At 42.8% G+C, this 72,089-nt stretch overlaps 1 protein-coding gene across 1 annotated transcript; it reads left to right on the top strand.

Moving 5' to 3' along the window:
• The first annotated feature begins 23,244 nt into the window (after positions 1-23,244).
• Positions 23,245-44,777, top strand: LOC147894869 (uncharacterized). Its single transcript, XM_087385074.1, has 2 exons — positions 23,245-23,430; positions 44,056-44,777. Exons 1-2 carry the CDS (start codon positions 23,300-23,302, stop codon positions 44,633-44,635), a joined length of 711 nt encoding a protein of 236 aa, XP_087241200.1. The 5' UTR covers positions 23,245-23,299; the 3' UTR covers positions 44,636-44,777.
• The last annotated feature ends 27,312 nt before the right edge of the window (positions 44,778-72,089 follow it).

Genomic DNA, 72,089 nt, shown 5'->3' with positions numbered 1-72,089 from the left:
TAACAATAGTTGTTTCACAGTGGAAGTATCTACATTGAGTACATCCTGTAGAAGTCAATCTTCACTCCACCCTCTTAAGTTATTGCTAGCAAAGATCAAGCTCTTATTGAAAGTATGAGATTTTTTTGAGGAAAGTGCCTTTGTGAAGATATCTAGGTCCTATTGTTGGACAATAAACAAGATCTACTTCTTCTTTGAGAACTTTTTCTCTAATGAAATAGTAAAGCACCTCAATGTGCTTTGTTATGGAATGAATTAATGGGCTCTTTCATCATCCAAATGCTTTGGGTTATTGCATTTGAGTGCTAAGAAATAATGACTTAACATTGAATTGTGACTTGGAAATGATTTTGGTATCATCATTGCCAAAATTGGCATCTATTTTGATTTCCACCTCTGTTGAATTGTCCACTTGGAATATCTATTTCCTTCATGAGCCATCGGAGTTCCCAATGACTTGGTATACAAAAATAAGTACAATTGCCACTTCTCTTTGGAGCATTATCCCCTTGTGATTGAAAGAATCATGATGTGTGGAAGTTAGTGATACTTGATGATTCTAAGAATGTGTATGAGGACTGTGTTTAGAGTCACTTCTAGCTTGATGATTGCTTTTGCCTGAGTTACATTGATTTTGGCCTTTTTCTCTTTGTAAAAATATGCCTATAACAAAGAATACCTCTTCATAATTCTTTGAATTTATGGTGTAATTACTCTTCCACAAGAATGTTTGACATGACTTCAAAAGTTGCTGGAGCAAATTCTCTAGTAACCATAGCTATCACAAACTACTCGTAGTCCTTGCCTACACAGTTCAATGCAATTTGAACAAAGTATTCACTCTTAGTTCCTTTTACAATTGATTTGCAAGATCTTTAAGTCAAACCAAGTAGTCAAGGATTTTCTTGAATTGTAGCTTCTTGGCTTTATTGAGTTGATTTTCAAGCTTGACAAGTTCTTTGCATTAAATCTATTTTTCAATGCTTTCCCTACATTCAAGATATATGTCTTTTCTTTGATGATTGGCATCATGGTGTCCTTTTTGACATTAAGATTTATGAGGTGTAGTGCTTCCATAAGGAGCTAGGTAGAGTAGACCAGTGCTAGCTAGAAGGGTTGCATAAATGTTGAGTCTATGGAGCTTGTTGGCAAGCACAACAAGCAATAGATGGAAAGGTCACACAAAAATCAGGACTACTGAGCATGTGGGAATATGGGAAGAGTAGGGACAACGATATATGATAGGGTCTCATGGATATCAAGGCTACTAAATAGTGGGGATCGAAGCAAGCCACATAGAAGTCATCTATAGAATAGAGCTTGAGGTAGAGGTGAAGGTGCATAGGGAGAAGCTTGAGGAAAAGCTATGGAGGTTCATGGGAGATACCATGGCACAAGCATAGCAATAATAGAATTATACAAAAATGATGGTTTGATGTGATGTGAGACACATTTTTTGTTGTTGGCAAAGCAAGAACTATAACCATGTTGGGAGTTTCTTCAAGTCTTGGGTCCCATTGAGAACCATGGACATGCTTCAAAGCACAAAATTTGAAACAAAGTGAACAAGGATCCTCCAACTAAGGTTTCACACAACCAAACAGAGAAAAGGAAACATCTCCAGAACTTCATCCACTAGAATTATCAAATTGACACAAATTTAGGAACATAAGAATCCAAATGCTTCAAACTAAGACATCTTGAGATAGAAGGCTCAAATCAAGGCGCTGTAAAAAGAAAAAGTTTAGATCTTCTCACAAACTACAAATGGGTACCACTACAATTGAAGATGCGGTCTCTGTCTCATGTAAAGCTAACCTACCTAGTCACTCACATGCCTAGTCACTTATATCTTTACTCTCTTAGCTACTCACTAGTGTGTACCTCTAAAGAGTAGACCAAATTTTTACCTTTTTTAAAATTAATAAATAACAAAATAGTTGAATGAATCTAATATATTTTAATTTTGTCCAACAAATTTCTAAAATACCATGAACACATTTGAATACAATCTTTAAGTGTATTATAATTTTGAAAAATGATTTATTGAAGTACAAGAAACACATTAGAATACAAAATGCATTTTGTAAAATGAATAGATGAAGTACCATCAATTGAAAAGTTTTGAATACAATTTTTAAGTATAGGCAATACTTAAAATGCACAATCATTGTGTCAAATATGTCGACCCAAGTTACATGTGTGTCTATTTTAGGTATCTTTCCATTCAACACCTTGTTTTGGATAGAGAATACAAAGAGAATCGAAAAATACAATGTGAATGAGCATGTTATTTTTATAATGCTTACATTGATGGCTTATTATTACAAGATCACTCTTCTTCATCAACTAAGTATTCATTGTCTTGTGCCATCCTCAAATGCCAAGTTTCTTGTGCATTTTCTACTACTTTGGAATAAAGCTTCATGGACTCTAACTAGTTTGGGTGGGCCTCCAACCCCATACTGTAATGGATACGGCGGACTCCAGACATTGTGGATCAAAAGGGTTCTTTTCTCCAGCAATTCTTACATTTTCCTCAACCTATACAAGTCACTAGAGCCCAATATTGAATTGGAAAATTCATGTAGTTTGTTGAATGTTGTTATTTCTCAAAATAAAATTATAGTAATCGCTTAAATGAGATACGCCTTCTCGTTGTTTTGCTAGCATGTATGGAAGTTTATTCACATAAATATGGGGCTTGAAAGCACCTTTTAGTTTGTCTGTCTAGTAGTCCATTGTATTTTTCATTTTCATCATCTTCCAATTCCATCACACCGTTGATTCTAGCATGTGTCAATTGATCTACTAGGTGGACAACTAGAGGTAGTTGGGATATCCAAAATGATTATCTAAACTTGAATAGTGGATGCAAGCTTTGAAAATTTGAGAGATTTTTAGGGTTGTATGATTTTTTAATTATGCGCTCTATATAGCCATATTTGGTGTCTCTTTGTATAATTTATCCAACTTGTAAGAGGTTTTGAGCCATTAGATACAAATTATCTCCCACAAAGACATTTTATTTGGCTTCTTTTATTGGATGTATTTATGAGAGCTAGTCTGTCTCATTTGTCTTATGGTTGCTACAATCAAATTCCAACCGCTAGATTGATTCATGAATGTTTGGATGAATGTGTTGGTTTGTGTTGTGAAAGAGTAACTTAATGTTTAAGTTGATTGTTTTGAGATGGTGCATTGTGTGCTACACATAGTATGTAGTTTTTAATTTTAATTTCCAACCCTATGGTATTGACCTAGCAAAACCTCTTTGCTTCTTTTGGCATTCAAGCTCCCTAGGATTTGGCATGCCACAATAGTTGCGGGATTGCATTGTTCATTTTGTTGCATTTTCTTGGTAACTACCTCTATCATGGTTACCTCTTCCTTTTGGATTCCATGTTTCCCTTTAAATAGTAGGATTTTTATGGGAATTTGATGGGCATGTGATGAGGATGCTTGATGGTTATCTAATTGTCCATCAAGGCTATGAGAGTAGGTACCATGGGCTTGCAATTATGCCTACTTGACAAATGTTGATATCTACCTCCACCTCTTTGTGAACTTCTTCCTTTGACAAAAGGTGCTTGACCATGGATTTTGGTTTAGATTTAGATGTCCTTCTCATATTCTCTTGCATAATAATATCTAACATGATTTCAAATGTGGGAGATAAATCCCTTATGACCATTTTTGACTCACGGTGTTAATAGTCTTTGCCTAGACCATCCCATGCAATTTGTATCAATCCTTTAGGCTTGACTTGTTAATTGATAGATCTTAATTCATCCACAATGTCTTTTATCATGAAAAAGTAAAATAAAAATGTCTCTAATTGCAGCTTCGCTATAGTGTTGAGTTAATTTTAAAAAAATTTAGCATTGAATCTATTTTCAACTCTTTCCATGTGATTGATATAGATCACTTATCCTTAATGTGATCAAGATCATGACATCCTTGACATTAGGTCATTGTAACATCAAATAGCTTATCCTATATTTCTTTTGCTTGATCAAGTGTGTGTCATGAGGTATGCCACCAATAGAGTTTTTGGTCTCTTCTAATCACTTATGATACTATTTTCCATAACTTATGGAGTTAGAAGATGTTAATAGAAATTGAACTTCTAGGTGCCATAACTATTGTCATAAAATTGGACCAAAAAGATTATATCAATATGTGTTTCCACGATCGTTGAACTAAGGCTAAGTTAACCAAGTCAGGGCTTATCAATGTAAAAACTTATGGAATATACTATGTGAAGGATTCAAAATGCTAGTGAAGATAGAACTATTTTTGGATCAAAAAATTTGACCAAGTTATGGCATAATGTGAAGTTACTTTGATAGGTCCATATGGTGATTAAATAATTTAACATTGTTAGAAATGCGATCAAATAGATTTAAAAATATGTGCAAACTTGTAGTTTTTATGTTTTCATATGTGAAATGAGAGTTTAATCCAAGTGCAATTTGGGATTCAAATAAATCAAATATGGTCTTGAAAATGACAAATTTGGACTTTGAAATCAAATATTTTGGACATCGATTCATTCATGAAAAGATAGGTGAAAAATGTTGTGGAAGGTCATTAAGGAGTAAAGTCCTTGTGAAACTTAAAGTAACCCTTAGGGGTAAGTTCACCTAATTAGGCCTAGGTCTAGCCTGTATCTAAGTTAGGTTATGCTATTTTGACTATGGTCTTATTTAAATTTATGTTTAGGCTAGTTTGACTTGACATTGGGCTAAATTAGGGTAACTTAACTTAGTTAATATTTGATTTCGATAGGGGTAGATATGAGGCATGGTTAATTAATGGACTAACCATAGAAAATTGGAACTAACATTGAGTTAAAAATTGATTCAAATAAGGCTAAAAGGACCTAGCATCAAGGGAGAGGTAAAAAATGCTTGTTCTTAGGTTAAGTTGTGCTCACATGGCAATGCCACATGTCAAATTATCATCCAAAGTTAGAGCTTAGGATATTGGCTATGATATTGTTAAAGGAATCTTGTCGTACTAGCATAAAGGAGGTGCAAAATGAAAAAGAGAATGATTTATGAAATATTTGTCAAAGATGTACATGCAAGCAAATCTAAAGACTCCACCATGCTAGAGAAAAGGTTTGTACAATTTTTTGATCTCAAGTAAATAAGTCAAGATCAAGTTGGTGATGATTTGCACAAGATTGGTAGTATTCATTAAACATGGAATACATGTTGCATAGCTCAAATATGTAATGAAAGAGATTGCCCAAGCATGATGAAAGTGTGTTGATGTCATTGTATTATTGAAGTTGAGACTTTTGATTGCTTATGAAGAGTGTAGATGCTAAATACTTATAATTTTAGAGATCTAGCATGATGAAAGTGTGTTGATGTCATTGTATTATTGAAGTTGAAACTTTTGATTGCTCATGAAGAGTTTATAGAGATCTAGCATGATGAAAGTGTGTTGATGTCATTGTATTATTGAAGTTGAGACTTTTGATTGCTTATGAAGAGTTTGTAGATGCTAAATACTTACAATTTTGTTGGAACAAGAGTTTCATGTGAGTAAACCTTGAATCTGAGATATCAAAATAGGCTACAAGTTTACTAAGGCTCAAAAAGGCTATGTGACTCTACATGCACTCCAAGTCTCATTGGTGGAAAAAATGTATGAGAAAGTAGAAGAGGCTCAAGTAATGAGAATATGCATATGAACCAAAGGTGTGAGTATGCATTGTTATTCCGATGTGCAAAATACTTTGTAAATGCACACTTTAAAACTTTGTAAAGTATCATGCCTATCTGATGCTATTTGCATGGTTGGACATGCATATTTTCTTATTTTCCACAACGTCTCAAACATGAGTATAAAAAATATGCTTTGGCATGCTCCCATTGCATGTACCTTTGTCTAATTCATACAATACTTTGACCATGCCTTAACTTATTTATGTTAAGGCTCATTCAAAGTTTCATGCCCATCTGAGACTATGTGCATTGTTGGGCATGCATATTTTCCCGTTTTCCACCACATCTCATACATGAGTAATAGAAAATATGCATCGACATGCTTCTATCGCATGTGATTTTGTCTAATGGGTATGATACTTTCCACACACCTTAATCCTTTTCACTTTAAGGCCCGTGCAAAGTATCATGCCCATCTGATACCATTTGCATGGTCTGGCATACATTTTTTCTTGTTTTCTACCACGTCTCATACATGAGTACAAAAACATATGCATCGGTGTGCTCCCATCGCGTGTGCCTTTGTCAATGGTGGAGGTGGTAGACTTCACCCCTCACTTGGATAATTGAAACATGATAATTGGTGAATGGGTTGCGCATAACACGTGTCACGTGGGAATTAATTCCATAAGCATTGGTACCCCCTTGGGGACCTTGAATATATATTGGCTCATCAACCCCTCTCTCTTATCCCTCCATATATTATTTGGGAGGAGAGGGGCATTGCATGGCTAGGAGACGGGGGAGTGGGATGCCTCGTACTCATGAATCCTTTGACATATGGCAGCCATGTAGGGCTACCAACACGGTACCAAAGTAGGTGTGACTTTCAAGACTATCTGCTAGTTTTGGCACATGACACTTGGCAATGACATAGCTTTTGAGCTATCGATTGTGTGTATTGGCAGAGATGTTGCAAGCCAGTGGCGGTAGCTTTAAGTGCAACTTGTGTGTGCATGATCCACTATGGTTGTGGTGAATCCTGGTTGTCCCCCATGTTTGTACATCCCATTAAAAAATTTCAGAGGTCATTTTGGGGCCTTTTAGCCTAGAAGAAAAATAGCCCTCTACCAATCAGAGGAGGGCCATTGTAACGTAGGAAAAAATACAGGGAAAAAGGAAAAAAAATGAGCTTGCATTCAATAGGGATATCTTTTTTATTGGTGGATGCATACCACAATATGTTCCAATGATGATGTTCTTTTCCACAATGGTTGGGGTGGTCAAATTCATATGTGGTACTATTTTTAGTTTCTCTTACTATAGCAATGTATGCAAAGACATTGCATGCGAGAGTGCGAGGCTATTCAAGAAACTCTATGAGAAAGGGCATGTTTGAAGATCCCAAAGGGGGTGGATGGGCTTGTAGGAAGGTGTCAAAGGTGTCTAAAGTGAATTGGCAATCTTTGAAATGATAATGTATGAGATGGGTTGAAAAATAAGAAAATATGTGTGCCGAAGCACAAAAATGGTATCGGATGGGCATGATAATTTGCACTAGGCTGAAGATAAATAATATCAAGGTATGTTGTAAAATAACATACCCATCGGACAAAGGCACATGAGGTAGGAGCACGCAGAAGTGTCTTTTTTGATACTCAAGTGTGAGACATGGTGAAAAAAAAGAAGAAAATATGCATGCCCAACCATGCAAATGGTATCGGATGGGATGATACTTTGCACAGGCCTTAAAGTATGATAACCATCGAAAAAAATGGGACCACACCAATACAAATTTTTTTGTACACATGTATGAGATGTGGTCAAAAACAAGAAAATAGCATTCCCAACCATTAGATGGGCATGATACTTTGCATGAGCCTTAAAGTGAATAGTATTAAGGCATGTGCAAAGTACAATATCCATTAAAAAAAATGCACATATCATAGGATCACACCAATGCATATTTTTTGATACTCAAGTAAGAGGCGTGGTGAAAAACAAAAAAATACATGTGCCCAACCATGCAAATGGCATCAGATGGGGGCATTATACTTTGCATAAGCCTTAAAGTGAATAAGACTAAGGCATCTGCAAAGTTTTGTACCGAGTCAGGAAAAGGAACATGCGATAGGAGCATGTTGATGCATATTTCCTGATACTCATGTATGAGACATGGTGAAAAACAAGAAAAAATGCATGCCCAACCATAAAATGGTATTGGATGGGGATACTTTTAATGAGCCTTAGAGTGAATATGATTAAGGCATCTACAAAGTATCATACCCATCAAGCTGTTGACAGCCTTGGATGGCTACCACATGTTAAAGGATGTGACGAGTACAGCGGGTCCCACTCCCTCACCTCCTAGCCATGCAAGGCCCCCTCTCCTCCCAAAAAATCTTGGGAGGGATATGAGAGTGGGTTTAATGAGCCAATATTTCAAGGTCCCCAAGGGTGTACCAATGCTTACGGTATTAATTCCACATGACACGTATCAACTACACACAACCCTTTTGCCAATTAACCACATTCCCTTAGCCAAATGAGGGGTGAAGGCCACCACCTCCAACACCACCCTGGTGGACAAACCCCGGGGTAAACATAAATGTGACACTGACCAAACTGAGCCACAACCAAACCCAAGGCTAGGCCAACCACAAAGGGCCAGTGGTTGCCAAACACACCTCAGGTAGCTTAGATGCCAAATTCCAAGGTATTAGGAAAATTCAGAGCTCATTTTGTGGCCGTAAAAGATATCGCCATATTTCTTATTTTTTTTGCCACAAAAAAAATTATATAAAAAATTAAACTGATAAGGTAGGTGTTCCAAGTAGACATGTCACTTAACTTCTTTGAAAATCTGGTGGAGAATTTGATGTTTCTGACATCGTTAGTGTGCCCAAGTAGGCAAAAACCCCTAGAACAGCTTCTAAAACATTAAGAATGGACACCCAGAGGCCTGGAAAAAGACTGTGTTGTAAAATGCAAAAAGAAAATTTCTAGAATTTTTTGACCTTTTCTCAACCTCCGAGTGCCCTTTCTTAGCATTCAGAATGCAATGTCTCGCACACATTACCATAGTAGGAGAGACTAAAAATGCAGACCCACATATAGATTTAATTGACCATCCCAGCCATTGTGCAAATGGGAGTCATCATCGAAGCATATTGTGGTACATAATAAATGGGTCCTTGATGCAAGTTAATTGATTGCTTATAGATGGCATGTATTTCCTACTTATACTAGCGAAGCCATTGTTGGGAATATCATACAAGCTAAAGAAATATTGTGACGTGATGTGGCTGAGTGGCTTCCTTGTTTGATGAAGCTTTCTCCTTACTATCATCTTATGTATCCCACTCATAATCTTTTTTTGCAATTCTTCTTTGCCATGTAGCCAAAGAATTTCCTTATCCTCCCCGCTAGTTGCACCATCTTCCTAGCATGCCCTTGGTGGATGTGCAAGCTCCATTACTCTCTAAAGAAACTACTAAGGATACAAAATTGTAGAAGATGAAGATAAAATGGTGTGGAAGGCCAAAGTAGAAAAGGTGAAGAGATGGTTGAGTGGCTTCCTTTTCTGATGAAGCTTTCTCCTAACTATCATCAATTGATGTATCCCACTCATAATCTTTTTTCTATAGTTCTTCTTTGCTAATGTAGCCAAAGGATTTCCTTATCATCCTTGGTAGTTGCATCATCTTCCCAGCATACCCTTGGTGGAGACATGCAAGCTCCATTACTCTCTAAAGAAACTACTAAGGAGACAAAATTGCAGAAGGTGAAGACAAGAAGGGTGTGGAGGGACAAAGTAAAAAATGTAAAGAGAGAAGACAAAAAAGAAGTATGTCTTACACACACAGATAGGTGAGTGATAAGATGTCACAATCATCTTACCTTCTCATGTCATATGTGGTGCAAAATAGCTTTTAGAGCAAGAAGACTAGCCTATCAAAATACTTTACTAGTAAACCACCTATCAATTGTGCCAAAAAAATAGCACATCCAAAAATGGTCATATCTGCAAAACTATACCTTTGATTTAAAAACTATAAAGCTCACTAAAACTCTACCAAAACTGCAAATAGCATTTTAAAAAATGGGACGAATAGGGTCTTATCCAAAATTCAGCATCATAAAAGCTCAAGTAAAGCTCAACATCAAGGTTGACTTCAGATTGCTACTACAAATTTTTAGTAATGCTGATGCCAAACAAATGATGTAGGAAAATAAAAATAATACTTAAATTGAAACCCAAAATACTCTAAGATGGGCCAAGGGGGGGCACAAAGGATAATTTAGTTACCGCAAAAGATGGGCCAAGGGGGGGCACAAAGGATAATTTAGCTCCTTAGGGAGGTCATTATGAGGCTATGAAGTCCTAGAAAACCTCAAGACATACCTACTTCTCTTATTCATATATATTTCTTGAACTCCACAACTCCAGCCTTGGTAGTGTGTGGTCACATTGTTAACTCTATGTATGCTTATTGCAAGGCTAAAAAGGAATCAAACATGGTGGTGCACTTGTCATCCAAGATGGAAATGTGGAAATTCATCTCTCCTACTATAGAGAAGTCACCTCTATATGGTAGATAGCTTTATCATCTTCTAAGATAACAAATTGTGTGTAGAGCCTCCACTATAAGCAAAGCCCCTCTAGCTGATTGGAGACCTTGTAGAGAAGATTGGTGTAATTTGCATGAATGGATGGTAGAGTTTCGATGGTGATACATTGAATGCTCCTATGACATACATGATGCCATGGTCATGGGATAAGGCATTCAACTACTCATGGAGTATGGAATTAGTGCTGGGCAGTCATTATTGGGATGAAATTAGCAAAACCAACCGCATCAACTATTAGTCTTAGCGATGAATCAATTGATAATGGCAATCGACATTTTTGGCTGCCCATAGCATTGAGAGTAAGTGCCACATGGCGAAGGATGCCACGTGGAATGCTTTGATTGCTTGGAATTGTAGCATGAGTGTGTGGTAGATGACATGGGTATGTGGTAGGTGATGGTCATTGGTATCCACTCATGTAGCTATGTTTTGGATACGATACTTTTCACACAACTTAATCCTTTTTACTTTAAGTCTCGTGCAAAATCATTCCCATCCAATACTGTTTGCATCATTGGGCATGCATATTTTCTTGTTTACCAGAAATGCACATCAACGTGCTCCCATCGCATGTGCCTTTGTCTGATGGGTATGATACTTTGAAAACACCTTAATCTTATTCAATTTCAGGCTCATTCAAAGTATCATGTCCATTTAATACCATTTTCATGGTTGGGCATGCATATTTTCTTATTTTTCACCATGTCTCATACATGAGTATCAAGGAATACACATTAGTGTGCTTCTATCACATGTTCCTTTGTTGATGGGTGTGATACTTTGCACGTGCCTTAAACTTATTTACTTTAAGGCCTGTGCAAAGTGTCATGTCCTTCCAATACGATTTGCACGCCTCTTACTTGAGTATAAAAAAATATGCATCGGTGTACTCTAGCCTCCTATCGTATGTGCACTTGTCCTATGGATATGATACTCTACAGACACCTTAATATTATTTACTTTAAGACTCTTGTAAAGTATCATGCCCATTTGATAGCATTTTCATGCCCATTCGATAGCGTTTTCATGGTTGGGCATGCATATTTTCTTGTTTTCCACCGTCTCATACATGAGTATAAAAAAATGCGCATCGGCATGGTCTCATCGTATGTGCCTTTGTCCAATGGGTAAGATACTATGAATACATATTAATATTATTTATTTTGATATTTGTGCAAAGTATTATGCCCATCCAATACTGTTTGTATGGTTTGGCATGCATATTTCCTTTTTTTTCACCACATCTCACACCTGAGTATCAAAAAATATGCATCAATGTGCTCCTATTGCATATTCCTTTTTTTGATGGGTATGATACTTTGCACAAGCCTTGATCTTATTTATTTTAAGTTTCATGCAAAGTATCATGCCCATCCAAGCCGTTTTCATGGTTAGGCATGCATACTTTCTTGTTTTCACCATGTCTCATACATTATTATTAATTCACTTTAGAAACATTTGTCACCTTCCTTCAAGCCCATACACCCCCTTTGGGATCCTCAAACATGCCCTTTATCATAAAGTTTTCCGAATAGCCTTGCACTCCCACAAATGTCTCTTCATGCTTCTACATGCAATGTCTTCCACACATTGCTATACTAAGAGAGAGTAAAAAAGTAATACCACATATCAATATGACAAACCCAACCATTGTGCAAAAGGACATCATCATTGGAGTGTATTATTGTAAGCATCCACCATGATGAAAGGATCCTTGATGCAAGTTGATTGACTACATATAGAGGGCATGAATTCTCTGCTTATACTAACAAAAGACCACCATAGCAAACTCTGTACAATTTGTTCCTAAATGTGCAGTCGCTTTTACAAGCTTCTATAAGGAGACTACAAGGAACCCAAAATCATCCCTCAAGGTCGAGTAGAGTTTGGAGAGATCACAGTATCCAAGTATTCTAAGACATCCTCAAAAATGTCCCTATGCTTTCTTGCAATCTTGACTGTATCAAGTTCACGGTCAAAAATACTATATAGCTCATCCTCTCTACTCACATAAGGAGTGGATGCCACAAAATTGTGGAATGCCTCATGGGGGGTGGCCGTTGGCACAATGAGAATCACTCACGGAACTTGCAAATCATCAAAACACTGCAAAAACTATACAGACAAATATGCATGATCTTTTGAAACTCACAAATGGAAAAGATAAAAAGCGCACCGGGTGCAATCTCCCCCCATAGGAGTGCTTCTCATTTTCCACTTCCTATGTATTTGATTGATTCGATAATTTTTAGCAACAACTAACACAAGCTCATGTACATCTCCTCCTGGTTTAAAACAGTCAATAAAGGCATGCCATTTTATGTGTCTATCAAAGATCATCAATTGAGTAAGGAGATGTCTTAGGCTTTGGTAATCAGTCTTAATAAGTAATTAAGAACCCATAAGATAGTGCTTCCAAAGTTTTAGGGCATGGACTACAGTGGCTAATTCTTTATCATATGTGGAATAGTTTAGCTTCGTTGGTAGTTATCTTGCATAAGCATAGCCCCAAAACCCTACTCACTAGCATCAATGACCATAACAAATAAAGGTCTCGTGAAGTCTGGCATTGTCAAAACTTGGGTTCGAGACATTGCCTCTCTAAGTTGCTAAAAGGCTAAAGTATGTTTTTCTTCCCTAGAGAAAGCACGAGTCTTATGTAGAAGTTCAGTCAATGGATGTGCCTTGTGTACAAAATTCTTAATGAATCTAGTGTAAAAACTACACAAACCTAGAAAAGATCATAACTCATGAATATCTTTAGTCTGTGGCTAGCTCACTATTGCCTCTACTTTCTTGGGATCTACTTGAATACCTTTAGCTAAAACGATGTGGCCAAGATATTCAATCTCTGATTGGAAAAATGAACTTTTCTTTGGGTTGGCATAGAGTTGGTTCTCACGTAAGAGGGAGAAAACAAGATCTAAGTGTTTCTCATGTTCCTCTCGACTCTTGCTATAAACCATGATATCATCAAAGAAAACTACCACAATGTATAGGGTAGGAAAATGTGGTTCATCATCTGACTAAATGTGGCAGGTGCATTAGTTAGGCCAAAAGGCATAACAAGGAATTCATAGTGACCGTTTGGGTTCTAAAAGCAGTTTTGAAAATATTGGGCTCGGTCACTCTCACTTGATGATATCTTGACTTAAAATGGATTTTGCTAAATATTGTGGCTCCTTTCGACTTGTTAATAAGGTTGTCGAATCTCGGAATGGGGTATTGATTCTTCACTATTATTTTATTTAAGGCATGATAATCTATGCACATCTAAAAAGTCCCATTTTTCTTCTTGACAAAAAGAATAGGTGTCCCGAAAGGTGAACTGCTAGGTCGAATCAAGCCTCGAGCCAAAAGGTATTCTATTTGAGATTGAATCTCTTGTTGCTCAGTAGGATTATGTCTATATGGTGCCTTGCATGGTGGAGCACTACCTAGGATAAGATCAATCTTATGGTCCTCAAGTCTAGACTGAGGAAGACTGGGGGGTAAGTCTTCCATAAAACAATCAACATAGGTAGCTAGAAAAGGATCAAGAGGCTCTTGCTTAGGTTTTTCAATCATGGAACTAGCCTTGACCTTGTTGACCATAACAAGATATCTTTTTCATGCTTGTGCATAGCTCTTTTAGCTTGGCTATGTGACAATAAAGGCCAAGAGGGAAGGCTCTTGTCGCATTCCAAAGTCATGGACTCAGTGCCCTGAGTCATGGTAATAGTGCACTCAAGATAATCAGGTTTGGCATTGTGATCGACGTGCCAGGGCATCCCAAGAATAAGATCTTGCTCGCAAAAAGAAGCAACTAAGAAATCATGTCTCTCAACTAATGGCCCTATAATCACCTCAAGATCCTTCACCATTTGCAAACAATTGTAATGTGATCCTTGAAAACCTGATTTGACTTTGTATTTTGTTTTGATGTGGAAGACCTAGTTCCTCAACTAAATGATGTGAAATGAAATCGTGGGTTCTTCCATCATCAAACAAAACATTACATTCTTTTTTGTATAATGATGCAGTCATGCGTAACAAAGAAGTAAAAAAAAAAAGATGCACTTTTACATGAAGGAATGTAGTTAGTGTCCTTGGTTTCCTCCTCATATTTGCCCTCTTGCTTGAAAGACTCACCAATATCATCGATGTAGTTGACTCGTGCAGAGTTGCACTTGCCATTACCATTAGTATGACCATTGGTGCGTCCTCCTTTGCCTCCAGCAATATCATCGATGTAGTTGACTCATGTACAATTGCGCTCGCCATTACCATTAGTATGACCATTGGTGCATCCTCCATTGCCTCCATTTTTGTTGTTAGTATTCTTTCCCTAAGTACTTGGCTTGTGTGTAGCAAGTGGGTTGTTTGGACATTCAAAAGAATAGTAACCCTTCTCCTTGCAACTATAACACTTGACAAGTATACCAGTTCTTTGATTTATATTTAATTTAGTAGGATTACAATTAGACTTACCATCAACTTTACCAGTTGGACCCTCCTTCTTGAAGAATGGAGTATGTTTCTTTGCTTGAGGAGTACAAGCAGCAAAGCTTCTTACGTGTTTTTGCTTTCTGATTCTAATGCAAATCCATAGCTCATTAGAAGCTGTAGATGGTCAAAGCATGCACACATCAGCACAAATAGTAGGACGCAAACCCTCAATAAAGGTATGGCATTGCTCCTTACATGGTACTTTTTTGATGGTCTTTAATTGAAGTAGGACTGAAATATATTTCTCAATGTATGCATCCATACTTTCATTATCCAGCTGCCTCATTCTTCACCATTGCCTAAGACTATCCTCTTCGAACTGTGTAGGTAGGAAGCGCTTCTTAATTTTGTCTTTGAATGATTCCCATGTCTTTAGAATACGTGTGCTTTTTGCAAGTACACTCCACCATGATTGTGCATTGCCCACCGTCATGTGACTCGCAACAAGTTTCACCTTCTCCATCTCTTGGTATTGTTCCCACAAAAAGTATTGGTTGAAGGAACTAAAGTAAGAAAGTAAAGCTTTTCCATCTCTTTTACATCACACTTTGGAAAAGTAAAAGGTTTTCGATTGATCTTACCTGACTTCTTTTTATCCCAAAGCTTGAGTGCTTTCAAGATAGGCTTCCCCACATTGTCTTTGTCATTCACTGGACTCATGCGAAGGGGTAGTATTGTGGTGTTGCCACAGTGAAGTCTTCACATGACGCTTCTTCTTTCTTTGATGTCTTGTTTTGCTTCTTCCGCGCTCATTACCGGAGGCATCTGACAGTTTGATGTTGACATTTTCATCATCATCTTCATCTTTCATACACTTTTTTGTGAATTCAGTCAGCTCCTTTAGTACTCAAGTTGTACACCTTTCATTGTCTTTGTGTGTGTTGCACATATTGTGCATGTACTCAAGTTCTTGCTCAAGGTCCTGCGCAGGTTGTTTCCATGCCTCCAATGAATTTGATGTAATCATAGGCTCCTTGTCCGTAGGAGATATAGGTGGCTTCCAAGTTGACATCACTTGTCATAGTGCATTTTTAGTGTCTTGATGAAGTCGCTTCTTATGTTGATAGAGTGCTTTCCACCCTTCCTCAATGAGTTTTTTCTGATGTTGGACTTCTCTCTGGCTGGTAGTGATCGTTTCCTAAACCCTTGACATGATGAAATCTTCAGGATGACCTATTTCTGATAGAATATGCTTTCCCGACATAGTTAGAATTGTGTACAGTGCAAGCAAGAAAAATCACGATGAAAGGAAATACACATAGATACAAGACTTATCTTGATTTGGTCTCCAAGCTTTAAAAACGGCTATTTGTTGAGTATAGTATCTTCGTGGCCTCTCAGACTCACATGACTCCAACGAGTGCATTCACGTTGCAAAGTACAACTTGCAAAGCTCATGTCCAATAGCACTTGTAGTTTGTGTCTTGCACTTGTAAACGCTTGCTTGTCTACTTCCAAATTCCTTTGGGTTGCTCCCTTGCTTGTAGTTTTTCCCTTGAAAGATATCTTTATGTCCAGAAACTATGGAGCATAGAACAACAAAGTGACGACCTAGTGGATAGTCACAATTGTTAAGTGTGCTTGGGCTAGAACAATACTGGGATGGGTGACCTCTCGAGAAGTTTTGAGAGTTATCTCAGAAGTCTACCTCATGCTACTTGGTCATCGCTATTGAGTGGTTGGAACTATTCTCTGTGCTATGCAGTCTTCTTCTTTTGGTGATTTTTTTAAAAAAAATCTCTCACTTTTCATGCGGCTCCGCTTTTCTTCCTTGGATTTTCTTGTGCCTTCTTATGTTTGTGGATGGTGAAATCTTTCCCCTCGTTCTTGTGCTGCTTTCTTTCGCGTTTCCTTCGTTCACGGCTTTCGTAGGCCCAAGTGCTTCTCATGCTACGGATCAATGAAGCCTTTGCTCTGATACCACTATGACAAGAATCGCTCATGGAACCTACAAATCATCGAAAACACAATACATGATCTTTCAAGACTCACAAACAGAAAAGATAACAAGCACACGGGTGCAATCTCCCCCCATAGGAGTGTTGCTCGTCTTCCACTTCCTATGTATTTGATTGATTCAATAATTTTGAGCAACATCTGATGCAAAAAAAATACAATATTTTGACCTTTTTTGTCTGTACAATTGTATAGACGTCCATATATCCATACAGATCTGTTCGTACAATTGTGCGACAGTGCTGCGAGTCCGTACGACTTGTTGCAAGGTGATTTCGAGTCCGTATGACTTGTTAGAAGGTGATTTGAGCAGTTTTTGGCATTTTTGCTCATATTTGAACTCTTTTCAGCTCTAGCCTCTCGTGGGTGTGTTCCAGCAGCTCCAGGCATCTCCATACTTCTCTAGGATCTTCCCTACACGTGTATTGTGTTTAGAAGTACTCCCAATAGCCTCATTAAGCTCCAAGCAGCTCACTTCAGCTCTTTTTTCATCTCCAACTTGCCCACACATTCAATGGACTGTTTTGCAGGTGGTTCCGACCAAGGTGCACTTTCCAATAGTATTTTGAGCTGTGTGTTTCACTTCGGGACTATTTTTACAGCCCATACTCTTGCACTCTTAGATGTATTTGCGGATACTCTACATTGTTGGGTGCATTTGCAGTTACTTTACAGCTATGGATGCCTTTGAGCTCCGTTGGATGCATTTGAGCACTCGTGGGTGTGCTATTTCGGATTTGGGTTATGCATTTGGGATTGCACTTTAGATTGCAGCAGAGTGCGGTATTTGGTTTATGCCATTTTTGCAACGATTGCATTGTGCAGTCAGTGGCATTTCAAAGCAACCAGTCGTACTTTGCATTTGCAATAAGCATTAGTTTGGGATTTGAAGGCACATTTGTAGCCAGTTGCACTTTTGGGACTTGCAGTTCTTTTTGCAAGTACATTTGCAGCTTGTGGGTATCCCATTTTGCATCATGTCGACTCTTTCAGACAGTTTTGGCAATTTGTCTGAGGGTGACAAGCTGTATGGACCAAACTATGCCTTGTGGTCATTCATGCTTAATTTTTGTTGTCCCAGGGCTTTGTAAACATTCATATAGAGCCAGATCTGTATGTTCTGTAGCAAAAATCATGTTGGTACTATATGTGGATGACATCATACTCACTGGCATGATTTGCAGCAAATTATGGCAGTGAAGTCCGCTTTATGTCACAACTTTGACATGACAAATTTGGGCCTATTGCATTATTGTCTTAGCATTGAGTTCCCATGATGGAATTTCTATGTCACAGACAAAGTATTCAAAAGGGTTGTTGCAGAAATTTAAAATGGAGAACTATAAACCTGTGGCTACTCCATTGGGAAAAGGGACTCAAGCTGAGTAAGCATGATACTACTGAAAAGTTTGATGGCACTTTGTATAGGCAGTTGGATATATCTATGCTCCACACAGCCTGATATTGCCTACACCACAAGGCTTTTGAGCCAGTTCATGCATTGTCCCACGATCACACATTGGAATGCAGCAAAGAGGGTTCTCAGATATGTCCATGGCACTCTCTCTCTTGGCTTGCATTATGCTTCGAATTGTGATTTAGAGCTGAGTGGTTTCACCGACTTAGATTGGTTAGGGGACATTGATGACAAACGGTCCACTACTGGTGGCTATTGCTTCTCATTGGGTTCAGCCTGTATCTCATGGCTTAGTAAGAAGCAAGAGCGAGTCTCTCTTTCCTCCAGTGAAGCAGAGTACAAAGCTGCAAATTCAGCCCCACTACGGAGTTAATGTGGTTAAGGAAGCTTTTGCATGACTTGCATCATGCACAGGATGGCGAAGCAAACTCTATCTTCTGTGACAGCCAGAGTTGCATTGCCATAGCCAACAATCCAGTCTTTCATGCTCGCATGAAACACATTGAAAATCATTATTATTATGTATGGGATTGTATTTCTGATGGCTTCACTGATCTCATCTATTGTCCATCTGAGGACAATCTGGCGGATATCTTCACCAAAGCCTTGTCAGTAGATCTTTTCTTACGACATCGACATGGCTTGGGGATTAGAGACATTCTCACAATGTCAAGGTGGATAAATTTGTGCAACCATGGTACTTTAGGTAGTGTAGGGTACACCTGAGACGTTTCCAGGGTACGTTTAGCCATATCTTTGAGGGGGGATTTGTAAGACATTACAAAGATATGGTGTTGTAGACATAAAGTCAACACTATGGTTGACTAGTAGTACTTGGGTACTATATATACCAAGTACTTGTATTGTTTCATTTGAACATTTCTATTGGAGCTTTCTTGTGTGTGCACTCTTGCTCACTTGTGTTCACAACCTGTCTCCACTTTGTTCCTATAGTGAAATCTCTCCTTTACACTATTTTTTTAACCACCCCATAAACCAAGTCCACTAATTCGTCCCATACCTCCTCTAATCCCTTCTCAACCCATGCACTCATTTGCTCCTTTCTCCACTTGTGACCTAAAACTTTTTTAAATTATCTCTAAGAATCCATATGGTTGTCTACATTCCTAGGTAAAAGAGATAACAAGCCGGGGAAAATAGGCATTGCTTGTCTACCCAAATGTAAGTATGATGTTCTAACACCTAGTTTGTTTGAATGGTGGCAAGTAAGTGGACCCCGGTCCCCGACCTAAGAACCTCGACTACCAAAGGATTCGACATCTTTTTTTAATATTATGTTTATCAAACTCAATATCATAAAATCTTCTTAATTTTGGTCGAAATTTTTGCAAAGTCTAGTTGTTGCATTTTTCAACTTAGATGTCTCAAACATTTTTTCCTTATATGTTTCCCTGTTTTTACTTTCTATCCAATTGATGGAATTAATTGTATGGCTCAATTATTGATGGGACTTTTTAATCTAAACACACACACACACACACACACACACATGTAGCATTCTTGATCTGTCTATCACACTGCTCTCTCTCTCTTTCTCTCCATCTATAACACACCCCTTCTACCTTCTCTCTCTCCCTCATACTCTCTCAATCTCAATATGGTCGCCCCTCTCAACACACAAAAACATACACAATAGAATGCACAAATGGAGTTGCCATGATGCAAAAATCATAATGTACATTATACATACAATTTGAAGGAAAGCAAGCTCGATTAGTAGGATCCAACTTCATATCTCGAGCCACGTGTACATGCTAAACCTTCACCTTTAGTCCCTTTTTGCAATTTGGTATTATAAAGCCCAATGATGCAACCCTTCCAATGCTTCTCTTTCCTTGCTCTATCCTTTGTTGAAACCTTGAATGGACCTATTATAGAAGGTGGTCTTGTAACCCAGGACACTAGCCTAAACTCTTGAGCAATTCAAACATCATTGTCATCCTTCAAAATGTGGCCTACACAAGATTGAAAAGATAGCTTTGGTCTAGGGGAAGGGAAGAATGAGAACAAAGAGGTAGGAGCTAAGAAGAGGTTGAGAAGACCCTAGAGGCTGAGAGGAAGGTGGTGAGTGAATGGGGATAGTTTGGGGAGACTCCTGGGAGATGTGGACACTTTTTCAAAATTTCTTTCTTTTTTGGAAGGAAAAAAATCCACATGAATTTGGGCCCACGGGCCACCACTGGAGAGGGAGGAGGGTAAGGGGACCATCCAAAAGTCAAGGGGGTGAGTATTTATGCCCCAAGGAGATGGTGGGGGCAAAAGGGAGGCAAGTGACAGGTAGCGGGGACCAAGGGAGGTCTCTCCACCAATGGGAGGGCAATATGGAATCCTTGGCTTTTTTAATGCCCAAAAATGCTCAAGCCATCCCATTGACTGGTTTGCTAATCCTTAGGTTAGAGAAATGTTAAGGGCTTAATGCAAGAGGCTCTTTTTGAGTCCGAAATTCCCCTAATGTTAAGTTGATTCTCAGTTTAGCAATTTATCAAAAGAAGTTGAATAGGAACGACTTGTGATTTGTGAATGGGCAGTATCACATGGTTGCATCTGGTTTACTTAAACATTTTGTCTGAAATGAAATTTGTCCATAGTGAAGTAGGCTAGAGTTTGTTAGGCAAAACTCTCTGTCTCTCTTTCTCTCTCTCTCTCTCTCTCAGTCTAGCAAATAATCACAATGTAGAAAGATTTGGGAGACTTTTATTTCAATGGTTGTAATGGACCACTATTTAATTTAATAAAGGTCACTAGTCCCATAGATCCTAAGGGTCTCAAAAGGACTTTAATATAATCATATCATATCATCTCTCTCTCTCTCTCTCTCTCTCTCTCAGCATTTAAATCTGGTCTGTGCCTTGGGTTCTATAGGAGGAATTCTTTTGTATGTGTGTACGGGGTGAAATAAAGGATAAAAGGCATGACACGTCAAGGTTGATCCAATCAAGACCCTTTTATTTGAAATGGAGATCATCTCATAGAGGTCAATGCAAGGGATTAAGGATGAATAGGTTAATATATTTGCATTCACTCGTGTGAAGATAAAATAATTATGTACGTGTTGTCTCAAGTGAAGGCCAAAGGATTCATCTTGATTGGCATGTTTTAACATTTTGAACAATAACTCCTTAGTTTCCTTTTTGTAAATGTAATTATCTTTAGCTAAGATGTATATGAGAATGCAAGATCAACAACTCAACATTGTGCATGATAACCTATTCCATATCCTTCACCACATCCCTTGGCAAACAATTTGTCTTTGTACTTGTCAATGGCTCCTTTTGTAGTTGAGCTTGACTCTATAAGCCCATTTCCATCCTATGGGCTGTCTCTCTTTAGTTAAATCTTTCAAAGTCCATGTTAGATTCTTGATAAAAGGAGTATACTCTCCATTCCTTGCATTTTGTCATTCTGGAACTCCTAAAATGTTGTTGGTTCTATTATCTCCATGACTTTAGCCATGAATGTGAAGCTACTTTTGTGAAGCTATTTTTGTATGTCTATTTGTGTAGATGATTTGCTCAATTGTGCAATTGAAGTTTTTGAATGCTTCTGATACAATTGTTGGGCTATGGTATCCACAATTCCTTGCATTGTTTGCTTGTCTTTCTTTGCTTTGTGTAATCACAATGGGTTGAACAATTTTTGAATGTGTTGGTAGGAAGATGGTACTAAAATAACTTTGGGCTCATCAAAGTATGAGGCCATCTCATACCAATCACATCTCTTGAAAGAATGAGCTTTCTTTTAACTAAATCCCATAACTTGCATGCTTTAAGTTCATTACTATAGCCCCTGGCAACACATTGAATGGATTTCCTATCTAGTTTGCTATGGAACTCATCATGAGTATGAGCATAGGCAAAAGAGCCAAACTAAATGGTTGACTAATGTGTGAAGGCTTGCAAACCATGAAAAGGGAAAAGGGTAATGGTGTTTCTTTTTCATGCGGCATGATTTACATGGGATTTACATACATATTTTTGAAAAATATGTTTACGAAATGTGATGAATCATGTTTGCTTGCTTGAGTGAACCCAAACATTCAAATTTCAGGTGACCAAACTTCTTATGCCATTGTGTGCACAAAGAAGCATCTTGATTTTGATGAGAAGCTCATCGTGGATGTATCCAGGTTGGATTGAGGCTTGTTAGGGATGATTGGAGCGATCGATTTAGAATTTGGGTTTGTTGTATGCCATGGATGTGGAGTAGTAGGGAATTAAATGTTTGCTTCAAGCATGTTTGCATTGTTGTAGAATAATTTTCAAATTGATGTGCCCATGTTTGAATTATGTGAAGGGTGGATCTAGTGTCATGCAAATGTGGTTGTTTTGACTTTGTTTCTATTTTTGCTTAATGTGCTTCTGAAATGTTTGGTGTGAATATGTTTGAAGGACTGCTTTGGGTCCATGATTGATGTTGGTTTTTGATAGGTTTGTGAATTTGTTTAGCAGCATAGAGTGGCCTAGCGAGGGTGTGGGAGGTGTCTCTACTATGTTTGACACCCCAAAGGAGTAGGATTAGTCAAGAGCATGAGTATGCATGTAAAAGCTAATGAGTAAATATGTTTAGATTGTTTTATTGTGACACGGGATTAAAGAGTGGTAAAAATGCCCCAAGTGTCGTAAAATGGAGCGACCTGCTTTTGGAGCCCAAAGTTGAGCAGGTAGGAAGGTGGACACCAGTTGATAGAAAATGATTAGATCTTCAGAAAGCAAGTGGACAAAATCTTGGACACAGCCCCCATCCCTCACCCAAGCTTTGAACCATGGGCGCTGAATGAAGACCGAGCAACTGTAGTCTACAAACGTGAGACCCATGACATTTTCTTTCCTGCTTGTGTAAGGGTGCTTCCCCATGCATGCTAGTGGAGCTCACCCAGTCCTACTAGCATCCTGGAATTTTAGGATTCTCAAACACTCTCATTGGCCCAAAATGCATGCGATTGGATGATACAGCTTGCTCATGAAGAGTGCTCGTGGGGAAGCGCAAGCGTGTAGGGCGTGTGTAAAGAGTCTTAGCACGCGTGGCTTTTGTGGCTAGAAGCGATACCGAAATTCGAATACGTAAACCCTATGCCTTTCCGCTCTCGCTATTGAAGAGTTGGACGATGGTGCTGTGGGAACTCACGCTAGCCACAGCTTACTGGCTAGGATTGCGGAAGGCCTACAGGTCGGCTCTGAAACTTCAGCGACGACTTGTTGGACCGCAACACCCTCGCCTACGAGACTTCATCCACAGGTCCGTCTTTCGATTTCAAGGCTTCGTTGACTTATGCTTTCTTTTTGCGCAGATTCAAGGAAATGAAAGTGTGTGCATGAAGGGCATTTTTTGAAGTTAAATTCCAAAAGCTCTAGAATTGTTGTGTGTCATGCTTTTTATTGAGGGTAATGAGTCATATTTTGGCAAGGGATCTTTCAAGATACTAATAAGTGATTGAGGGCCAAATTCTCATTGCCTTTTAATGAAAATATACGTCGCAGATTTAAGGGCCGACAGATATCAATTCCCTTGCAAAACGCTTCAACAGTTACATCTAGGGAGAGTTAAAGGAGGCACAAACAGAAGTCTCCCTGAAAAGCAGTCTACTCTTGTAGCTTAATGCTGACTCAGAGTGGAATCCTGCTGGCTGCAAAATTTTTGAACTTGAGGGCGGCCTTGCAAACGTAGAAAGTATCTTACTGAACACCAGACGTAATGTCGCCTCACGCTGTTGACTTCAGCAGCATGAACTCTTCAAATTCTACGTATGAAGTAATGCCACTAAAATTATAATGAATCTGATCACCTTGTTCCTGTATTATTGGGGGGAGACACTAAAATGAAATACTTCTATCTCCTGAAGAGAATTTTAATTAACCTTCTCCTTTAGTCAAATGAGTTTGCCTTTGACTTTGGAGTTCTAAAAGCAGCAAAGTATGAAGACCCTTGTATAAATGATTTTTGTGTTGGTGCGTGTGTGTGTGTGTGTGTCTCTCTCTCTCTCTCTCTCTTTGTTCTCTTTCTAAATATGTATATGCATAGTCATTGAGATAAGGCTCTGATTATTGCACCTTCTCTGTCGCCACGTGCCTTTGTTTAGCTTCAGCCGCTGCTCAAATGTAGAGCGCTTCTCCAAACTTCTGCTGTAAGGTTCACTGCAAGAAACCTCATGTGCACCTTCTTATGCTAGTTGCCAACCAATATGTCAGCTAAGTGATGGGCCTACAAATTTGCCAATGAGTTTGGCCTACACTAGCCTTTGTACATTCCCCTCTCCAGGGCCTTTGCCAGCCATGTCCCATAAGTTTCGCATCACGATTACATACAATTTCTCGATGCAATTTGAATACGTTTTCCATAAATTGTGAAGCAACCATTGAGGCTGAGTATTGAGTTTTCGTAGGCATAAAGTGAGCAGCCTCTGTAAGCCCGCCAACAACAACATATATGCTGTTCCAGCCCAGGCAACCGGGTGATAAAATCCATGGAAATACGTGTCCATTTCCCCTCTGGAATGGGTAAAGGCTGGACTGGACTGAGACAAAATTCTTTGTTCTGCGGGCTTACGGTTTTGCACGTAGTTGTAAACATCCTTCCAAAGTCCCTTCCAATAGAAACTTTGCTTCACTCTCTCATAGGTCTTGAACAACCCTGTATGACCAGCCAAGGGGGAACAATGCAGCTCCTGCAGCACCAGCAAGCAGCTTAAACACTGAATCGTCAACATGGAAAATCCTCTCATGGTACCATATCAGCCAATTATATAGCTTATAATTTGGATGGTCAAGACAATTAGGGTCCTGCATGTCTTGGATGACCCATCGCCTACAAGCTCAAGCCCACAATCGTCCCTTACCTCTTCATGATAATAGCTCCTCACAGTTTTCTTAATTGCAGCTGAACTCCATGGATCTAAACAAATAATGTGCACACCCACATTCTAGAGTGTGAATCAGCCACTGTATTTTCCTCCCCCCATTTATATTCAATGTAAATCATAGTTTTGCACAATGCAAATGTTACGCTCAAGTTGAGGTAACATGACCTCGAAAGGGTCAGTCGACATTTTCTTTTAAAGGATCAATGTTTGTACTATATTTGTTTGGGCTTCATGTAAATGATCAAAAAGGAATAAAGGTCAAGGTCCTCGGCTAAGGGACCTAAATGCATTAAATGTGCCTAGGGGCAAATGGTTTCATAGATATCCTAAGAGAGGGGTAAATGATGCATTAAGGAAAGACCCTAATTTGCAGACATGTGGCATTGTGTTGTCTGGAAGTTTCGCAAAACTCTAAAAAAGCCAAGATTTATTAGAGTTGCTTGTGAGACTACTTTGACGGATGTCTCTAAATGGCTAAGCTACTGCTTTAAAGCCATGTTGCCTAGTGTCCATGAACTTTGGAGGGACTGATTAAAGGAGGCAGATGTCCCCTCGCACTCAAACTGGTTTTTTAAATGACTCTGTAGGAGTGATTCCTGTTGTAAAATTTTTAATTCCTTTCGAAGCATTCAGGAAAAAGAGTCTTGATAGGGAAATTTTGGATTTAAAAAGGGCCTCTTCCATTAGGGGCTTAAAAATATGGATTAAGCTCTTGGCCAATGAGGAGGCTCAAGCATCAAAAGAATGGAGGTTTCTTCCCTCTTTCTCATTAGTGGAACTAAATGGTCCCCACCCCAAGTTACTAGGATTACCAAAGTAAAAAGATTTTAGGGAAAATCGTGGTTTTATAGTGATGGTTGGATCATGCTTGATCTAATGGTTGGCATGCCCTTTCATCTGTTCACTCACATCCATTGGATCATGGACGATCTAATGGATAAGATTAAAGTGATACATCATTGTATCATGGATGTTGGATCGTGGCTTGATCCAACGGTGTAGGAAGACTGTCGCGGCGGCAGATTGGTGCTTGTGGGCACGTGGCAGCGCGTGGGAGCATGTACTCATAGCATGGTAGGGAGTGTGGCCGTCCATAATAATGGCATTTTCGTGGATTGAGGGGAGCTCTTGGAAAACCTTGGATCCAACCATCCACAATTGGTGCGCTACGTGCGCCCCTGGATGGGAGTATGGATCCAATGATCCAAAAAAGGCGATACGTGTGAGCCCTTGGATCATGAAAAGATCTATAGTGCACACTTGTAGCCCATAGTCTATGGTGATCCATTGGATCAAAATACGATCCACGCTTCAAAAAAGGCGTCGCATGCGAGCCACTAGATGAGGATCGAGATCAACGATGGAGAATTGGCGCCATCTTCAATGCCATGATGACATATCAAATTCCCCCTTTACCACAAGTGGTCCACAACCTTTTCACCTAGAGATTAAGGAGTTAATCTTTTTCTGAATATCTCCCTTATGAGGCCCTTTTGAGCCCATATTTCCCCTAATGCTATTCTCCTTCAAACCTATGATTTTACCACGCTCTACACAAAGATCGAGCTGGAAGACCTGAAGTTTAGAATAAAAAAGCTAGTAGCTGAAGTTTTCAAGATGAGATTTGACAAAGATAGATGCAAAGTGCTAAAAGTTAAGAAAACAGCCTTATGCTTTGACTTTTTGTGGCTAAAAAATAAAGATCATGACATCGGTTCTAAAAAGAAAAGACACACAAAGGTAGTAAGTGTTGAAGATGTTTGCTCTTGGATAGATTTTCTTTTAGATAATCTTTACATCACAATAGGTGATTCTTTGTTTCAACAAATTATAGGAATCCCCATGGGTACTAATTGTGCTGTCTTTTTAGCAAACTTTTATATTTTCACTTACGAATTTGAGTTTATGCAACGTCTTATTTCTATCAATACCTGCCCTATCATTTTACATAAGATTAGCCAAGTTAGGCGTTTTATAGGTGATTTATTTGTACTAGATGTTCCTAACTTTAAGACTTTATGTACAAAGACGCTTGTGCTTTTGGAGAAGGAATCTATCCTCATGACTCTTGTGAATTGAACTGCACTTCAAGAGGGGATTCTTGTGTTTTCTTAGATCTTAGACTTTCTCAATCTACCATAGGATTAGAGGTTGATATATACGATAAATGTGAATAACCTGAATATAGTGGTTTACACATTATAAAAATGCCTCACATTGACTCAAACATTTTTGATTTGGCAAAATATGGAGTCGTTTCTTTCCAATTCCATAGATTTTCTTGCCTTTGTACAACTAAGGAGTCTTTTATCACTCAATGTAGTAATTTGATCACTTAACTATCACACAAGAGGTATAATCCAAGGAAAATAATGAAAAAAGTACGCACGATCTTAGATATGAAGTCTTTTATCAATGGTGTATCGGCCCTTTTATCTATGGTGTATCGGCCTTAGGTATGTTTAGAATGATTGAACATACGCTGAAAACAAAAAGTGGGGAGCTGAATAGCCCGTTTTTCTTTTAGTTTCAAAAGAGAGTTTGATTGAGTATGCTTGTGCTTTTTAAGTTAGGATTATAAATTTGCCTCTTTGTAGGAAGCGATACATAAGTGTAAAGGGTCCACTTAGCTTTTTATGTTTTAAATAAAAGAGAGAAAGAAAGAAAGAAAGAAAGTTTATTAAAGTCTTCGGGAGACCGTGAAGGTCTATGAGACTAAAGATAACTGATACAATGAGCATAATGGTGGCGGTCTCAAAACGGGCCAGTCAACCGTTTCTACGAAAAGAGGTTATGAAGGACGGTGTGTCTAGTCCTGATACAAAAAATATGTGTCAACCTCCAGATGATACAAAAAAGAAGGGGAGGGCACCAAAAATGGGGCAGAGCGGGGAGATACAATATATATGTGCAGGTGGTGATCGTCAGAGACCAATCATAGAGGGGCCGTCAAATGAGAGGTTGGAAAAAACGTGCGATAGATGATTGGCCTCTAACGTTATGCGGCCTATGTTGGGGTAAAGGCACATTGCCAACCCTTAGTTAAAGAATTAAAGATAGGACACCTATGACTGTCTTAAGACAGTCATAGGGTAAACCTAATCCTAATAAAAACTTAAGTGAGTTTGTGGTGTGACTCACTCATCTCTTCACACCCGCACTAGTGTGTCTCTCTCTAACTCTCACTCTCTTGCTCCCTTTCCACTCCTCTTCCCCCTCTCAACTGGTATCAGAGCCTCCCCTCCCAAGCTTCCTCTCCCTAGCCTACTACCCTCTCTGTACGGACATACGGACAGCGCCGTACGACCGTACGTCGTCCGTACAGTCGTACGGACGGACTGCCACAGCAGCAGCGGCGGCGCAGTTAGCAGGGCGGCGACACAGGGCGTTGCATTTCGAAGGGCAGCTACAGGGCGGTGCAGTTCAGGGCGCAGGCGGCGCATTTTGCAGCTAGGGCGGCGCTTTTGCGTAGGGCGGCGCATTTTGCAGATAGCTGCAGCTCGTGGTATCCAGCACTGCTAGGTCTTTGAGAAGAGCGTGGGCGTCGCCAGCCTGCTGCTGTACAGCAGCTACACAGTAGCCAGGGCGGAGCTGCATCAGGCAGCTACACAGCACAGCAGCCAGCGAATCTGCAGCGTCGCGCAGCCGTACGGACGACAGTCGTACGGACTGCCGTACAGTCGTACGGATTTCCGTACAGCTGTACGGACGACGCCGCCACACCCACAGGAAGTTACACAGATTTTTTTTTCGATCTGTGTGCAGCAGGGAGGTACATATTCTTGGGATCTGTGTCCAAAGATTTTTTTTTGGGGGGAAGTGTACTTGCTGCAAGGACAGAAGTACAGCAGGACAGCCGGAGCTTCTATGCTTTTACTGAGTGAAATTCTCAGTTTTGGGTGAACTTATCAAAGGGCTTTTGCCTAGATGTGTTTGCAGTCTATGCCTTGAGGCAGTGTGTAGCCAGGGAGCACACATTTGCTTTATTTCCGCAGTGCATTTGGTGACATTTGTTGCAGGTCACATTCTTTGTACACACTCTGAAAATCTCAGTTGAGCCACGCTTGGTCAGGGCGCATCGAGTTTACTCGGTCCCTAACTGCCCATTGTTGACAGTGCTCAAAAGATTTTCTTCTGGGTGTTTGTACGTTGTGAGTTGTGTTGTTACTGAGTACACAGAGGCAGTCTATGCATTGCACATTGTCAGGTACAAGAGTCAGAGAGATTTTCATATTGCTTGCTACCTCATTGTTGAGGTGTTCTCCACTTGATTCCGGTGTCAGATCAAGGGGCTTTTGCCCAGACTTTGTTTGATTGCACTTGGGTTACCGACAGAGATCTTCAGATGCATTTTCTCCCCTTGGTATAAGGGTGCTTGCTTGGGATTTATCCCATTTACTGTTGCAGGTTTTGTGACAGGCTGAAGGGTCATTTACTGTTTTTTGGGTGTTTGTCAAGTGATTTCTGCAATTTGAGTCAGTGACATACCTCATCTGAGGTGGGAGAAGTGATCAGTACAGTCAGTACAGCAGTGTTTACAGCAGTGTTGGTGGTTTTGTCAGATAAGTATGCACTGTTAAGCTCTTGTTGAGCAGCAGCAGCCGTCTGAAATTACTGTTTTTATGCCTTTTTTGAGCTCAGAACAGTTTGTCAGAAGGTACAGTATTTGCAGGGACATTTACTGTTTTGCTGCAGTTTTTTACTGACAGTAAAAACAGCACCTTTGAGAGTGCTTCTGGCTCTTGAATAGAGCAGGCTTTTCTGAGAAATCAGAACTTTTTTATTCAGTCTTTTTACTTCCAGGGAGTCAGGTACTTTCCTCATCTGATATGGCATCAGGAGGAGGTGATTCTTCAATTCTGAACATAAAGAAACTGGAAGGAGCACATAACTATGCATTATGGGCAGAACAGTGCTTGAATGTTCTTCTGTTAAAGAAGATTGCTAAGCCCATAAGGGTAAAGGGTGTCAAGCCATCTGATATGGCAGCTGATGATTGGGAAGAGCTTGATCTGTCTGCGAGGGCAGCTATCATGCTCACTATTTCAGACACTCTTGTGTTCAATGTACAGGCTGAAAAGACCTCTTATGGTCTATGGCAAAGACTAGAAGAACTGTATGCTCAAAAGAGCTCAGCCAGTAAGGTTTATTGGCTGAAGAAGCTGGTCGATCTTCGCATGAAGGAAGGTACAGCTATGACCTCACACTTGAGTGAGTTCAATGCTATCTTTACACAGCTGATTGCACAGGGGTTGAACCTTGATGAGGAGTTCAAGGCTACTTTCTTGTTGTGTACTCTTCCTGAGAGTTGGGACACTTTCAAGACCACCCTGTCAAACTCAAATGCCACTCTTATTTATGCTGATGTAGAGAGCTCTCTCCTTATGGAGGAGATGAGCAGGAAGAATAATGCGGGCAGCAAGTCTTCAAATGCTTTGCAGGTACAGGATAGAGGCAGGACTCAGCAGAAGGGGAGATTTGCTAGTAAGTCCAAATCCCGCAGTCAGTCCCGTGGCAAAAAGGACATTGAATGCTTTTATTGTGGCAAGAAGGGACATGTGAAGTCGAAGTGCTTCAAGTTCATACGGGATCAGAAAGCCAAGAAGGCTGAAACACAAGATGCAGGAAATGCAAGCAAAGGCAAAGGCAAGGCCAAGATAGTTGACTTGGATGCAGTGAATGTTGCAGCAGAGGACAGTGACAGTGACATACATGATGTTTTATGCTCTTCTGCTGTAATAGCACATGCTTTGGTTATTGATGGCCATGACATGCACACCTGGCTCTTGGATTTAGGTGCCTCTTTTCATGTTACACCTCATAGGGAGTGGTTTACTTCCTACACAGGTACTCATGGAGTTGTTCATCTTGGGAACAACTATGCATGTCAGATTGCAGGGATTGGCAGTATACAGATAGTATTTCCTGATGGACAGTCATTTATGCTTGATGGTGTTCGCCATGTGCCGCAAATCAAGAAAAATCTGATTAGCACTGGCTTATTAGATGACAGTGGTTACCACACCACATTTGGGGATTCCAAATGGGTGATTACTGATGGCCAGACTGTAGTGGCTGAGGGTTTTAAAAGTGATACCTTGTACCCTCTTTATGTTTCCAGTGTGGGTAATCATGTTGTTGCCATAACCGAGCTGCCAAAGGTTTCATTGTGGCATAGCCGGTTGGGACACATGTCTGTTAAGGGAATGCAAGAACTGTCACGTTTGGGTTATCTGCCGTCTCTCTCTTTTTCAGATTTGCCTACTTGTGATCATTGTATTTTTGGCAAGCATTCTGTGACTCCTCATAAGAGGAGAACTCCCCAGAATAGAGCACCACTTGATCTAGTGCACACTGATTTGTGTGAGATGCCACAGTTATCACTAGGGGGTGCCAAATATTTTATTACTTTCATTGATGATGCCACACGTAAGGTGTGGGTCTATTTCTTGAAGCATAAGGGAGATGCCCTAAATGCTTTCAAGAGATTTGTCGCTCAGGTGGAGAATCGGACAGGTCGTAGGCTGAAATGCCTCAGATCCGATAATGGGGGTGAGTATGTGTCACATGCTTTTGTGCAGTTTTGCCAAGCTAAGGGCATCAAACAGGAACTCACAGCCCCTCATAATGCATCTCAAAATGGTGCAAGTGAGCGGATGAATCGAACTGTTCAGGAGAAGGTTCGATGTATGTTGTCTTATGCTGCATTACCCCATGGCTTTTGGGCAGAAGCCGTGCAAACAGCAATTCACATTATTAACAGGTCACCAAATAAGGCTTTGGAGTTGAAAGTGCCAGAGGAGGTGTGGTCTGGCAAGCCACCATCATATAAGCACTTACGGGTATTTGGCTGCGAGTGCTTTGCTCATGTACGCAAAGATCTACGCACCAAGCTGGATCCAAAGTCTATCAGATGCATCTTTATGGGATATGGTGATGAAGGTGAAATGGGATACAGGTTATGGGATCCCGTTAAACGGAAGATTATACGCAGCAATGATGTCATCTTTAAAGAAGATAGTGTACACAAGGAACCCGTGCAACCTGTGGAATACAGGAGGGTTATTTATGATGATGTTGGACAGCAAAGAATGCCCATTTATATGCAGCAGCAGCCTGCTGCAGATCACCCTGTTCAAGAGGGTATACAGGCTGGAAATCAGCCAGATGATTTTGCCAATGATGTACCACTGGATATGCCAGCAGATGAAGCTGTAGCACAGCCAGATAGGGTGGTACAGCCACCTGTCATTCATGAAGAACAGGCTGGACAGCAGTCTAATCCGGAACATTTTGTTAGGAGGAGCTCCCGTGCACAACGGCCTCCTGTCAGGTTTGTTCCAGGAGCCAATAATGTGGCTGATTTTATCATGTTGACAGATTGTGGTGAGCCTTCCAGCTTCAAGGAAGCTATGGGAAGAGCAGAGAAAAAGAAGTGGGAGAAAGCCATGCAATCAGAAATGGACTCCCTACTTCAGAATGATACATGGGACTTGGTGCAGTTACCTGCAAACAGAAAAGTTTTGCCATGCAAGTGGGTTTACAAAGTCAAAGTGGATTCAAATGCTTTACCGAGGTATAAGGCCAGATTGGTTGCCAAGGGATTTAAGCAGGAGAAGGGCATTGACTTTGATGAGATCTTTTCCCCTGTAGTCAAGATGACTACTTTGAGAGCAGTGTTGGCTCTTGTTGCTCATGCTGACATGGATTTATGTCAGATGGATGTGAAGACAGCTTTTCTTCACGGAGATCTCCATGATGAGATCTATATGAGTCAGCCAGAGGGATATGCTATTAAAGGGAAAGAGCAGCTTGTGTGTAAGCTCAAAAGGAGCTTGTATGGACTCAAGTAGGCGCCAAGAGAATGGTACAAGAAGTTTGATGCATTCATGCAGTCCCAAGGGTATCATAGGTGTGAGACCGATCATTGCTTATACACCAAACGGGCAAAGGATGGCAGTTTGATGCTACTCATTCTATATGTAGATGACATGCTTATTGCCAGTAAATCTCAGCATGAGATTACTGCTTTGAAGAAACAACTGCATAAGTCTTTTGACATGAAAGACTTGGGTGATGCAAATCATATTCTTGGGATGCGTATTACTCGTGACAGGTCCAAGGGATTTTTGTTTCTGTCACAGAAAGAGTATATTGACAAAGTACTGCAGAGGTTTAAAATGGAGGGGGGGAAGTCCATTAGTACCCCGTTGCCTCCACTTTTAAAACTCAGCAGTAAGGACAGCCCCAGATCAGATGATGATAAGGCTGAAATGGCCAAGGTTCCGTATGCATCTGCAGTTGGATCTTTGATGTATGCCATGGTTGCCACTCGTCCGGATATTGCTTTTGCGGTGGGAGTCATCAGCAGGTATATGGCAAATCCAGGCAAGCGGCATTGGGAAGCAGTGAAAGGTGTCTTGAGGTATCTCAAAGGTACCAAAGACTTGTGCATATGCTATGGTAGGAGGGATGCATTGGTGCATGGTTTTACAGATTCAGACTATGCAGGGAATGCAGATAACCGGAAATCTACTACCGGTTATATTTTCACATTTGCAGGAGGTGCTATCTCATGGGTGTCTCGGTTGCAGAAATGCGTTGCACTGTCAACCACAGAAGCTGAATATGTTGCAGCCACTGAGGCTTGCAAGGAAGCAATATGGCTTACTCGGCTGGTGGGAGATTTGGGCATTACAGGAGATATGCCAGTTTTGCATTGTGATAGTCAGAGTGCTATCATGTTGGCAAAGAATCCGGTCTTTCATCAGAAGACCAAGCACATAGATGTGAAATATCATTTCATCAGGGAGGTACTGGAAGACAAGCGTCTTGAGCTTGTGAAAGTACATACTGATGATAATCCTGCAGATTTGCTCACTAAGAGCTTGCCTACAGAGCGGTTTGCACATTGCCGCCACATCATGGGATTAGGATGAGACCATTCTTACTTTATGGTCTTGTATACAGTAACTGTATATTGCTGTAATTTTTTATTCTTTTCTCCCCTTTAGGCACATTGGCCTTTAGGTGGGAGGTTGTTGGGGTAAAGGCACATTGCCAACCCTTAGTTAAAGAATTAAAGATAGGACACCTATGACTGTCTTAAGACAGTCATAGGGTAAACCTAATCCTAATAAAAACTTAAGTGAGTTTGTGGTGTGACTCACTCATCTCTTCACACCCGCACTAGTGTGTCTCTCTCTAACTCTCACTCTCTTGCTCCCTTTCCACTCCTCTTCCCCCACTCTCTTGCTCCCTTTCCACTCCTCTTCCCCCTCTCAGCCTAGTCGAGCTCGGTCGTCGGGGGCGATGGGTGGCCCTGTGGATGAGGGCAACGGTAACCCCGGTGGGTGGGCAGAGAGCAAAGATGAGATGTCATGGACCCGGATGTGTGAGTCTGTCCTCTGGCGCAGCTGTCGTGGCTCTGGCTCTCGCTCACGTCCGCGTCGTCGGCTAGACTGAGGAGAGGTATCCTGTGATTGAAAGAAATCAGTGATGGGCCGTTGGGTGTCCTCACGCTTTGTGTGCTGCGCGTGTTGCCATGCTCGGAGAGAGGTATCTCGGTGGCGAGTCATCTCATATAAGAAAGCGGCTAGGCATCGCTGATTCAGGAACTGCAGCATGTGTGGGAGGGGGTCGAATCCGTCGCGGAAGAGGCAGTGGTACTGGCCTCGAATGGCATGATAATTAGGACATCTGAAAGCAAAGTGCTCCTCCGACTCGATCTCCTGCAAGTCACAAAGTGGGCAGAGGCGGCCCTCTCGTGGGATGCCCTCTGCGCGTCCGCTCTCGATCCGTAATCGGTGTGACGAAACCCTAAACTGACCGAGGGAGATCCGGAGCGCATGTGGTAGATGAAGCTGTGTGTAACCTGGAGGTGTGATGAAGCCCTCTTGTGAGATCTGGAGGTAGTGTTGGCGGTAGAAGTCGAGCTTCACAGGAAGCTCGGAGTGAAGAAACCATGTCCGCTAGGTGTGGAGCTGGAGCAGATCCGCTCGAATGAGCTGGTTGACCTCCTAGTCAGTGGGGGAGAGGGGAGATGGTGGAGTGTCGAGGCTGTACTGAAAAGGAGACAACCGGTCTAAGTTGAGGCCCAGTTGGGTGAACCAACTGGAAAGACGACTATACCAGCATCGTTGGTCCCCATCAACGGATAAGGCCATAGAGGATGATAGGGCTAGCCAAGGTAGGCGGAGGCGACCGTCGGCGGAGGAGCTGAAATCCCTGACTCTGTGGAGATAAGTGATAGCCTGGAAAGCCGCATCAAGCTGTAGGGGTGAGGCGTCGAACTCTGCAAGAATGATCTGGTGTGGTATCGATGGTTTGCTGCGGATCATCCGAGCAAACGTCAGTATCTGTAGGCGCTCGACTCGAGCCCACTCTGTCACCACGGGCTACCATACATGCCTGCTCGGCGGACCAAAGAATAAAAAAGGAGAGACTTGGTTCGCGGGTCCTGGAAGTGGGAGTGGTAGCATTGTCGCTCCAGCCTGGCAAGAGCGGCGTAGCCCCGACTGATCCTGGCCTGCATGGCCGGGCGCATCGTGAAGATGGGGCTTGAGAAGACAACGCCCAAGTATGTGTAAGAGTCAACTATCTCAACAAGGTCGCCGGTGAAGAGGAACTACTCAGTGCATAGCTGGTTTGGAAGTGTTGAAGATCATCACCTTGGTTTTCCCAAGGTTGACCTTCAAGTCATGTGTATCACAGAAGACCTGAAGTCCATCCAGGTGTCGCTGAAGACTAGTAGCAGAATAGGATAGTAGTACTACATCGTCTACGTATAGGAGAATTTGGATGACAGCCTCTGCAAGAGAGCAGCCTGCCCCTCCGAGTGTCCTGATGGTGGTCTCGAGCTCGTCGCTGTATAGGCCAAATAGAGTCGGTGACAAGGGACATCCTTGTTTGACTCTGATAGTGCTCGTGATCTCTGGGGTCCAGTTGATGCCAATCCTGACCTGGCCCGTCACCTGCTCAGAGAGAGCTACTACTGCCCAGATAACCTCCGAGTCGTAGCCTAACTCCTGCAGGCGTATGACGAGTCGGGCGCGGGGAACGATGTCGAATGCCTTACGGAAATCCACAAAGCAACAATATACTCTCTGTCTCCTGTATCTGGCCTCCTCAATGATCCCTCTAAGTGTAAAAATGTAATCGTAAGTCTAGTGATCCGCCTTGAAGCCGGCGTGTCCGGATGCCCTGAGCCCCTGTACCTTTGCGCGAGCACTGACCTCGCCATCTAACACTGATGCATAGATCTTGGACATAACATGTCCAATCATGATGGTCCTGTAATTCCCTGGATCCATGGGATCTCCTGCTTTGTGGATGGGTGTGATAGTGTTCAGGGTCCAGGCTCTGGGGAACCTGTGGCAGACAGCTTCATTGAACAGCGTTGCCAGGATGGGGGCTAGAGTTTTGATGCCAGCGCTGCGTGGGTGACTCCTTGGGTTGTGAAGAGGGTGCAAGAAGTGGGGCGGGGGGTGGCTGAGAGGTGGGGAGGATGCTGATCAGGGATATCATAGAGTGTACGTGCATAGGAGTGCTAGAGAGTAGTGTCTATGAGGGGGGAGGGGGATCGGCGTTCTAGGAATTTTCTCCAGAAATCCTTGGAGTTGCTACTAAACAGAATGTTCAGTAGCGTATCCTCATTCTGGCGCAGGAAGGCTAGCTTCTTGCGACGGACTAGTCGACGATAATCCCTGGTGAGATGTGGGTTGGCCCTAGCGTTTCGTTGGGTCGTGAGTCGGAGTGTGCGGCGTAATGCTTTACACTCGTCATCATACCAGCTATTGCAAGGGGTGGAGCGAGCGGGTGGAGGGCGGGTGGACCGAGTAGTGGAAGGAAAAATGTAGCGGGCTGCATTGTGAAGGGAGTGGGTGATAAGGGTGGCTCGGTGATCTAGATAGGGTATGGTATCTATGTGTCTGAGGAGGGAGGCTAGGTGGGCTGAGTAATCAGGTGAGAGGTTATGATCAAAGTGTATATCATGATAGGTAGTGTAGTGCGGGGTGTGGCTGGGAGTAGCTCGGGGCGCAAGGATATGAAAGAATAGGTAAGTGTGGTCGGCTCCTGGGGGTAAGGGTGTAGTGCGGAAGTCAGTGATCTGTGGGGCTAAAGCAGGAGATCCCAAAATGTAGTCGACGGCATTGGCTCCTCCGCCATGTGGGAAACATGTGAAACCAGAGGAGGCAGGCCACCAGTCGAGTCCATTGTAGATGACCAAATCATGTAAACGTCCAAGGTCCAAAAGAGTCTGCCCATACGCAGTACCGGGAGCGCGACTGTCAGCCGAGGAGCGGGGGAAGTTCGAGTCCTCTGTGTCCATCTCAGGTAATAGGATCGGATCTGAGTGGAAGTCCAGGAGTGATGTCTGATGTGCACCTGTCCTTGCGTTGAAATCCCCAACTAGGAGGACCTCTCCGCGTCTGGAGAACTCCACAATGTTTGAGTAGAGATCTAGATAGGGGGATACCCCCGTATCCTCACGTAGCATCCGTGCGAAAGGTGACATCTCAGGAGGAAATTAGCAGACTGCAATAAAGAGGTCGCGTGTGGAGGGGCGTCGAAATCGGAGCCATAGGTAATGGGCATGGACATCCCGTCTAACCACGGATATCAAGCTCGTGAGTGTTGAACGAAGGAGTACTGCAACTCCGCCTAATCCTCGGACCCCCCCAGTATATCTGGTCTCCTCACGGAATACTGACTCCCAGGTATAGCCACTTACCGAGGGCAGAGGGCGCTCGGGACTCTGATGTGTCTCTGTATAGAAAACAATGTCACGTCCAGTGTATCACTCTGAGAAGTTCCCAGGGTCAGACCATAGGGTACCATTACAGTTCCATATGGTGCATGCCAAGGGTACTGTGTGCTGAGTCTGAATCTCATAGACCATGTCTCCCTATTTGGGGGGGGAGTCTGCTACCGTGTCTGGAGTACCTGGTGGGGCTCGGCGGCAGGGGCTAACTAATAGGCGGCCATCTCGGATGACAACCCACTTCCCCTCTTGAGGGGCTACATCTCGCTGCTGAAGCATGGTGTGCCGCTCTTCCACTTGCATAGGTGTGAGATCCTCATCCATGAAGATAGTAGGATGATCCCGTAGAGTGCAGCACGCTGCCTGAGTGCTGCAAGTCGAGCTTGAGTATCCCTGAATCGGATGATGAGTGGTTGTGGGCGCGTGGGGTCCCGTCCTGTGTGCCATGCATGCTCGATCCCATGCTCGGCGAGGCCGAGGGTAGAGGTCACGAAAGCAGTCGCGTCCGCTAAGGGGGTGAGTGAATCTTGTGCGGGGGATACCTCATACTCGGATGTTGAGAGCCTTACTGGCCCTCTGTTCCTGCTCGGCGATGGTGGCTGAGACTGCTGCTTTGGGTGCCCGCGGAACGTCCACCCATCTGGTAGTCTCCGCAATAGCAGTTTGGATGGTAGCGATCCGCTTCTCCACCTCTGGTGTAGTGCGCGGGGCCGCTGTGACTGTAGCAGTGAGAGAGAACCTCTTGACGGAGGTGAGTGATCTCCTGGCGCATGCTGTGAATAAGCTGATCTTGTGCTACGGTATGATCCCGTAGTCGATGTAGCTCCGTAAAGATGTAATCTATCGTCTCAGGTGGGACCCGGGGGGGTGCGAACTGGGACATGGTGTATGGCTGAGGGGGCGTGGGAGATAGGCTGGCTGTATATGGCAGGGGAGTGGAGAAAGGCTGCTGGGTGAGGGGAAGGGGGGACATAAGAGTGGTGGAGACAGAAGGGAGCTGTGTGGGGGGTGAGGAAATGTGACCCTCTCCTGTGGGGGGCAGGCTGAGTAGTACACTGGTGAGGTAGGCAGTGGTTGGAGTAGAGATGATGGCTGCGGGAGAAAGAACTGCATTTGGTGCCCATTGCACCCGATGTTTTCAGGACTGGTTGGCTGTCAATTGCTAATCCACTCCTGGAGATGCGCTTTGTGATCTCTCCCACAATTGGCTTCGGAGACTGTTTGCGTTTGTGGGCCATTGTAGGACTTGTTCAGGTGCACGATTTCCTGCAGAGGCAGATCTTGTTCAGCATTGCTGTAGGGGTGCGCAGGCCTGCGCAGGGCCAGTGTGGCAAGCCAAGGCTTGCAGCAGGTCCCTACCGAGGCTGCGAGAGGGGGAGCGGGGCGGAGAGGCTACGAGGGGGGGGGTGGCGCAGAGGCTATGGGAGGGGGGGAGCGGGGCGGAGAGGCTGCGAGAGGGGTGGGGTGGGGCAGAGCGGGACTACGGGAAGGGGGGGCAGAGCAGAGCTACGGGAGGGGGGGGGCTCACGAGCGGGGAGAGGCTGCGAGAGGGGGAGGGAGAGCGGGGAGCAGGGATTGGCTGCGAGAGGGGGAGCGGGGCGGAGAGGCTACGGGAGGGGGGGGCAGAGCGGAGTTACGGGAGGGCAGAGCGGAGCTACGGGAGGGGGAGGGAGAGCGGAGCTACGGGAGGGGGCGGGCAGAGCGGAGCTATGGGAGGGGGAGGGGGGGGGCTGAGCGACGGACGACGGGGAGGGGGAGGGCTGAGCGACGGGGAGGGGGGGGGCTGAGCGACGGGGAGGGGGAGGGCTGAGCGACGGGGAGGGGGGGGGCTGAGCGACGGGGAGGGGGAGGGCTGAGCGACGGGGAGGGGGGGGCTGAGGGCTGAGCGACGGACGGGGGAGGGCTGAGCGACGGAGAGAGAGCGATAATTCCAAAATTTTGGAAGATTTTGTTTTTCGACTTGCTTGTTTATTTTTGCTTAATCACCTTCTTCCTTTCTTCTTTATTTCTTGTTTTCTTTCTCTTTTGTTTATTTGACGTATCTTAGTAAGCACTGGGTTTGCCCAAGAGACTCTGCTGGTCTTTAGAAACCCAGTATAGCTGCTTATGCTTGGGCATTGATGACGACATAAGTGTTGCTTTGCTTGCTAAGTATGTCTTCCTTTTGTTTTTTATAAAAGTTTTTGTTTACCTCTTTTTTCTTCTCTTTCATTTTCTCTTTTATTTTGTGTGTAGATTTTTGGTCGTAGAATAACAAAAATTTTAAATTTGTATGATTGGACTTATTCTAGTCTTACAAAGGTATATATATATATGATTTTTGCACAATTTTCCATGAATTTAATGTTCTGATACCAATGAAACAGAATCTGCCCTGCCCTAACTATGGCTGACTCTAATTCAGGCCAATGGACCATCTTAGGCCAAATTATCTCCAACACTAGAGCAGAAATGACCAAATTATCTCCAAGACTAACAAGAGGCCTATGTTTGACCACCCCATTCATCAGTTTAGAGTTACAATGATGAAGTGACCAGGGAATACCTTTCAGAATTGGAGCGAATGTAAATCGTGGGCTGGACTTACCACTGAAACTTGTGATGGCACAAGGACAGTGAATGTCAACTTGGTTAATAGAATCATGATTCTGATAAGATGTGTACACAGCCGGGCCTTTTATAGACTAAGGCTTACAACTGTATATGTGGGATAATACCCAAGGGCCAAAAGTGCCACACGGCATCTCCTACATAGCCTAGATTTCGTAGCACTAACTATAAAGCCAAGTAACTAGCCAACGAAACTAACCCTTTTGTTACACTTTGCTTCACTGCTGGAAGACCACCTCATGCATAGCTCTGGATATCTTGTTACTGGATGTGACTATCATGGATACGACCATACTGTAGTCTGTAAACAAGACAGTATTGAAGACGGCCAAACTAAAGATAGATCACATTGAAATCAACACTGAGGTAGCATGCAATATGAAAATCTCTCTGACAAAATCATCCACCAGTGTAATGCATATACTGCCCTGTGTAGAAATAACATACACAGATCCCAACGTACAAACACTCAATGAGGAACCTTTTGAGCACTGTCAACGATGGACAGTTAGGGACCGAGTAAACTCGATGCGCCCTGGCCAAGCGTGGCTCAACTGAGGTTCTCTGAGTGTGGCACAAGAAATGTGACCTGCAAGAAAATGTCACCTCGACACTGTGGAAATCAAGACAAATGTGTGCTCTCTGGCACCACACTGCCTCAAGGCATACAATGCATCACCTTCCGGTCAAAAGCCCTATGATCTGCTCACCCGGAAACTGAGATTCAAACCCAGTAAAAGCGTATGTCCTCTGGCAAAATCAAGGCATTACCTTCCCAGAACAAAATAGCTGTGCAATCAACCACACACTGTGGTTCTCTTCACCTCAAGCACGAGATGAATGAAAGTACTTGCTGTACTGTCAAGATAACACAGTTTTGTGAACTGAAAAAATGACCCTGAATCAAGAGGAATGAAGAGCAGAATGCGCTTTCACTTCTCTTTCTTCCCCAAACAAAGAAAATGTACTCCCTACTGCAAAAATAGGAAACAGCTCCCTGTACCTGCGCTGTGGAGATCCGTACAGATGTACGGCTCCTGTACGGAATCCCAGAAAAAAGAAAAAATTTTTGAAAATTTGCCCTGATGTAACTCCCTGCAGGTGTGGCGGCTTCGTCCGTACAGCTGTACGGCAGTCCGTACGACTGTACGGCAGTTCGTACGACGGTCGTCCGTACGGCTGCCCTTGGAGTAGACTGCGCGACGCCCGAAGGGCTTAGCAGCTATGCAGCTGCCTGATGCAGCGTCGCCCTGCTGCTGTCAGCAGCTGCTGTACAGCCCACGACCCGCGCCGCCGCCCGTGCCCGCGCCCGAGCTGCTCCCGTGCCCACGCCACAGCCCGCGTCCGCGTCTGCGCTGCTCCCGTGCCCACGACACAGCCCGCGCCCGCGATGTCCGTCCGTACGGATGACGTACGTCCGTACGGCCCTGTGGTACTGCGTTGTATGGAGGGGGGTGGGTAGGCTGGTCAAGGGTAGAAGGCTCTGATACCAGTTGAAAGGGACTGAAGGGGGAAGAAGAGCAAGAGGGAGAGAGTGAGAGAGAGTGAAGACTCAAGGTGTGCGGGTGTGAAGTGATGAGCCACACCACAAACTCATTTGTTTTATTAGGATTAGGTTTGCCCTATGACTGTCTTAAGACAGTCATAGGTGTCCTATCTTTAATGAAGGGTTGGCAATGTGCCTTTACCCCAACAGTGTGTGAGCAGTGCAAATATTGTGGTCACGCTGGAGGTGATAGAAGCTATACTGAAGATAGCACACATGGTGATCAGCCATGGTAGGAGCCCTGAACTGTGAATAACCATGCACACAAGATTTGTGGAAGATAACCCGTGTGAAGTCCTGTCACAAGTACTCACCCACAGGTTTGTGGCCTGTCTTCCACTCCAACCTGATACTGCCTGTCTGACGATTGTTGCAGACCCAACCTGCAGTTGCAGCCCTTCAATGGACCCTGAGAGGTCAGCCAGGCTACCTTTAAGACCGCACAATGTCCTGCTGCTGGTGCCATCACTGCCCATACCAGGGCCTGCACCAGTCTGTGTACATGCCCTTCTCCAGGGCCTCTGCCAGCCATTGCTGCTGGCCTGAGCATGCGCACAGACAACGTTGCTGACAAGCGTGGCCCCTGTGTCTGTCTTGAATCTAATCTACAAGGGGAGAGGTATTTGGCCAATGTGGCAGCCGATCTGCTGCCCACATGGGAGCTTTATCCCAACCCCCTTTCTCCTATCCTGTATGTCCTGCCCCATGTCCACCTCGTATGGGAGGTCACGGACCCTAATATTCATACATACATACATACATGTGTGAGAGAGAGAGAGAGAGAGAGAGAGGAACCCCATATGTGTGTAAATAAAAATAAAAATAAAAAAATAAGTGTGTACACACACACACACATGTAAATCTACATGAAAATGCAATCTAGATCTAGATCCTATATTTATATTTGAATCTTTGAAGCAGGCCTTTTTTTGGAAGGACCTAGCTTGTGCAGTCTGATCTTGTACTGAGTTTATGTGACAAATACATGTTCGTATTGCAGACTTTTTAAGATCACCTCTTTAGTGGAAAATATCTGTACTATTTTTGTAACTTTCAATAGAGAAACATAGGTGTTTGCTCAGGTAGGTTAACTGTGTTCTTTGAAATGGTGTTGTGATGGCAGAGAGGGCACACTCTCTTCAATAGTAAATGGGGGCTCTGTTTGATTGATGAATATGTCATGGTAGTGGCTTCATGCAAATTTTGGAGGCTATGATCTTGTGTGCGCTTCATGATGCCCTTCATGGTTCCTTTAATGTGCTGCTCCTTAGAGTTTGATTGGTTGTTTTGTGTTCTGTTTTGATTGCAAAGCTTGTTTGTAGGCATTTGCTTTGTGTTGTATCTGCATCTGTAGGGTGATTGTTCAGAGCTTACTTTAACAGTTTGCTTTGTGTTGTAGCTGTCTTGTTTGTTCTGTTTGGCTTTGCAGCACTTTGTTCGTGTCTTTACATATATTTGCAACTGTTTTGAGTTCGATGCTCTGCCATGAAGCATGCTCTGGTTTGTTCTGTCTCGATTGATTTTGAGTTTTGCCGATAATTAAAGAATTCAGACGATGCGTAAAAATGAAGGATTTTTCGATTTGTAGGAGAAATGGGGGGGGGGGGGAAGGGGGTGGACTGGTTATGTGTAGAGTGTACGTATATGATTATTAACTTGCATGTATTCTAATTTTTTGTTCCAATGATGGCTTAGTTGTAACAATATCAAGTTGTGGCATTTGAAATTCTAGTTTGTAACTAAATTTACAAATGGATACAAAACCTTGGAAGGAAAATGGATACAAAACCTTGGAAGGCAAGCTTTTGGTCTTATGTGGCAGCCACTGTGATGCCTCACAGCTAATACGGCTGTTATCTTCTTCTTGGTTTCTGTCATTGTTTGACATCTCGCACAGTTTATGTGCTTAGATCTATTGTTTCTGCTATTTATTTAATTTATTGCCCAGCTAGTCTTGTAGCTGCTATATATTTAATACATTGTGTAGTCTTTAATATATTGTGCTATTTGCAGTCTTTCAAGTTTTCCTGGAAGGTGTCATTATCCCTGGGTATTTGCTGGAGTCTTATTGTTTTTTTGATGCAGGCGCACACGCAATGTCTTTGATGTGGCCCTTACCGTCCATAAAGAAATTCAGAAACGAGATCTGTCAGCAGGCAGGAGTCTGGGTAACTTCATCCTGCGGTTTTTGCATCGCTTGAGACCTTCTGCTGATATAAAAGGCACATCTGGAATGAATCACAGTCGGCACTTGTCAAGCAGTCCTATCTCTGAGCAGAAGGGATCTGTCGCCAAAGATGCATTAGGGGCACCTAATCCTGTTGGAATGCAGTACGAACCAGGCTTAAGGGCAGTGCATGATAAACCTTTTGTTTCCCAACAGGTATTTGGAATTGATAATGGACAAGCTATACGAAATAGAATCAGTGTTGGCATGATCAAACCATGCGTTGGTAGGCCAAATTCTAGTCCAGGTGCCAGAGCTTTAGCCTCAAGATTCTGGGGGAAGCCTGTTGAGGAGGAAAGGCCAAGGCCTAATGTTCCAGTCTTGCTAGGTTCTGTACGTGAGCGCTTGAAATCTTCCTTTCCAGAGAAAGCTGTCTTTCGTGAGGATATTGCTCAGTGGGTGTGCAGAAAATCTGTACAAGATCACAGCTATTTGTAGGGGTGTTGGACATTACATTTGGCGTGCTGTTCAATATAGACAATGAAATATATGTGGTGCACTGAGTTTTCCAGTGGGAACATAAATTGATTTCAACAAACTGTCTTTAATCATGGGTATTTTAATTGTGTTTCTTGAGACAGTTTTTACACTTTTTCAAATTTGAGTTTGTAGTGCCCTTAATAGAGCTCTTAGGGATGTGCTCATAGTCATCACAAATAATATTTCTGGAAGAAAGTCTTTATGAAAAATTCATTTTTCTTTAAAGACTGCTTTATAGTAGACTATGAATTCAGTGATCTGGACTCTGGAGATGTCTAGTTCTAATGTGGTGGTTTGAAAGCATGGCTTTTATCTGTGGTGCAAATCTACTTGTTTTTATTCCATGAAAGTATGATTTATGTGTGTACCCTTGCAATATTGATCTAGGCTCACAATGGTTTAATACTGGATTGACCCCGAGTAGTGCCCTACGTGTATTAGAATTCGTCCACTTGGAAGCAATTGAGTCAATTTTAAGCATGATAAAGATTGTACTGTACTCATATTTTACTCCATTGTGGCATATGAAATTTGTACATTTTAGACACAAAAAGCTTGATGTGGTTTAGCTTTAGGAGTAGGAATACATTGTTGTTATAAGATAGTGCGAAGCCTAATTTTTTCCATCATTAAGACTTGTCAACTTAATGTATAACTTGCTCATGATAGCATTATGGGTTCCTTAGTCTTTTGAAGATCTTAGTCTGCCAACTCAAACGTAACTATGATGTTCTAACACTTAGTTTGTTTGGAGGGTAGCAGGTAAGCGGACCCTTGAAACTTGGATTGCGTGAGGAATCGACATCTTTTTTTAATATTAAGTTTGTTAAAGTCAATATTATTAAAAGTTCTTAATTTTGTTCAAATTTTTTACAAACTCTACTTGTATTTTTAAACTTAGATGTCTCAAAATTTTTTCCTTTATATGTCATTCTCATAGCCCACTTTCTTGGCACCCTTGAGGAGAGAGAGTATTATGCAAAAACTTTTGGAGGCCAGAGGAAAAAAAAGTTGTAAACAAAATCAAGTTGACTTACGGTGTACAACATCAACTTTGTATACATTCCAACATGAATAATGAATGAATATGGCGTAAGTTTTAACCAAGTACGACTATTGGTGTGAAAGAAAAGTTTTACTCATGGCATCTTGAGCATGGCAAAATCTTCCTATCCCCTAAACAAAACAAGATGCAATAGAATCAGATTTTGTGTTTTATAAGTTTCTAAAAGCATTGATATATTATGTAATAATGTCAAAGGAAAATTTAATATGAAAGGGGGAATGAATATAAAAGTGAAAAATTTAAAAACTAAGGCGCTTACACGAACTGGGCATGCAAATATGAAAATAAATTTAGGAAACAAGGGCTTCGAGAGCCCATTCGTAATCTTGTCGGCTCGGCCATAGGGCAAGAAGACATTGTTGTCTTGGCTCTTGGAGTGTTGGATCGAGCATGAGCGTCGTATTGCTCCATCATTTCTTTGACAAGGTGAGTGAAGAGAGCCTTGGGATCAATAGTTCTACACTCTTCATCCTTGGCTTCTTGCACTGACGTCTTCTTCCTCCACCCCTACCTCCACCTCCGCCTCTGCCTCCACCTTCGCCTCCACCTCCGTCTCCACCTCCACCTCCACCTCCACCTCGACCTCGACCTTCACCTCCCATGTCCACCTTCGCCTCCGTTACCTCAACTCCTCTACCTCTTCTTGTTTTTGTTTTACCACCCCTTGATGGCAAATTCTTCCCACCAGTCGATCTTCTTGATGTTGGAACATTCGGAATTCTAGCTTACCATGATGGTGGTTGCAATCAGCTCCTTATCTATTGAGTTGCAATCCTTGCCCGTCTTTGCACCTCTAACTAACTCCATGCCTTATCATCCAAGTGTTGCCTCTTTCTTGATGATTCCCCTTGGTTTTTGGGCACTTCTTGCTATCTTTGATCCTCATCCTCCGTTCTTTCTTCGTCGAAGTCATCATGTTCTTGCTGTCTTTGGTTCTCGTCCTCCGTTCTTTTGTTGTCGGAGTTGTCATCCTCTTGCCTTTCTTGTCTCTCTCCTTTTTGTTCTTGTATTTGTTGTCGTTCCTCTACTTCAGGTTCAGAATTAGAATTTGCCTCTGACTTGGTGTCGTCCCTACTTTCATCGAGCTAACTTTAACGTTCTTCCCTAACTCTGCTAGCTACTGGTTGTGGGATTGATATTCTTGTCTTCTTGTCCACTACTATGCCAGTTTTCTTTGTCCTCACCATGTAGTTGTGAGAGGAGAAGATTCACACGGAGAGATGGAAGAAGAGATAGGACGTTTGCTTTCAGCTAGAGATGAGAGTTTTAGCGAAGAAATAGGTACAGTGAGATAATAAATGGCTTTCACTTTTAAAGTCACTTTCATAGTTAAAGTTATAAATGGCCTCGTGTGGTGGGTCTCAGCACTGACTCACGTGTGGTGGGGTAGTTGAAGATATGCCAACAGAGCTTCCACTCTCGACTACTTCTTGTGGGAGCAATGCATAGCATGAGCCATTGCAAGTGTCACTCAAGCGGCCTCCAGATTGTTGCAATGTAGTTTCACGTGAGGAAGAGGGAAGAGGAAGAGGGGAGGGGGAGGGAGAAGGAGGGAGAAGGGAGGGGGAGGAAGGGAAGAAGGACAAGGGGGTGAAGGGGGATAGAGTGACAACCACAAAGGCACTACAATGGAAACAAGAGAACACCCAAAACACTCTCTTGGAAGAGAAGAGGGAGCTTGTATTCAAACTTGTGCAAACAACAATGAAGACCAAAGTCAAACTTTTGGCCTTTTATACAAGTCACCTTTTGAAGGGAGGGCCAACCCTTTTCCTTTTTAGCACTCTCTCTCACGTTACAACCATGGGCTCTTGGGCTCGTACGGCGGCAAGGCATATTGCTATTCTTATCGACTCTCCCTACTAGTGGAAAGATCACTTGTGTTAACCATATTAAAGCGCTTGGGGAAAACCTAGAATTAGGAGGTGGTCCTAACCGATGGTTCCCAAATAGCGCTTGTGTTAGCCTCGCCACTCCTAGGCTTGGGTGATTTGGGGATCAAACTCCCTGAGCGCCCTCACACCTTCACCTGTTTGTGGTCATGCATGGTCCATGAGCCTTAAACCTGGAGTAGCGAGGCTCAGCTTCATCGAGACACTCAATGCTAACCTTGTCTCGGGATGATATTTGGGGAGCAAACTCCATGAGTTTGAGCTGTACTCCTTTCATGGCTATTTTCATTGGCGTCACTATTTCTTGTGGATGTGGAGCTAAAAAGTGCAAGGCGCATGCATTCTTCGTGGCCCAGAACTGTGCATCTCCTTGTTCCTGCACCTCCTTGATCTGGGCGGGGGCAGCTAGAACATACAGTCTGTGCACGTTGCTTGGAATATTTGGACTTTTGGGTGGGCTTAGGGTATTTGGGGATCAAACTCCCTAAGTTTGATCTATACTCCTTCCGTGTGCACATTGAAATCATTGACCTTGGTGTATTTGGGTATCAAACTCCCTTGAGCTTGTCCTATTGAAGTAGATCATTCGGCTTAGTTACCTTTACTCATTGATTACTCTGGATGAGGCGATTGAAGTGGACGCGGTTGGATTTGGGACTGAGCCGTAGGTGTCGTTGAATGACTAGAGGCGAAAGCAAAAACCTTTCTGCGTCATTTCTTTTGGGAAGTTGTACTTAGGAAAATTGTACAACACATTGGGGTCTTGTTGGTGGAGAGCTCGAAAGGCGGCCCAAGTCCAACGTCGTTCCATGGGCATGTAGACGGGGTGGACTTGACGATCGATGGGCGTGCTGCGGTAGTAGTGCCAAAATTTCTCTAGCTTCAAAACTGGGAGCTGCCAATTTGGTTGTAGACCAGCATTTGCATCGGTTGCGGGAACGGGGGCGAGGTGGTATCCTCCTCGTGCGCTTCGGATGCGCATCGCCAGTCGTCGAATGACTACGTTATGAACTGTGTGAGAGGGAGCACCTCCAAAATTTTGCAGAGATGGAGGTTGGAGCCCTCGAGTTGGTGCTTCCAATGTTGCATTAGATCACTCTCCGGTAACTCTTGGAAGGACTGCAAGTTCAGACGCCAATGAACATCCTTAGGGGGAGACCTTGGTGGGGATGGTGGAGCTTCGTCATTGGAAAGTGGCATGGGATCTGTCTCTGGGGGGCCATGGTAGGAGTCATGGTGTCGGTGCTTTGTACAAAATGTGCTGCTTTGAGTAGCGTGTTGAATGCCTCGTCAGGGAGCGACCGGGAGCATTGGAGGTGATGGATGGGGAGGGTCCGTGCTATGCATGTTGAGAGTTCACGCTCAACATCATGTGATCATGTGTACATAGCACCATCACGTGATCATATGTGCAGAGCATTAACCTTATAGAGTGCTATAAAGGAAAGGGTTAGATCCTCTAACCCTAACCCTAAAAGGGTTTGTATATATTCTATTTTTTTAACTAAATCTAGTGTACAGTTAGTCATTTGTGGTGTGCTCTCTAGCTGTGCCCTCTCTCCTCATCTCCACTCTTCTCCTCTCCCCTCTTCATATTTTGTCATGGTATTAGAGCATGGTTCTGCCTTCCGCTGAGGCGCCATCCTTCTTGTGAGAGTGATTGAGAGATTGAGAGATCGAGAGAGATCGAGTGTTCTCTTTCGTTGAGAGAACTTCTGTTTTCGTTGAGAGAAAAATTCCATTCATTTGAGAGAAAATTTCCGTCTACACTTGCATGAGAGATTTCCGTTAATCTCCTTCCATTTGATTCATTTGTTTGTGAGAGATTTGAGAGAGTGATCTTCTTTGAGAGACTTAGTGAGTTCTTTGAGAGCTTCTTGCGAGAGAGGGAGAGTTCCTGAGATTTCCGAGAGGAAATATATCTTTAAGAGCTTCTAGGGAGTGTAAGAGAGAGGAGTGAGATCTGTAGCTACGAAACGGCCGACAACGAGCCCTGCAAGGCTCCCAGCAACCTCCAACGACTTATCTGCAGACCAGAGGCCACTCATGACATTAGAGAGCTTCTGAACAAGCTACGTCTCCAGCAAGAGCGCCTCACAAGACTCTACCACAATGCATGCAAGTTGCCGACGGACGTCCACACTCATCTCCAGTTGCTCTTGCAAATCCATCTAGCAGCCCAAACTAAGGGCTGTCGACACTCCTAAGTATACAGCGCCTCCTGCACCTCCAACAAAAGCCCACGCTATCCCTCTCCATAGACGCTAGCCTCTCCATAGCTGGGCTACTAGCCAACGCCAATAGTCCTCAACGAGCTGCAAGAGCTTCTCTTGCGTTGGTAACTCCCAGCACCAGCGAGCAGCCTCAACTTCATAGAGCTCCTTCTTGTAGACGCAACTCCTCCAAAGACGCCTTCAACCTCCAGCCACGGACTACAGATGGATTCTCCCGAGCGACAGGGGGAAGGCTGCAACGAAGCTCCATCGCTAGCTCTTCGACGACCTCGAAGCCATTCTCTGTGGCACCATAGCCTTCAACCACACGCTTGCAATGCAGCAACCGAGGCACCTACTCCAACGATCAATAGCTCCATCCACGGGCTATTCCAAGAGAACTCCAACAGCCGACTATGACTCCTAGCAGTACAGACGCCGACAACAACCTGCTCTTGGACCACCTGTTCACTCACGACCACAACGCACAGGCTTCTCCTTAGCTCTACGCTCAACCGCCTCAATGAGCTCACGGATAGCAGTGCCAACCGAATCTTCCAGTTGCCATCGTCTCCATCCGTCGACCATCACAGACGATGATGGAATCTCTGAGATTCTGTCGACATCTCAGAGATTCTGACAAGCCACATCCGGTCGCCCTTCTAGTGCCACATGGCAGAGAGGGAGGATATCCCTTATCCTCAACCTCACCACACATTGACGTGTGGTCAGCCAAGTGACACGTGGCCCATCTACCACATCATCATCTTATCACCACTGCCACGTCAGTAGTCCATGTCACCTCTACCAGCTCAGTAGGACACGTCATCAGTAACTACCACATCAGTAGCCCAGCTCAGCTAACACGTCATCAGTGCCACATAAGCAGGCCATGTCATCCTACCACGTCACCACTACCACATCATTAAGACATGTCATCAACCACATCATCAGGCCATGTCACCATTACCACATCAGCATTGCCACATCATCTGCTGACATCATCTATGCCACCTCAACAGTGCCACCTCAGCTGTCCAGTCAGCATTGACCCCTGCTAGGCACACACAGTGCTCCACAGGCACTTCATGTGATCACTTCTGCCACCTCAGCACAGAGCTCCACTGGCACACCTCTTGCTAAGCACAATGCCACATCATCACTGCATGTGACTCATAGTGACACATCATCATTGAGCACATTTGCACTCCTTTTGCCCCTCCACCTAGATCAAGTCATATCTCTTGATCCAGGAAGAATTTGAGGGCGCTCCAAAAAGGAAAGTCGCTCGTTTTTTTGTGCTCTACGTGCTCGTTACATCACGTACACATTTCGGTGCAAGTTACACTCACATTTGAGCCTCACCGACAAAACCACTTCCTTCACGCACATTTGCCTCTACATCGATGCATCTGACCCAACACTTAAAAAAAACAAAAGAAAAGGAATTATTTGCTATTCTTTTATCGATCGACGGTTGGTTTAGATCTAGATCAGAGTAGACTAGATCGCCATAGAGGGGACGCTTTGAATTTCCCCAAGTTGCCAATCTAAGCCATGCCCGAAATTCCCGACTAGTACCTACTCGGAGTCAGTCCATACGCTCACATACGGTTTCACATCATTACATTACCTGAAACCTTACGTTCATCAGTTCATTGAGCAGATTCAGAGTTTAGAGGCATTGCAGATTGATTCAGTGGGTTGATAGCATTTGATTTCACACATACATGCCACCATTGTAAAGCCTATTCGGCTATCTCACAGCATCGTGCACATCATTTCAGCCTTGCAAAGCCTCTTAGCTATTCTCGGCATCATTGCCACAAGCCTTGTAATACAGATCAGATTTTCTATACTGCAGTTCTATCTTCACCGACGGTACAGAGATTTCGCTTGGCATATTCAGTGTATTTGTAGTTGATTCATATAGAGATTTTCACGACGCTTGAGTACATTTCTTGCACCATGTCGACTAGCAACCTCAATCTGGAGGCATCTGCTGAGTTAGACAACTCCAATTACGGTACATGGAAATACCAAATGGAGACCATTCTTGTGCTTCAGGACAAATGGGAGTATGTCGATGGGTCTACACCTAGACCATTGGACAATCTAGCCACCAGTAGCTCTACTCCATCTGTTGTCATAGCACTAGCAACGGAATCTACATCGGGATCTATATCTACACAAACAGTTTCCGCACCAGTAGCAGATTCTGCCATTGCCCGAGCTCAAGCAGAATGGGATAAGAAAGACAAGTATGCCTATCACCTGATCAAGCAGAATGTGCAAGATGTCATGCTAGGACAACTCAACATAGTCAAGACATCAAAAGAAGCATGGGATATGTTCGCAGCTCTCTACAAGTCCAAGAACACATCCAGGATTCTCACCCTGAGAAACCAAATCAACTAGAGTTTTCACAACAGCAGTGAAACCGGTCATGCTTATGTACTCCGCATCAAAGACTACAACAATCAACTTGCAGCAGCAGGAGAGACTATGGACCTCGCAGAAATGGTTCAAGTAATCCTGAATGGACTAGGAGAGGGATATGAGAATCTACTCCAGAGTATTGCCATTCAACGGCAAATTCCAACACTGGAAGAACTTTAGTCAGTTCTACTTGGTAAAGAACTCATGACTCAGGCCATTCAAGCATGTAAAGGTCATTCTAACGATCAGGCATTCATAGCTTCAGACAGAAGCAGAGGCAAAGGCAAAAGTAGAGGTAGATCATACCAAAAAAGTGGTCATCATCAACACAATCAAAATCAGCATCAGCATCAGCATCAGCATCATTTTTAGCAGCATCAGAATCAGCAAAGAGGAAATCATTCCAACCAAGGTTCAAGGACGAGGGAATGCATCCACCAATGTGTCAAACATTCAGTGCAACTACAGCCACAAGTTTGGACACTATGAAAGAGATTGCCACAAGAAGCAGTACGACCAAGGCGGTCAATCTAGCAGTAATCGAGGGAATTCTCGAGGCAGAGGAAATCATCGTGGTGGACATTCTAGTCACAGTCATTTTGCAAATGAACATGGAAATATGTTTCTTGCAAGCAAGGACTTGCATCAGATTGATACAGTGTACCTAGACACTGATTTTAATCCCAAAGAGGATTACAGCTATCAAGTCGACCAAGTGGAATAGGATCCTTGTACATCAACAGTGGTGCATCATCTCATATGACAAATCATCAGGAATGGTTCACAGAGATGAAACCATTAGAAGGACAAAAAAATTTCATCTACACAACAGACAATACATCGAATCCAGTTCAAGGGACATGTGTTATCCCTATGAACAATTTCACTGGTACAAAAGGATTAGTCAAAGATGTGCTCTATGTTCCAAAGCTCAGCAAGAACCATTTGTCAGTAGGTCAAATGACGGAACACAACTACAAAGTCATCTTCCATGGTGACGAATGCATTATCAGAGACAAATCCAAAAGATGTCAGCTAGTAGCAAAAGGTGTCAAGGAAGGACGCTTATATAGAATGCTAGCTACAGTACCAGATAAGCATGCCATGTCAGCTCAACCGCAATAGATGCCACTATCTGCAAAATGGCACAAGAGATATGGTCATGTCAACTTCAAGTACCTGTTAGATCTCAGGAATCAGAATATGGTAATTGGGATTCCGAAGCTACAGTTTCTTGGAAAAGTTTGTGAAGCATGCTGCTTCGGCAAACAAAAGCGAACCAACTTTGTCAGAAGTACCTCTCGTGCACGAGGTATTCTTGATTTGATACATACAGATGTATGGGGTTATGCCCAGACCCACAGCATCAATGGTTCACTTTATTACTTGACCTTCATCGACGACTACAACAGATATTGTTGGGTCTACTTTCTGAAAGAGAAATCTGAAGTGTTTTCCAGATTTTAAGAATTCAAAGCCATGGTAGAAAACCAAATAGGCAGAAAGATCAAGGCCATGAGATCAGACAGAGGAGGTGAATACATGTCTTCAGCATTCATGAACTTTTGCAAAAATCATGGCATACGAAGATAATTCACATGTGTAGATACTCCTCAGCAGAATGCAAGAGCTGAAAGGAAGAATGGGACTTTAGCAGGCAGTGCTAGAGCAATGCTTAGTGAAAAGCGTCTTCCAAATCAGTATTGGGCAGAAGCAATAGCCACTACAAACTACTTGCTTAATCGACTTCCTACCGAACTGATACATGGTATGACTCCTTATGAAGCATTCACTGGACACAAGCCATGCATTGGGATCTCCGCATATTTGGTTGCATAGCATATGTCCACATACATGATGATCATCGCAGGAAATTGGATGCAAAGTCACACAAATGCATCATGGTTGGCTACAGTGCAGAAAGCAAAGCATACAAATTGTATGATCCCATCAACCGCAAAGTCATTATCTCCAGAGATGTAATCTTTGATGAGGAATCAGAATGGGAAACCTCACCTACACAGGAGATAGAAGCATCGACTTCACAATCATCTACAGAACAGGTTGATGAAGAAGAGCAAGAATTGCCAGCAACACCCCAAGCAGAGCCACATCAGCTCAGACAGTCTACTAGGGAAAGCAGATTTCCAGCCAGATTGACATATGCTCAGAAAGGCAAAGTAATTCAGGTGGAAACCACCAACGATGCTCTTATGACTACCATCATGGCTATAGAATAGCCACTGTACTTCGAAGATGCAGTAGACAAGCCAGAATGACAAATTGCTATGAATGAAGAAATGGATGCTTAGTAAAAAAATAACACGGGAATTATGCGACCTTCCACCAAGAAAGAAGGCCATAGCCAACAAATGGGTATACAAAGTGAAGTACAACCCAGATGGCAGTATTCAGAGATACAAAGCAAGACTAGTTGCAAAAGGATTCGCACAACAATATGGTCAAGACTATGATGAGACTTATGCTCTAGTAGCAAAGATGGATTCCATACGGTTCTTGATATCACTAGCAACACTCAGCAAATGGAATGTGTATCAGCTTGATGTCAAGGATGCATTTCTCAATGGTTATCTAGACGAGGAAGTCTACATGCAACAACTAGCAGGTTATGTTGAGCCAGGAAAGGAGAATAAGGTTTGCCATCTCAAGAAAAGTCTCTACAGCTTAAAACAAGCCCCTAGAAGTTGGTATAGCAGAATTGACAAGTATTTTGCTGATTTGGGATACATGAAGTCCAATGCAGATCATACTCTCTACTACAAAGTTCAAGGGGAAGACATTACTATTGCACTTTTGTACGTAGATGATCTGATTGTGACAGGAAGCAAGGATAGCTTCATCAGAAAACTGAAACAAGACTTATCTACAGAGTTCGACATGAAAGATCTTGGACTTATGCACTATTGTCTTGGAATTGAGTTTTGGAGAGATTTAGATAACACATTCATGAGTCAGCTCAAGTATGTTGACAGTCTCTTGAAGAAGTTTCATATGGCAGATTGTAAGATTGCAACGACTCCCATGGAACAGAGTTGAAACTTACTAAAGATTCAGAAAAGCCTACAGTTAATGACAGATACTACAGGCAGCTCATTGAATCTCTTATATATCTGACAATCACACGGCCAGATATTTGTTATGCAGTAAGCTCACTAGCACAGTTTATGGCAAATCCAAAACAGTCTCATGGGAATGCAGCCAAAAGAGTCTTGAGATACATAAGAGGTACAAGACAGTTTGGGATAGAATATAGAGGAAGTCATCCACGGTTGCATGGATAGTATGACAGTGACTATATCGGAGATCATGAGACCAGGAGGTCGACACAGGGATATGCATTTTTTTCCTTGGTCAAGGTGCTATATCATGGTTGTCAAACAAACAGCCAACTATTTCTTTGTCTTCAACTGAAGAAGAATATAGAGCACTCACTACAGGTGCATGTGAGGCTATATGGCTCAGAAGACTATTATTAGAAACATATTACTTTGATGAGTCAAAGCCAACAACAATATAATGTGATAATCAATCGGCTCAAGCATTGGCCAAGAATCCGGTATATCACTCCACGATAAAGCACATTGATGTCAGAGAGCACTTCATCAGAGAAAGAGTGTTACTTGGTGACATCACACTGCAGCATTGTGATAGCAAAGAAAATGTTGCAGACATCTTTACCAAACCACTCGGTAAAGAGCTATTCGAGAAACACTGACTAGCTCTTGGTTTGACGCAGAGCAAGGACATTCCCATTAAAGGGGTGTGATGGAATGTAATGCTCAGTCCTTCTTTGATTCCCTAGAATCATCATCTTGAGGAAGGCCTACTTCATGATGTTGATCTTGAGGGAAGGTGTTGAGAGTTCACGCTGAACATCATGTGATCATATGTGCATAGCACTAACCTTATAGAGTGCTATAAAGGAAAGGGTTAGATCCCCTAACCCTAACCCTAAAAGGGTTTGTATATATTCTATTTTTTTAACTAAATCTAGTGTACAATTAGTCATTTGTGGTGTGCTCTCTAGCTGTGCCCTCTCTCCTCATCTCCACTCTTCTCCTCTCCCCTCTTCATATTTTGTCAATGCAGTGGTGGTGTTGGAGGCATTGGACGAGTACTTGGGCAGTGTTGTCCCAGGGAGAGGAGGTTGGGCAGCTTATTGGGTAGGTTGGGCGGGATCTAGTGGAGGTGATAATGGAATATCTACAGGGGCGGTGGTATGAAAGAGGGTGATTGCATTTTGTTCTTTGTCCTCGGTTATTTCCTTAGGGTATGTTATGTGAATTGTTTCAAAGTTGCTCACCAAGGACTTAAGTGAGTCTTGGAGAGCTTGTGGCACCCGATTAAAGAGTATTATTATTCCGAGGGGTTGGTAGGTGGTGGTCTAGTAGGCCACAAGGTGTCCTTGAGCTTGGACTGCTAAGACTCAGCTGTAGGTCTACATCCAAGTTATGTCTCCATGCAGGCTTTCGAGAGTGTAGATCTATTGCATGAGTTCCTCGAGTTTTGTGAGTTGCATCACCTCATCGTCCGCGGGATAATTAAGAGACTTAGTATGATGCGGCAGCAGCCTTGAAAATTGACAAGAATGGGATGGGCAACTGATAGGGTTTGGAGATTAGAGGGGCAGAGAAGAGATAGAAAGGTGGGCTAAAGGTCAAGAGAAAAATAAGACATGGCTAAGATGGGGCGGTAGTGGTCAGAGTTCGAGATAGTTTGAAGGGCGTTGGACGGTAGTGGAGTAGTGAGGTCTAGGTGGAAGGTAAGGTTTTGTGCATGGAGTGCATCGAAGTGCATTTGGAGGGTTTGGGTGATGGTGCATGGTGCAAGTGTATACATGGCTAGCTATGCAGACACCTCCCGGTACATCCTAAACTCTTGTTGCTTGTGGTCTTCCAACCCTGACTCCTTCATGTGGCCAGTGTCACACTATCTTTCGATCTCTTCTTGGAGGGAGACTGTGAGGCTCCTCTCTTGTGCCAGGAGATCCTGTAGGAGCGGATCTATTGGTCGCGGGTCTCCTGGGTGCGAGCGTACCGCTGCTCTATATGTGCTTCCTATGGGGGTTAAAGGTCACTGTGCCTTTACCCCAGTTATGTACAATACTCAAACACATATAAATGAATGAAAAAGAAGATTAGGTTGTTCTGCACCCACCAAAACTTGTGTGGCTCTATGTTTCTCTCTCTCCCTCTTTCATTCTTGCTTCCGTTGAGAGCACTCTCAACTGGTATCAAAGCCCGGGTGATCTAGTTGAGCGTGCGTGAATGCTTGAAGCTCAGCAGCTCTATGGGAGGAAGGAGAAGCTCTGTGGGAAGATTTGTGGGTGACTTTACTTGCATCCGAGTGTGCAGAGACCCTGGAGGAACCTTTGGAAAAGTCACTTTGGCTTTGTGAAGTGGTTTTGAGAGCCTGTCAAGTGGTTTCAAATAAAAAGTCGTTTTTTGAGTTTTTCCCTATTCCGTTCGATGACAGAGACTCTGTATTGACTTGTAGAGGCAACTATTGCTTGCTTTTAGTGTCCACTTCACTTCAGGAGCTTGGAAACACCTTCATTCTTGAGTCTGGGGTCATTTCATTGGATTTCTGACTCACTGTGTCAGTTCCTACGTTTTTCTGCCCGGGTGTTGGAACTCAAGCTTGGAGCAACCATTTGCAGATCTGTCACTTCCGGTGGACTCAAGAGGTCCTAAAACTTCTATGTTGCTCATCATTCGCACTCCGGTGGAGTTTACAAATATCTCTGTTTCAAAAAACGTTTTTCAGCCCGTGTGTTGGACCCAATGATTGAGACCACGGTTTCCAAAATCATCTGTCCCATTGCGTTTTAGACGCCCAAAAACCCCTACCTGTCAGTTCTTACGCGATTCGGTGGAGGATTTTCAGAGTTATAGATCTCTATGTATTCGATTTCGTCTCTCTGTTATGCATTTTTCGTTCTAAGGTTTTGAAACCTTAGATTTATGCCACATGGCAGTGGATAAGTGTTGACTCCCATTTCTCACTCATTGGTTGAGATTTTGGAGTTCCGGCAGAAGAGAGATATTTGCAGATTTTCTTGTGAGTCCGATTATGCAATGGCGCCCATGTTTTGAGGCATCTGAGGTTCTATTTTCAGTAGCGGTCATTACCGTGGGACCATGATTTCTTGAGCATACCTTATGCAGATCACTCTGGTTGCAGTTTGAGCAGTGTGCGCTCATTCGTGGTGTGCATTTGGTTGCAGTGGATGATTTATAGGCCATTTGGATGCATTGCGGTCCTTATTGGATGCGCTGATAGGCCCAAATTGCCTTGTGGGATGCTATTTTTATGGACGCTTTGCACATGGATGCTATTTTATGCTGAGGGACAGCTTTGACACATTGCAGGTGATGCACTGATAGTGCTATGCTCTCTTGGATGAGATATTATTAATGCATATGCCAGTGGACGGTGTTTATGCTTGAGTCATTTGGCACTTATTGGCATTTTGGATTGCCATTTCAGTTGGCATTTTCTTTTGGGCCAGATTTGCTCATATGGATGCATAGTATATGCACATGAGTCAGATGCTTTGAGACATGAGTTTCGGTGATATTTCACTCTATTGTGGCATACACATTTGGGTGCACTTGGTATTTGGTGTGATTCTCTCTTGTATGCACTAGCATTTGGGATTTTGTTTTATTTTGCATTATGGCATCCTCTTCCATGTCTAAAAAGGAGTTTTTCAACATTAAAAAGTTTGATGCGACAAACTTTTCTTTGTGGAAAGAACAGATAAGGGATGTGCTTATTCAAAAGAAGCAGATTAAACCCTTGGCAGGGATTGAAGCTAAGCCTGCAAATATGTCTGAGGATGATTGGAATGAGTTGGATGCATTAGCAAATTCTACTATTAGACTTCATCTTGCAGAGTCAGTTTATTTCATAGTAGTAAATGAGCAGACTACGGAAGATTTGTGGAAGAAACTATGTGCCACTTATGAAAAGGAAACTGCCTCTAATAAAGTTTACCTCGTATTTGTCTCGCAAAAACATCGAAGTCTGCAAAAAGCTGAGTTGGTCCTGGAGGAGTGGACGTAGGGATGTAGCCCAAACCTAAACCCAAGAGTTTCTTATCATGAAAGGAGAGACGTATCTCATTAACCAATACTCACGTGCTCTATATTTTTTCAGAAAAATGCAACATCCCATACTGAATTGAGACCATTTCATTATTAAAAAACTCTACAATATTATTTGCAAACATATATAAATATATACATGTGAAAACCAAGGGGAAAGTGTTCCCTTTAGGTCTATGTCATCATCAGACCCATTGGGGATCCTTGGAAGCTATTAAACTAGCTTTGGTGCCTTCATGCCTCAAATTTGGAACCAACACCACCTCACACATAGCCTCACACATAGCCTGTGGCTATCATACAAAAGCTCTATGTACTCGACTATCACATCCTTGGGTAGTCATGTGACTATCACTGGAATTTAAGTTAACCCCTCACATGCGCAGGTATTTTATAAGGAGTGTGTTGTGTTGGTAGTAATCCCAAGGAGACAAAAGTCCTACTATATCTGAGTCCACAGTTCAACAACAAGGATGTGCATAGTAGTGTAGTTACTAGAAACATCACACAGCTAGTGTACCATATCTCCGTTGGGGTACTATTGTATATCATCCCGAGCAAGGCATGACCAACTGTTGTTCTCATTGCCAATCTATACATGATCGTTAGTGTGGTCTCCCCCAAAAATACTCATCTTCCATCTTGTGGGTACTCGGAACCACATATCATCCTTATGCTTCCCTAATGAGATGCACTTAAGAGTGGTCCGCCCTAACATAGGCTCACATATAAGACAATAGACTACATAAACCTTTTGGACATAAATAGGAAATTTTCCAAAGTGCCAAAAACATCGAATCATAAAAAACGATAACTAAATCATGCAAACGACAAGTCAACTCTATTTTTGGAAGAAATCCCCAACAATGTGCATTTTGTCAAAATTAGAGGGATGAAAATACACTTCATGTTAAACATTTTAAAAAACTAGTACTTTTATGAAAAAAGAATGCATAAAATAGTACTTACATTTGACTCCAAAACCCAAAAATGTCTAGTATTATCAATTGAAAAAAGTGTGCTCTTCTTTAATTTGAAAAACACAACAGAAGAAGAAACTCCTTCATTTAACTAAGAGAGTCGTTAGAGCTTTTGCTTTAAAATACCAATTGTTTTTCATGCAAGTGCCCATATATTTTTAACTCAAATCCATATACAAGGATTTCTAGAGGATTACCAAAAAGCGAGCGAGGAAAAGTGAGCAAACCAAAAAAAGCGAGCAAGAAAAAGTGAGCGAGCCCACTGCAACTTTGTTGCTATATCATATGCATCTTTCTCTCCTCCATCAATGAATTGTGCTGATCTTGACTTTTTGTGGCTGCCAATTGAGCATTGATCCGACTGCACAAGCTACATTTAGAGAATTCACTTGTCTTAGCAAGGGCTACATTTTTTAAGTCTGATTTTCAAATCCTTCCAAATGTGGATGTGGATAAGCTCTGATAACCACATTGATTAAGCGAAGTGTTGACCTCACGCATGACATCTATCTTCTTCTATACTTCAAATCACTTGCTGTGTCTCTCTAGAACCATCTTGCATGGTTCTACTCCTGTGAGGCATATGCTCTGTGCTATTATCCACAAAGTGTTGAATGAGAGCCCTCCCCATACCTGTGTGCACCTTGCTCCTCCTCACAATCCCAAAATTCCCATGGACATATCGCTGCACACCACTCTCAAATTGCTCCCTATATCGATAAAATGATGCCCTTGGGATTCCATGCATCTCGTACCATGCTCTATAACACACATCCTGACCGTTTACCCTGAAGTTGTAGTGTATCCTCCCAGCATAGTCATGATGCCAAGCCGTTGACAACACATCATATACAAAGTTTGTACAAGGACTTTAAGGAGCTACCCAAAAAATTCTTTTGCATAGACATTAAGAGGTCTCATTCAGCATGCTGGCTGCACCTAATACCACAACAATCGATGGACCAAACTTGCTGCACCGACTCTAGTGACATTTTGTACATTGGCGTTGGAGGCTCCCTTTGTTTAGGCACCTTGCTAATGAAAGTGTACCTTCTTTTCTTTGAAGGTGGAGCATCCTTTTTCAACATTCGATCATTGACCACCTCATTTGTGCCACCAACTTGGCTCATGGGCACATATTATTGCAATGGGCTTCCATCAAGTAAGGTAATCTACTTGATGGGCCGCTTGACTAGGCTAAGAGATTCGACATCTTGCATAGAAGACCCTAAGTAACTTCCTATAATTTGTTCTTTCTTTTCAATACCCACACCAATGCAATTGTTACCCAATAAATCAAAGTTCTAGAGTCACCCAGGAAAACATACAAGATCACACCTTCCCCCATGGTCTTTGTTTTGTTGTCATCCCACAAGACAACCTTTTTCTCTTTCCAAGATTCACAAATGCAATTGTCAGTTTCCAACGAAGAAACTGGTATTGCCTCAACATAAGGTTTCTTAGGCTCACTTGGTGTGGCTTCTTGAGTTACCGGATCATCTAAGGAATCACCAACATGTTTTAGAGAGGTCTTAGGCCACTTGACAACACTCCAAAGTGCCTCACCAATAACCACTGCATCCATAGTGGGAAATGGCAAGAGCATATCACTATTGATAGACTTCTCCACTATCACCGATACATTTTCTGCCCCAATTATGTTAAACTCATTTAAATGGCTAGACATTGAAGTCCCTTCTTCCACGCAAAGATCTATGAGTTTCTTCAGCCAATACACTTGACAAGTAGCACTCTGCTTTTCATAAAGATCATGCAACTTTGTCCACACACCATAGGCACCACCTACAGTATCTTTCACATTGAAATACACCAATTTTGAAAGTGTGAGCATGATCGTGGAGCGTGCAAGCTCATCCAATTCCTTCCACTCTTCATCATCTTCCCAATCCTCTAGCTTTATGCCTTTGTGTTTTATAGGCTTTACTTGCTTCTTCTGCACCAAAACATTGTAGATTTGTGCCTTCCAATAGGAGAAGGTTGTGCCATCCAACTTCTCAATGTTAAACAATGCATTCTTTGATGCCGAAGCCATCATAATAGATGACAGAACAACCAGGATACACTACACCAATGTACCAAACTCAAGCCCAAAAATATCAACTGCAATGACAATAGCCACACTCACTGTCACAAATACATGTTCTGTTGTAAGTGACCTCAAGGCATCCCAAAACTAGCCAATAGCTTTTGCATGGTAGCTCTGATGCAAAAAGTGTAAACAGAAGAAATGTATTTTTAGAAAACTCTACAACTTGTCAGTTTATAGCAAGTTCAAAATCCTTACAGATTTCCTTATATCTGCTATTGGATACCACCACCTACAAACTTTTACTGGTGTAATAACGGTCTGCAACAGTTTTGGCCTATTTTGAACTGTCAATATCTTCCCAACTGTAACTCGGTTGCCTTTGCTATAAACAGCAAAGTTGTAGACAACTAATAGATCTATAAACTTCTAGTTTACTGCAAGTCCAAATTCATAATGGATTTTTTTGATATTTACTGCTGAAGGCAGCCCCCTACTCACTTTTCCTAGCTGCTGTCATAAACTGTCAAAACTATAAATCATGGCCATACCAGGCATCATAACTTTTTCTCTAAATCTTGAGTTGAAACGCTTTCAAAAACAAGATTGTGGATTGTCCAAAAAACTAAAACTTCTTAGTTCAACTCAGAAGATAATTCCTCATGGATTCTCTGATATTCACTTCTGAAAACAGCCACCTGCTCACTTTTTACTGCTGTCACAAGACTGCAAACTACCAATCACCAACTTTTCTTGAAGCATTTGAAGCATAAACTCCAATGAAATAGCACAACAATTCTGAAAATTGTTGTCCAAAAAATTTCCTTAGTGTGAAGAGTATTGCACTCACAAAAATAATCCCTTCCTTGGATACAAGACAGCTTTAGAAAAACACTGCTCACTTATGCTCACTTTCTCAGCTAAACAAAGGCTCAATATGCATCAATTGTAAGCAATCACTTTCAGCCAACCTTTGGATTAATATACATCAACTTGAAGGCATAAACCCAACTGAAATCTTAATGTACCAGCCGCCTTTGATCAACTAGAGTCCGCAACAAGCAGAAGACGTTTTTGCTTTTGGGCCCCAAAAAAGCAACTTCCAGTGGCTAGAATTACAGATAAGTAGGTCTTTTTTGACCGTAGATGGATAATATTCCTTCTCCCCCACTCAAACAAGGCAATAGATTGCTAAAACAATCGAGGCAACCTGATATATATGGCTGAAACAGTAAAAACGAGCCAGTATATGTCAAAATACAGCTTCCAAGGGCAGCCCACGGGTAGTAGGAGACTCCATGCAACAAGTTCGGGCTCTTGGCACAGCAACACCACAATGCTACAGTCTCCTTGTTGGCTTCGCTCAACCAAGCTCTGATACCAGTTGATGGAGAGGAGGTCTTATCAGAGAGCAACAAAGAAAGGGAGAACACCGAAATTGTGGTGCTAACTTACCCAGATCAAGGTAAGCTCTTATTATGTATGTATGGTACAAAGGAGTATATACTAGGCCATTGGCCTTTACTCCAATAACATCGGCTCCCAACTATATAGAGACCTACTCCCGATCTTAGAAAAGCAATACGTAAAGGATGCCCAGGACTTGGTGCCAAGATAAGTTCAAGCATTGACCAAAGGCTAGTAGGGGATCATCTACTATCCATCCAGCCCACTAATGGGGCATTGAAGAGCAAAATCTCTCAAGGTCCCAGAAAGAGTGGAGGAAGCAGAACACCTTTGCTTGGAGTAGTCGGAAGCTCCGGATCTGATGTAGAAGATGTTCCAAGAAGACCCAGTGCTACAGAACCTCCAAGTTGAAGGAGACCTATACGACTTCAATGACATGTTGTCCATGGAGGAAGAAGCTTCACCAAAACTCTGCGATAGTACCAGGTTGGCTACCTTCCTATCCACAAAAGTAAAAATGCCGATCTTATCTCTACTAAGAGGAAATCCCATCCTATGGCATGATCTGTCCAATTGGATGAATAGACCATTCCTACCTCCAGCCCCTACTAGCCCTAGGCCCAACCAATCAATGCTAGTTAAGGGACAAAACCTACCCAAGATTCCCATCAACAAGCTAGGCTAGTATTTCGAGGGTGATGACACAAATGCCTCAATCCCCATAGTCTACCAGAACTAGAAGGTAGAAGCCATCCTAGATGGGGGAGTAGGAGTGAGTGTCTGCACCAAGGAATGCTTGGGAAAATGGGGAAAACCCGCACTCGAGCAGACCCATTTGGTAGTAAAACTAGCCGATGGAGGAACCGCAGAACCTCTGGGAGTACTGTTGAGACTGGCAAAAACATTAAGGTGTTTGGATTCACGTACCCTGTCAGGTTTGTAGTCATGGACTGCTAGCTCGGATATGAAGCTATCCTAGGCAAACCCTTCTTACGAATGTCCAGACTCGAGCATGACTGGCATAATGATAATCTCTACTTATGGCACGAGGAGCAAACCATGAAAGTGGACCTGCATTCCTACAAGGCCCAGCCATTGTCAGGACACATCTTTGCCACCGCAGAGTCCAACACCATCGCCCAAACCACCTCCGTGAAGCTATTCCAACCTTGTGGACAAGGAAGAGGATGAGAAGGTCTAACGATTTATGGTATGCACCTCTCCCTGAGCCAGAATTCTCGTAAAACTGGATGCACATCTTAGCCAACATAGATGTCCCAGAAAGAGTAGGGTTTCAAATCACCACCCTAGAGCTCGAGGGTCTGACCCCGGTGGCTCCCCTAAGGATGTTCAATATGCTCAAACCATGAGAGGTAAGCAAGGGAGCAATAAGGATAAGATCAGATCTTCACTAGTTGACCTACGTAGGCACCCCACCACGAGTTCTCCTCTAACTGGGGAAATAGGGTGAGTAAGGTAACCACCCCCGTCGGCTCTATAAGTGCAAGGGAAGAGCCCCCTTCAGGTCCCAAATCCCTTGCATCCAAAGGCAAGGCAAAGGCCAAAAATTCCATTGCCCCGGTAGAAAATAAGAAGGAGATTGCAGATAAAGAAGACCTACAGCAAGTGCCAACCCACTACAAGGCCTATACTATTCAAGATCGCAAGACCTTATACCAATAGGCCAAAAGAACCCGAGAGGATGATTGTTCTCAAGGATATGATGGACCCAGCCCTGATCAAGGAAGTAAACTTAGCCCCAAAAGGCCAGGACCCACAACTCGTATTTGTCGCCGATGACCTCACTCCCAGTGAGGAGAATGCCTTAATAGCTCTCCTATGGGAATATAAGGATTGCATGGCTTGGAAGTACATGGGCATGAAAGGAGTACGTGTCACAGTAGTACAACATATAATCCCCATAATGGATGATGCTAGGCCAGTATGGCAATGCCTCTATCCTATGAATCCTAAATATGCACTCATAGTGAGGGAAGAAATCCAGAAACTCATAGATGCAAGATTCATCTATGAGATTGAGCATACAGACTGGGTGTCACCCATTGTGATTGTCCTGAAGAAGAATGGAAAAATCAGAGTATGCATGAATTTGAAGAAGTTTAATGCAGCCACGAGACATGACCACTACCCCTCGCCATTCACAGAACATGTTCTAGAAAGGGTAGCCGGAAAGGAAGCTTATAGCTTCCTAGATGGATTTTCGGGTTACAACCAACTCTCAATTTCCCCCCAAGATCAACATAAGACCGCCTTCATAATCGAATAGGGAGTATATGCAACCAGGTTTATGATATTTGGTTTAGCCAATGCCCCAACTACTTTCTAACGTATGATGATCATGGTATTCAAGAAATTAGAAGTCTTCTTGGACGATATCTGCGTGAAGTCAAAATGGGATGACCACCTAAATTATCTCAGGCTCTCATCCTTGAGAAGTGCCCCTTATACTGCATATCCCTCAATCCCCTTAAGTGTTAGTTTTGAGTCAAACATGGTGTCATCTTGGGTCACATAGTGTCCCGGAATGGAATCTCTATGGACCACAATAAAATCAAACTCATTTTGGAGTTATCACCCCCCACCAACGCTAAGGGAGTCCAATGATTCACTGGCCACACGGGCTATTATCGGAGATTCATTTTGTTCTATGCCAACATAGCCCGCCCATTATACAAGCTACTAGTATCCTTTGAGCGGATGCCAAACATCCTTTGAAACCCTCAAGCTAGCTTTAGCCACCGCCCCAGTACTAAGGTTTCTGGATTGGAATTTAATATTCCATGTCCACATTGATGCCTCTAACTTTGCCATTGGGTGTGTATTAGCTCAGCTCGAGGAGCACAATTTGGATTACCTGGTATACTTTGCGAGCTATCAACTAAATGAGGCTAAAGTTAACTACACCGCCATTGAGAGAGAGGGTCTCACCATGGTCTATGCAGTCAAAAAATTCAAGCACTACTTGCTAGCCACAACAAGTTTGTCTTCTTTGTGGACCATCAAGCACTATTGTACTTGGTCAACAAACCCTACATGACGGGACGCATCACTAGGTGGATGTTGATCCTGTTAGAATTTGACTTTACAGTCGCTATGCGCAAAGGCAAAACCCATGTTCTAGTCGACCACTTATCAAGGATCCCTAAAGGTGAAGCTCCAATGAGAGTAGAATATGATCTCCCGACGCTTCCCTCTTCTTCCACGATGTCATTCCAAAATGGGCCACCGAAATTGGCCATTACTTGGCCAAGGGTCTACCCCTAGGCCAAGACCTTAAGAAGGATAGAGCCCATAAACTCATTAAGGATGTAGCGCCATATCAACTGATAGCAGGTCAACTTTACTGCATGGGCAAGGATGGCATACTACAAAGATGCATATGCAAACATGAATACATCAAGGTGCTTGAAGAAGCCCACTCAGGAATTACAGAAGGCCATTTGGCCCCGCTGAGGTTACAACACGTAAAGTGCTACAAGCTGGTCTCTGGTGGCCAACGCTTTTCGAAGATGCGGCCAAATTCATCAAATGATGTGACCCCTGCCAGCGCATCCAAATCCCATACAGGGCAAACATGATGCCCCTAATCGGGATCCTAGCTGACCAACCCTTTGAAAAGTGGGGCATCGATTTCATTGGTCCCATAAGCCCAGCCACTAAGGGGATGGGACCGAGTCGATACATCATCCTAGCCACTGACTACTTCACCAAGTGGGTAGAAGGAAGAGCCACGGTAAAGGCTGACGCAAGATCCACCGTTGAAGTTCTTATATGAACAAGTCATCACGCGGTTTGGATGCCCATTGGAGTTAGTTAGCAACCGAGGAACCCACTTCCTCAATGAAACCATAGCAATCCTGACAAGCGAATTTATGATCATTCATAGGAAATCAACGCCATATTACCCCAAAGAAAATGGCTTGGCCAAAAGCTCCAACAAAACTTGCTGTAAGATTATCACATGTACAGTAGAAGCCAGTCGTACCGACTGTGCGCATAAGCTCATAGCAACTTTATGGGCCTATAGGACCTCCTACAAGGTGGCAACACAATGTACCCCCTTCAAGTTAGCCTTTGGGGTAGAGGTAGTAATGCCAATGGAGTATGTAGTGCCTAGCCTCCATCTTGCTGTAAAGAAAAGACACATAGAAAATGCATTAGCTGAAAGGCTAGTCGACCTTGAAAAGCTAGAAGAGACAAGGTTGCGAGTAACCTACACTCTCCGAGAGGAAAAGGCCTGATGTAAAAAGTGGTTTGGCTATAACCTCAAGAACAAGGACCTGGTAGAAGTATATTTGGCACTCCTATATAGTGTCCGCAACACCAAACGTAAGCTTAAGTACCGCAGTATCGGTCCTTACCACATACTTGAGATCACCCCTCATGGCACGTGCCGAATATCCACCCTTAATGGGACAGAAATGGATGGCAACCTAAACAGAAGTAAATTGAAAAGAGACTATGAACCACTCACTATCCCTACTCTTCAAGCCATGCATAGAGAAAAAGAACTTAAGGCAGAGATGGCTAGGATGAAGCGCCAGGCCATCCAGGAAGCCATACTCCATAATGCTAGGATCCGACAGCATAGACAAATGACCCTTTTTAAGGCAACGACTGAACAGATGCAACTAACAGATGAGCTAACAATAGAGCTAGCCAGGTTACTTGTTCAGCCACAGGTACCATTCATGCACATCAAAGCACTCATGGACCTAGGAGCGAGCCATAATTTCATCTCCCGAGAGGTATGGGAAAAGCTATAGGTACCCTAACCCTCACTATTGCCTCAATAAGAGCTATAAACAGCCAACTTCTGCAAACCTTGGGTTATGTAAATCTAAGTCTAATGGTTGTTTGCCAAGCTGTGGATATACGCTTTTATGTTCTCCCTACAAAAGCCACTGAAGAGCAAATTATTGTAGAAAGAACTTGGTGCTATGCCATCAACTACCAAGTCGATTGGCATGCCCAAACTACTTCGCTTACCAATTGTGGTCAAACAGTGATAGTCCCGCTTGCAAACCAAGCCCCCCCTCTTCGACCCTGGGGGACGAGCATTTTCTGAGCGAAATCTTCCGAGCGTCCGAGCGAAGGAAAAAAAAAGCTTCCAACTATGCATAAATATGGCAAAAATCGATCAAAAGAAAACATAGTTTCACTTAGAAATATGCAAAGTATTATAGCAATGCCTATTTTATACAAAAATCTTTAGGTGAATCTGTAGAAATGGAGAGCATAATGGGATGGCTTTTGAAGAAACCCACATGTAGAGTAGACTTCTCTATGAAAATTCCCTTATGATCCTTCTTACAACTTTTACTTAATAGGGGGTGACATTGAAAACCCTCTCTCAACCTATCTTCATGAAAGAGTTTCTTCAAAGAAAACTCATTGAAGCAAGCCATCCAGGTAGTTTCGCCAGCGAAACCCCTTTGAAGCAAGTCTCCTAAGGTAGTTTCGCTGGCGAAACTACCTTGGACAACACTTTTAAAAGTGACATAACTTTCATATCCAATGTCCAAATATAGTCATTCAGCCACTCAAATTGATCGGAACACCCCATTTGAGCACATCTATGGAGTTATATTTTGGAAAATCTTTCATATATAGTATTAAATATTACATGTGTTTTATGAGAGTGATATATAAGCCCAAGTTAATACTTATTTATAGTAATTCAAACTTCTTTAGAAACATGTCCATAAATATGCTATAAAAACACTCAAAAGATATTGCCATATGATATAAATGTGTTAATAAGTAATTATATATCATAGTATTATTACATTGAGAGTGATTATGAGAAATGTTTCTTAAAGGAATCAACACTTTTTTAAGGTAATAACAGGGGTACAAAGGGATGTCTCTAAATAAGAAAATTATGTTGTGTAAAAATGAATGAGTGACTAGTCTGTATATTTTTATGATAAAGGGATCTAGTTCTAGTGAAAATAAAAGTGTAAAAACCATGTTTCCTAAAGAAAAATATTTTTAAAAATCTCTTGAAAAACATGCTCGAATAAACCTGCTCATAGGTTTTTGCTCGTAAAATTGACGCATCCCCCTGGAGGCTGTGGTGCTCTAGATGTATACTCAGTCTCTACTTCTTCTGTAGTATGTAGTGCTTTCGGAGTAGACTCAGTATCCTCTTTGCTAAATGCAAGCGGAGGCTGTGGCAACTCTTCTGATGCTTCCAGTGGAGGCTATGGTGCTGTAGGTGTACACTGAGTCTCTACTTCTTCTGTAGTGTGTAGTGCTTTCACAGTAGACTCAGTCTCCTCTTCCTTAAATGCAAGCTCTGATATTGCTTCAGTTGCACGTTGCATTCTAATGGCAACAATTAGGTCTCGAATGATTTCAGCCCTAAACAATTATATATCCTCCTCTGAATATTTGAGCTCCAAAGAGTCTTTCGATGAGACCTGTGGCTTAAGTGAGAAAATTTCTTTAAAAATCAACATGCAGTTATAGGCAACTCTCCACCCACAACTATACCCATCTTCCTGCTCTACTACTAAACGCTTTTGGAAGTCTAGCGAGTCTTTGTACTGTCCTATTTCTCTGATAGTAGATACCAACTTCTCAATCGACCTGCTCATCATGACCTCATTCTCTCTCTTAATCTCTCTCTCTCTCTCTGACAACTCTTATGTGTTTCCCTCTCTGTACTCATCCCACTCATTCTCTCTCTTAGTTTATCTCAAGTCTCTCTTTCTCTCCCTCCCATGGCGGCTAGGATTTATCATTCTCTCTCTTCATCTCTCTCTCTCTCTCTCTCCCTAGGATTTGTAATTATTTCTCTCTCTCTCTCTCTCTCTCTCTCTCTCCACCTCTCTCCTCTCTCTCTAGAGATTTATTATTCTCTCTCTCTCTCTCTCCTCTTCTCTCTCTCTCTCTCTCTCTCTCTTAGCCTCTCTACCTCCCTACCTCTATCCTCTTGGCCGCTAGGATTTGTCATTCTTTCCCTCTCTATGTCTCTCTCTATCTCTCTAAATTCTCTCTCTTAATCTCTCCCAGCCTTCCTCCCTCCCTCCCTCCCTTCCTCTCTCCCTTTCTCTCTCTCCTCTGTCCCTCTTCTCACTCTTGATCTCTCTTTCTCTCCCTCCCCTCTTCTCTCTCATTTCTCATTCTCTCTCTCTCTTTCTCTCCCTCTCTCCCTCCCTCCCTTGGCTGCCACGGCCGCGAGAAGTCTCATTCTCTCTCTCTCTCTCTACCTCCCTCTCTTGGTGGCCACGGCCGCTAGAGGTTTCATTCTCTCTCCCTCTCTCTCTCTCTCTCCCTCTCTCTCTCCCTAAGTCTCCCTCCTCTCTTCTCTCTCATCTCTCTCTCTCTCTCTCTCTCTCTCTCTCCCTCCCTCTGGCGGCCATGGATGCCTGAAAATTCATTCCCTCTCTCTCCCTCTCTCTCTTTCTCTCTCTCTCCCTCTCTCTCCCTCTCTCTCTTTCTCTCTCCCTAAGTCTCCCTCCTCTCTTCTCTCTCTCTCTCTCTCCCTCTCCCTCCCTACTCTCTCCCTGCCTCTAGCAGCCATGGCCGCCAGGAGACTCTCTTTTCTCTCTTAATCTCTCTCTCCCTCTCTCAGCTCTCTCTTTCTTTCCCTCCCTACTCTTCTCTCTCATTTAAGGAGCCCCTCTTCTCTCTCTGAATCTCTTGTCTCTCTCCCTCTCTCTCTTTCTCTCCCTCCCTACTCTTCTCTCTCATTTCTCATTCTCTCTCTCCCTTTGGCGGCCATGGCCGTGAAGAGCCCCTCTTCTCTCTCTTAATTTCTCTCTTTCCCTCTCTCCTCTCTGCCATGTTTCATTCTCTTAAACTTCTCTCTCTCTCCCTCTCTCTCCCTCTCTCTCTTTCTCTCTCTCTCCCTCTCTCTCCCTCTCTCTCTTTCTAGCTCTCTCCCTCTCTCTCCCTACTCTCTCCCTCCATCTAGCAGCCACGGCCGCTAGGAGACCCTCTTCTCTCTCTCAATCTCTCTCTCCCTCTCTCCTCTCTCTCTTTCTTTCCCTCCCTACTCTTCTCTCTCATTTAAGGAGCCCCTCTTCTCTCTCCGAATCTCTCTCTCTCTCTCTCTCTCTCTCTCTCTCTCTCTCTCCCTCTCTCCTCTCTCTCTTTCTCTCCCTCCCTATTCCTCTCTCATTTCTCATTCTCTCTCTCATTTTTGATTCTCTCTCTCCCTTTGGCGGCCACGGCTGCCAAGAGCCCCTCTTCTCTCTCTTAATTTCT

This window comes from Dipteris shenzhenensis, chromosome 14 (genome assembly GCF_047967505.1).
Source record: "Dipteris shenzhenensis isolate YYH24624 ecotype China chromosome 14, Dip_SZ_1.0, whole genome shotgun sequence".
NCBI classification, from domain to species: Eukaryota; Viridiplantae; Streptophyta; class Polypodiopsida; order Gleicheniales; family Dipteridaceae; genus Dipteris; species Dipteris shenzhenensis.
The sequence above is the reverse complement of the archived record's forward strand: the minus strand, read 5'-3'. Positions and strand labels throughout refer to the sequence as shown.

Coding starts and splice junctions, on each gene's coding strand:
- LOC147894869 (XM_087385074.1), top strand. CDS start 23,300: ATGGTGCTGTGGGAACTCACGCTAGCCACAGCTTACTGGCTAGGATTG. Junction 23,431..44,055: donor CTACGAGACTTCATCCACAG/GTCCGTCTTTCG, acceptor TTTTTGATGCAG/GCGCACACGCAATGTCTTTG.